The sequence below is a fragment of the Indicator indicator genome, chromosome 5 (assembly GCF_027791375.1).
Source record: "Indicator indicator isolate 239-I01 chromosome 5, UM_Iind_1.1, whole genome shotgun sequence".
Classification (NCBI taxonomy): domain Eukaryota; kingdom Metazoa; phylum Chordata; class Aves; order Piciformes; family Indicatoridae; genus Indicator; species Indicator indicator.
Window position 1 is genome coordinate 15,166,495 of NC_072014.1, and position 55,666 is coordinate 15,222,160.

Genomic DNA, 55,666 nt, shown 5'->3' on the forward strand with positions numbered 1-55,666 from the left:
CTTCCCTGCAAGGAAATTACTTCTCATGTATGTGCATGAACATTGAGCAGAGCTGACAAACTTTCTTTCCCTTTTTAAAAATTTTCTCTCCTGGTCTAAGCATCAGCCTTTTTTCTTTTTGCTCTATACTCATAGATTTAATTTCCATAAAGTGTCTCTTGTACCTTTCACTGCTTTGCTTTATACTTGTGTTTTGATTTGCTATGTTTTTGCACTTTCATTAGCCAGATATATGTCAAGGTTATATCTATGAAAAACCTGAAGAAAAACTGACAAAGATGAGCAACAGCTATTTTCCTAAAAAGAGTCTCAGATTTTTTCTACAGATAGGTGAAGACTGTGAAAGAGAGAATGTGACCAAAAAAACCAAACCCCAAAAGTTAGTAAAATTAGCTGGCATGAAACTGGTGTCCAGATTTTTAGTTTGAAGCATATGTATTTTGTACATTCCAATCTTAAAAGCCTTGATTATCCTTAAATTGTTTTGGTAAAATTCTTCAAAGGATCTGAGCTAAGCGTTGACAGACTGACAGTAATTGAGGGCTGGAGTTTGAGCCATGCAGAGAGTTGTTTTGCTAAATGTCCGTAAATATAAATTGCTAGATCTAGTCTGGATTTTAACAAGCACTGCAACTTTCAAGACAGTTTGAGTATGTGTGTAGATTTTAGAGCATTTCACACTCAGTAAGCTTGGAAAGGAGGATCTTTCAATTTTATAGCAGAACGGAGGTTCCATAATGTCTGGCACTACGTGGAAACCTTTAATTACTAAAAAGCATAAAATTCTCCAAAAAGAAAGAGTCCTGTCTTAAAGAAGGCAAACTTTTGGGCATTCTGCTCACTTTTCCATTATCTCAAACTGAGCTTTCTTTTTTTTGTGTTGCACTCAAAAGTTTTGTAAATTTTGTAATAACTTTGTCTGAGTTAAGGATAAAAATATCCTCAATATATGGGATATTAGCTTAACTTCAAAAACTTACAGGGTAGTCTAATGGTTGTTCTTTCTGTTTTTCATTCTCTTGCCAGAATTAGCTTCTTAAGATTGCAACTTAAATTATCTTAATTGCTTAATCATTTAATCAAAAAGCTTAGCAGTTGTGTTGTAATTGAAACATGGTTGGGTAGTGACCAAGGAAGTTTAAAATACCTTTAAAACTGTGAGGGTTATAAAAGAATTTTCTACTTTTTTTTTTTTTTTAACTTGCAGGTAATCAGGCCCTTAATTTTTAAAAGGTTACTTGAAGTATGTGACATTTTGAATCTTTTTGCATATCTCATTATAAGCAGATCCTCCCTAAGTATTTTTTGACTGTATGAAGGCCATGCCACTGCTTTCACAGGCTTGTGTTTTCAGAGTTAGTGGGTTTTACACATTTGGTTTTTGCAATGAAATTACTCTCAGTGATATATGTCTGTATACATGTACATTGGAGAATATAGAGATTTTTATTATAATAGTGCTTAGCAAAATTCTGAGATACACTGAATCCAGAGTGTTACGTTATTGCTGTTACAGCTGCTGTTGCTGTTTGCTGGTGGGTCTTCCAGAAAGAATATCTGATGAGACGATGCTAAATGTGTTGATTTGAACAGTATGGCTACAAAATTTATCCAAATTCAGTGTTTCAGAAAGTTTCTGCATGATGGGCTACTAATGTTCATTTCAAACCCATACCTTCTATGGCTGCAATTGTGTTGAATGTGTCCATTAGTTTAAATTAACATGCTTTTAGGACTTCCTGTTCTAAAAGAAAATGCAAATTAAATCAGCATTTGCAAGGTTTGTATGCCATGGCTTTCACACTGCATTTCTTTACTAAACCAAGACTAATCACACTGTGTAGTGCTCCCCCCCGCCCAAAAGGGTCCTTTAACTGGTGTGTGGTGTGCAAAGCCAGTTGACACACAGTCAAGATATTTGCTTTGTTTCAGTTCTGTAGATGTGTGTTAGGCAATAAGTAGTAAACACAGCACACTGTTAGCTCAATCAGCAGCAGTTTATATACAGTAAAAATAACAAGGAGATTATATATGGTGGTTACATGATTTTACATCACAGAAATCTTTGTATGTCTGCTCCATCAATTAGCTAATTAAGTATAGAATCATAGAATCAACCAGGTTGGAAGAGACCTCCAGGATCGTCCATCCAACCTATCGCACAGCCCTATCTGGTCAACTAAACTACAGCACTAAGTGCCTCATCCAGGATGTGGTGCTTGGAGAGGTGGTTTAGGGGTGAACCTTAGAGAGTAGGGTTATCAGTTGGACTTGGTGATCCTGTGGGTCTTTTCCAACCTGAATGTTTCTGTGACTCTGTGAAAAAAAATCTCCAGGGATGGTGACTCCACCACCTCCCTGGGCAGCACGTTCCAATGGGCAATCACTCTGTGAAGAACTTCCTCCAATATCCAGCCTATACCTCCCCTGGCACAACTTGAGACTGTGTCCCCTCATTCTGCTGCTGGTTGCCTGGGAGAAGAGACTGACCCCCACCTGGCTACAACCTCCCTTCAGGTAGTTGTAGACAGCAATGAGGTCACCCCTGAGCCTCCTCTTCTGCAGGCTAAACAACCCCAGCTCCTTCAGCCACAACTCATAGGGCTTGTGTTCCAGGCCCCTCATCAGCTTCGTCACCCTTCTCTGGATGTGTTTCTTCAATTGAGGGGCCCAGAACTGGACAGAGTACTCAAGGTGTGTCCTGACCAGTGCTGAGTACAGGGGAAAAATAACCTCTCCTGTCCTGCTGGCTACACTATTCCTGATACAGGCCAGGATGCCATTGACTCTCCTGGCTGCCTGGGCATACTGCTGGCTCATGTTCAGCCTACTATTAACCAGCACTCCCAGGTCCCTTTCTGTCTGGCTGCTCTCCAGCCACACTGTCCCCAGCCTGTACTGCTGCTTTGTTATACTAAGGTGGTTTTACATTTGCATTTGAATTTTCACACTAGAGTTATGATTTCTAGCATTAAAATCATAATAGGTTAGGGGACACCTCAGTGTTTTAATCCTTGTCCAAATCTGTCTTTGGTTTATGTGAAGAAGCTGTAATAAGGTGTCCTACAAAGCTGATGGGATTTTATTGTCTTGGGATACTGCTTTTAACCACTAAGTCTTGTTTCTGATTTTTTTTTTTTTAACCTTAGAGGTCATTCCATCCTTTAGTCTTAAGTACCTTCAATTCTTGTTATCTTGATTTCACACCAGTTCATTATATGTTTATTCATCTGAGAGGTTTTTAATTCTGTCCTTCCAATATCAGCTGTTGATGTCCCAGCAATCCTCTTGTGGAGCACAATAAAATCTGCTTGAGTTAAAAGCAAAGGGGAAACTTGTCTCCAGATCTTTCTCCCATTTGTAACCTGAAAGTGAATTCTTGCTTCCAAAGAATGCATCTTCATCATTAAATGGTCATTTCTAATTTCTGTTAATGATCATTCAGTTAGTTCATCTCTATAAAACAACTAAGACTGGTTTTGTAGGAAAGTGACACTAAGAGAAGTACACAAAGAAAGTGACAATTAGAACAGAATTTTTCTCATCTGCGTGGCAAAGCATTTTGATTAGCATGGTTTAAACCACCCTTTTTACTATTCTACATAAAGCACAAAGTGAATGTGGGTTTTTGAATCAGATGCTTGAAGTGTTTTAAATAAGTATAGTAGATGACTTATTACTCCCTTCTAGCCTACCTCACATTCTCTCATAGTAGGAATTCCAAGACATTTTTTCAGAAGTAAATATTAATTCTCATTACTTAAGCAGGAAATAATGTATTTCTGATACAAAGAGGTGATTTTCTCAAAGCTTCTTGGAGGGATATTGATTTTATTTTTAAAGAATTTTCAAGCTCACAGCTGCTTTGACCCCTAAGAATATTCTGAATTAAATGCTTATATCCATCAGTTTCAATGGAACTGTTCTGATTTTTAGACACAAATGAACAAAAGATGATCCTGAGTGCTAAATACCTCTGCAACTTCCTTGTCTGTAGTCAGGGAGTCCAAATACATATACTGCTATATTGAATCAATGGATTTTCTGCAGTCAATTTAAGGTGGATTCAAAATGCATTCCCAAGGTGGTTGTTATTTTCCTCTGCACTAGCTGTTCCAAATCCTGTTAATTTTATTTTAATGTTCCCACAATAAACTGCGTAAGATATTTTCTTCTATCTGAGAGCAAGCAGACTTCTCTACCTTGCTTTATCCTGGGAATGATTTAAGAAAAAAACTTCTTTATTGTGTTCAGGAAAAAAAAAAAAGGCAGAAGGTTACACAAGAGAAGTTCTGGGTTTTTTCCCAAGGACGGAATTTTAGGCTAGGAATGCTGATAAGCAAAAAACATCAGCCTTTGAAAGAAAACTCTTTCATAGTTTGAAAATATAGAGACTATTTTAATGGAAAATTTCAAAAGAGATAAAAAGAACTTTTGAACAAAAAGCTTTTGATTTCTGTCTCTTCAGCATTTCACATACTGTTACTGGAACTGCAGTAGTTCTTTGTGTCAATGATTAGTCTCTCTCTTTTCTGGTCCATCAGTAAAACCAGTAGTCCAACATGGTTGGATGTTCTGTGCTTCTAATACTGAAGTATCAAAGTTCAGTTTCTAACTTGCACCCATGCTGCATAAAATTTGCGTAATTCCTCTTTGACTAGTTTCTCATCTTAAAATGAAGAAGTGTTTGATCCCTGCTCCACAAGCTCCTTTTTAATCTCTGCTCTTGAAAAGAAGGGATCCTGTACAGAAAATGTTACAATTCTAGTATCTACACTCATGTAAATTCCATGGTCAAATTCATGCTGAATTTGGGATACATAGTCTTGCTAAAAATTTGTTTACATTACAAAGTAAGAAAGATTTACAGTTAACCTGTATGGCTTGATACAGCTTAAGGAGTAGAACTAGAGTGGACAAATAAATTGTGGGGTTTGGCTGCCTCTTCACTTAGACTGATTTCCTGTGCTTCCTTCAAAGTCACTGTTGATTTATTAGAGGTAGGGATAGGTTTTGCTTTTATTGAAAGCAAGGAAAGAGTTAGTATTGACTCTATTGACTGAACCCTTAACTAGCAAAGTGTTTTTCAGAGCTTGTAATAATTTGCTTTGCTTATATCACAAACAGCAGGTTTATTGGCATTTATCAACTCCTATCTCATTATAAAGGCAGAGGGCTTGAGAGGCTTTGGAAGCAGGAACTACCTTCTCTTCCCCTGAGAGTGATCAGATGAGAAGGCAAATTCAGAGTGGTAGGCAGAAACTTCCATTCGTTCATTTCTATGGATAAATAACTGAAATCCCTGTGGAGTTCAGGTTGCCTGACACCTTTCACAAAATGTGTTTACATATATTAAGCAGAAAAACAATCTGTCAAATGTAGCTACCTAGAAAAAGCAACTTTAAAAATACAGATGAATATGTGTTGAAACCACTGATGACAGCTTCTCAGAAGGTGCATAGCTGATTGAGTTTGATTTGGTTTGATTAGCACCAGCTTTGCCCTGACATTCGGGAATCATTCTTCATTTCAAGAAGCTACTGTCCACTTTAAAACCAGGCAGTGGCTGGTCAGTATTACAAAAAGTAAACAGCAGGCTCCATGATCTCATATATGCATGGTGTTTCTCTTAGTTAAGTAAGATTTTTGAGTGGTAATGCTGCAAAGGCAACGATTTTAATCTCCCATGAGTCACACATATAGGGTCCCTGCTTATTAGCATGTGTTTTCAGGGAGTTGTCTCCAGTTTTGTATCGATCCTCAATTTTGCTTGTCTTCTGCAGTGACTTAGACAAACTTTTGTGCTTCCCATGTATGCAATCTTTTAGTGTTTAGGGTCAGCTCTCTCACAGTGAGCACAGTAGCTGAATGCAATAGCTGAATTAGAATCATAGAATCATAGAATTGTTAGGGTTGGAAGTGACCTCAAGGATCATCCCTGCCATGGGATTTGAGAGATTTGGGACTTGTAGTCATCTCCTCCCTGCAGATCTGCTTGTTTTGTGTTATTCATCATGACAGGCTTCAACAACTTACTGTGAATTGTTAATAGATGAATGCAAAACAAGAAGCTTAAATACCTCGAGTCACTGAGTCATGTCTATTATATGTAACACCATAATATAATCCCATTCAAATTGTGGATTTGGGGTTTTAATCAAAAGACTCATTCCGTAAGAGACGGATGAGGGAGTCTCCAGAGTTTATACTTTAAATGGGAATTAACATCTCAGTTCTTTGAAAGAATAGGTGTAGGCAGCTGTTTTGGTTATTTGGATCCTGAGTGAATGGAGGCAACTAAAATCCTGAACAGATATTGCTCAAGTTCATCTCTGTGCTTTGGCTTTCTGGCAAATTAGGCTTTAGTCAGTTTTTGAGACATTTGACACTCAGTCCATATGTTGTAAGTTAGATGCATAACAGTAATTTCTGGCTTCTCTTTGAGGTCTTTGAAGATTCCTCAAAGCAGCTCTGTAGTTCCTGGTAATTTATGTGAGGTGAAGAAATGCAAGTCTGTTAATCCCTCTAGCATTAGTAAAAAAATAATTATGTAATGAAACGACTATAGTTTGTGCAGCCTTATTTTCCTTTCTATAATCTCTGGAGTTGTCTCTGAAATTACTTTTCCAAACATTGGCATTCCTTTGTGTGGGAGACGACAGCACTGGCTAAAGTGGAAAAATACTGTTGTCAGGTTGTCTGTTTAGCTATTCAATGACTACAATCTTTAGCACTCAATGACATATCAAAAGGCTCATTATTAAGACACCCTCTGAAAATTTCATGGATTTCAAGTGTTATCTAGGTGGCAGATACATTTTTTTTTTATTTACTGTGGTATGAATACAGAATTTCAATACCTATGGTCTGAAAGTTATGCAGTAAATAATTGCAACTTATTTGTGGAAAATGAGAGAAAAAATGCAATTATAAAAGCAGAATCTATGGGGGGAAAACAAACAAACAAGCAAACAAAAAAAAAAAACAAACCCAAGCCAACAGCTATTTCTGATACTTTTTCCACATATAAATTCTTCATAATAAAAATACTTTTCTTTTGTCTTCCTTGTAAATTATTCTCCAATGTTTGTTTCATAGAATGTAACACCCTGCTGACTGCAGGAGTTACATGAAATGCTGCTTGTAAAGTTACTGCTCAGACTTGTATGTGTGTGTGTATATATATATATATATATATGTATATATAGCAATTTATTTATATGCTTGTTTGTTTTGACCTGACTAAAGTAGCAGTTAGACGAAGGATTTTGCTTTCTGCAGAATTCCTGAATGTCTTCAGCATACAATGCATGAAAATCTTCAGGTTTCTTATATCAGCATAGAAAGAGGATGTAGACCTGCAAAATGAGTCAAACCTCCCCTCAGGTGGTTGGGTTTAAATATGTCGCTAGAGAATTTTGTCATGGTTGTTGACTGTGGTGTATAGTGGGCAATTAAGACACAAGGAAACATTGCAGCTTTACCAAAAGGCTAGGCATGAATAGTCATTCATTTCACAGGAAGGGAGGAAATTACTGTTTTCCTGATTGTCAGAGAGTTAAATTCTGCCTTTCCAGCGTGGATTTTAATCGATGAGATGTTAATTCAAGCACTGAAGACAAAGGAAGAGTGAAGTGGGGTTTTTTATTGTTTTTTAGAAAGAACAGAACTGGGAACAGCTGAATCCTCAAAAGGTAAGTAATTTCTTTCTTGTGTTAAATTAACCCCGAGAATTTTTTTTTTTTTTTTACCTAATTTGCAAATTCATGGTTAGCACAACTTAACTGAATTAGTGTGAGCTGAATTTAGTTTGAGGTGTTCATTAGGGCAGCTTGGTAAGATCTGGTGGTCCCAGCAGTGGGAAGTAATTATGGACTTACCTGACTATTGGTGGTTGTCTCAGTAAATTAAAAATACTTTGGTTTTGTATATTGGTTTTTAATTCGGGCTTTGCTTAATACTTGTAAAATATTTCTGAAAGTTTCCCCCCTCTATCTTTCCCCCCCCCCCTTACATCCTCTACCTTTATTTTGTTTTATAGGGCTAAAAAACCCACAAATAATTAGAAGTGCTTTTAAAACTCATTTGCTTTCCATCGGACCTTGTTTGTTCACTGCTGGGCAACTCATTATCTATTATTTGTGTGTACATGTTCTTACTTGTTTTTTTTTCCATCAGTTATATACTAGTATTTCTCTGCTGTGCAAATTCCACATGCACTGTATTTTCATGAATGCATGTGCCTGTTCAGTATAGCTCTGGTATACTGCCATACTTAACATGGAGTAAAAAACTCCAAGATGTCATTAACTTACCTGTTGAAAAAGCATGAACTACATGGCAAAATAAAATAAAACTTTCAAGTAGAAAAAGGAGAAGATATGAATGCCAACAGGGCACTTTTTATTATTGCTATTTATTAATTTTCTTCCAAGCATACAACTTTTATGAGTGTGATCATTTCAGATAATTTTATCGAATTGTGTCAGTGATTAATGGGTTGCATGAAAGTGCATATTAAAAAGCCATGTAATTTGGGACTCACTGTTCCAGTTCTATTGTATCTGAACATAGGAAAAACCATCATAAGGAAAGGTTTAGGGCCCCAGCTTACATTCTTCAAGGATTTAACATTTCCCGCTCTTGTTAATCAAAAGTAGATTAAAATGCTATATTTAGCTCTAAACAGAAAACAAGCAAAACAAAATCCTTTCAGATTAAATTTAATTTTGCCAGTAAAATTCTGTTCTGATTTTTGTCCCAGATACGTTACATATCCTGGTTGTACTGTGTAAATTGGGTAATTATTGGAGCAAAAGTTCCTTTCAATTGAAAAGGAGCAAATATAGGTAGGACAGATTGGTAGAAAAATTATTTTAAATGCAGTAATCTGCTGTTTTGTGATGTCATGTTTGGTACAGTAATAGGAAGGGTGAAGAAAATTGCTGTGTGGAGTTTAATCCTCCCTTGGTTCTGAAGCATGAAGGAGCTAACTACCATGCTCAGTGCATGTTAGAGTAGTCCCAAGTCTGCTTTAGTTTACAGTGAAGGAAATCACCCCCTAAGGACAATTCCTTGCTACTGCAAAACTGCTGGAATCTGTTGCACTCTCCAGAATGCTCCCTTCACTGAAAAGGTGAAGAGCACTTGGCAAACATGACTTGACTTTGCTTGCTGAGTTTTTTTCTTTTACTGTGTATCATGTGAGGGTTATATCTACCCAGTAATTTCCTCTTTGGACCTGCTGAAATAATATTGGGCAAGCCCTTGATTTAACTGCCTTACAGTAACTGGATTTGGCAAAGTACCTGGGGACACAAGACTCACACAGATCTACTGTTAAATGGTGCCTATATTTACCCTGTTCCAATATTTACAGAAGCAGAGTACTACTATTGAGACAACTTTTATCAGTGAAAGTTCACCCATCAGTTAGCTAGAGAAAGTGCCAAATCATGAGATCCATGTGTCTTTCCATACTCTTTGCTTGGGAAACTCCCTTGTTAGTCTTCTAAGTTATATTTTCGCATATATCATGTCAGTCATGACCCCCTGTCCTTTCCTTGTGGTCCAGAGATTCTGTGTCCCACCGTAGCATAATCTCCATTTTCCTTTCATTCATAGATTTTCCCCCTCATGCTATCAGCATTTTAAGTTATATTTGCAGGACAGGAAGAGTTGTCATGGAGGAAAGACAAATCAGGGAAGTTTTGCTGGAAGGATTTTTTGGTTTCTTTTAAGAGTATCTGTGATCTGTAGACCATAAGAGAGGTGCTTAAAACTAATAGCCTTGCTAACCAGATGCTGAAATTTCAGTTTTCTTGCAAAGCACTTCCCACTTCTGTTTTTTGTGTCTGTGTTTGTTTCTAATTTTCATTGGTATCAATAGACTAGATATCTGGGAAATTTGGAATTTACTGGGTTCAATCAGTGTTACAAGTTTTGCATTAATGGCAGGGGAGTACCACTGTAGGCTTATTGCTTCCACTAGAAGATTTGATTTTTGGTAGACTGACAGATACTGGGCTGATTTAAAATGTGGTGTGGTATTGTCAGAGTCAGGTGAAGCTATGGTATATAGATACTGGTGGAATAATATTCTCATTTTACTGACTGAGAAACTGAGCAATGTGGAGATCATGAGGCTTGGCCACAAAAACTCAGCAGGCTCTTTACAGAACAGAGAATCAAGCCAAGTCTTCCAACCAAAATTCTGCCCAGTATTGCACTGACAGACAGAGGCACTAATTAGTGATGTTTTGAAGAGTTTACTTCACTCTTACACACAAAAGGAGATGAATTTATTAATCATAAATACAACATGAAGGTATCTCAGCATACAGTTATGAAATAATGCTTTCAGTGTGACTTTTAAAGCATCTTTCTGCTCATTCAACATTATTTTCTATAAACCAGAGTGCTTACAAAGAAATACTGTTTAACCTCTTCTCTGCATAACAAAAAGCAGCCTAGAAGTGGAAGGTCTCTTTCCATTCATTAGCCACCACATCTGTTGCTTGCTTGGACACTGCCCAAAATGATTCATTCACATGTCTAACATTTATTTTTGGTGAAATACTGGGATTATACAGAAAGGCAATATTTCAAAATTGGGTCTAGGAAACCAAGGGAAGTTGGAAACAACTTCCTCAGCTGAAAACAAACACGGCGTTATATCATTCTGCAGCTTTATTAGAAGGAAGGCAGTAGCCAAGTGAAGCAGCTGGATTCACACTGAAGTCACTCTGAACTCTGCAGATCATTCTTCTGCTACAGAGCTCACATCCCTGATTTACTGTGTGTTTTGTTCCAAAGAACTGAACAAGGTAGGTCAATCTGTCATATTTTAAATCTAAATAATGTGTTTCTACAGCTTCAACCCTTTGCATGCAAATCTTGTGGGGTCGTATAGCACATACTAACTAAAAGGGCTTCTCCAAAGAAAGAATGTGATACTAATTTATTTAAAATCTTATTATTTTGAACCACCCCTGCAGCAAGAAAAGATATTAAAGTATGCATTAATTTAATTTGTAAAGACTTTTGAATGTGTTTATACACACTTCAAGGAGTCTTTTATCCTGTCAGAAAATGGTAAGTGACCTTGACTTAAATCTCACTTTCTTTCTCTTCTTCCCCCTCCCCACCTCCTCTTGTGTGTTGTTTTAATTTTTTTTATTTACTTAGGGATAGTATGTCTCCTATAGCTATAGCAATTCCCAGTGTTAGTAGACATAAGTACATCAGTTTTGATCTGGACAGATTTCAGAACTGAAGCTGGAAATCATTTGAACCTAAGCAGCAGATTAATGAAATCATTCTCAAGAGTTGTAGTCATGCAGGATTAAAAAGGCTTCTATGATTGGAGCTAGAAGGTCTGTTTCCCCTAGCTATTGTGGAGTAAGTAGGATGTGGATTTCGCTATCTCTAAGTGTATGGGAGCTTTTTTCCTAGGAGGTGTCAAGAAGCCTTTTATAGTACTGCACAATGAGACCAGGCTAGATTTCACCTCCTATTCAGACTTAGTGACAACTCCGTTGTTGTTACCTGTAGCCTTTCTAAATGTAACCTAGCAGAGGCAAACTGTATCCCAAACTTAGTTTTGTAGATTTACAGAAGATGTACAGATAGATGTATAGTGAGTGAGGGTACTTCAAGGTAATAGCATTTGTCAGACCAGCTTTGAAGAAACTGATTCAGGATTAATTTGCTTATGATATCTTTCACTAGCATCATATTATTGTTTTGCCTCAGCTGAACTGAGAAGTGCAACCATTTTATTTACTGTCACTGCAGCTTCTGCCCGAATTTAAAACATCCGCCACTTACACCAGGCAGGCAGGATAGAGGTCCCACCAAGTTTACTTTTATCCTAGAGACTTTATATGTGCTATGAGTGATACAAGAGTCCACTTTTATTGTATTTAGAATCTCTTTGAGTGTGGTGTAGTGGAAGTTATTTGACTCTGGAGAATGAGTTATGGTTTGGATTCTGTAACTGCCTTTGTAGAAAGGGATCGTAAGTCAGGGGAATTATATAAGGATTCCTGAGCAGGGGCAGAGGAAGACTGTTAATGACAGTAATGCAATTTGTATGTACTATACATGAGAAATTCTTTCTTTTAATTTTAAAAATTCATTCTCTTCTGACAACCTAATGAGCAGCTTCTGGAATGCTATTAGATTTGTATTTGTCTCTGACGGATTGATTCAAGGGGAAAATTTGTATCTGTTTCTAAATAAAGCTGGTTGCCTTAAACATTTTTCTTCTCCTTGTGTTTCTTAAAAGCTGCTTGAAATTTGTGATCTGTTTTTAGATACTAATTTTTTAATAACTCTGCTGTTCCAAGCCCTAAGCAGATAGTATTGCAGAGGATTATAGTTTGTTGAATGGTCTTGCTATTTGCTGGTTTATTCATTTTGTCTAATAGAATGTGCCAGTGGTTTGGCTGATTTTCACTCATTTCTTGTAATGGATTGATTTGTTCATTCGGTCTGAAGACAGCAGTTTCATGAGAGTGCAGGGCTCTGTTGTTGCTGGCTTTGAAAAGAGAGCTGAGTGGGAGGAACAGATTCTCATGGCCTGTTACCAGAAGAAGGGGTTGCTGTGACTGGGGTGGGCAGTGTCCAAGAGAAAACTGGTCTTAGAAAGGCAGATGCTGTCATTCACAGATCAACTCCCCCACACTTACACAGTGTACTTGAGAATCCTGAGACGAAAAGAAAAAAATATGTTCTTAAGAATATGGTTATTTCAGGGGAGCTCAGCTAATTCCGTGCTTTTTGTATCTTTAATATGTTCCAGAGGTTGTGGGCTTGGAAACAGGAGCAAAAAGACCTGTATCAGCCCACGGCTGCTGTTTGCCAGAGATAATTTTTGCTGAATTGTTGCAGCTCTCTTACACCCAGCCCACTATTTTCCTGCAGTACAATTCTTTGGATGAACTGAACAGACCCGCTACGGACATAATAGTTATTAGCGTGCTCAAAGGGAAACTGAATTGCTACAAGCCAGGTTTGTTCACAAGGATTACCTGAAAAACCTGTCTCTCTAGAAGTCTCCAGTCCTCATCAGGAACATTAGCTAGCAAAGAATTTGCATCTTCCTACTACTTCTCTTATGCAGCACAAGCTCTCTTGTTCGTTTTTGATACTTCTCAAAGGATGTATTTAAAAGAATCACAAAGCACAAGTATGAAGAGCCAGCACCTTTTCCCTCTATCCTCTCTATCCACCTCTTCATTCTTTTGGCAAGGTCTGAATTCTGCTTCCAACTTTGAATCTGCTGTTTGGCTTTGGGCAAGACACTTCTGTTCCTTTACCAACTTTTCATCTGTCTGTTTATTCTGTTTAATTATAAACAAGGCAGGAATTATCTCTCATGTGCTTCTAGTGCCTAGATCCAGTGAGGCTTTGATCTTAAAGGCTGAGGCCTTTGAGTACTTTGCCAACATAAATATGTGTTTCTTTCAGCAAGTGTGAGCCTGGTGCAGAGGTTTTATTTTCTTCTGAAGCCTGCTACATGAGAGAAAGTGGGGAGCATCAAGTCCTGTGCAATGTAATACCACTTTCTGCTCTCCCATTTCTTCTTTCCAGTGATCCTCTTTTAATCATCTCAGCCCCACATCATTTTAATGAGGTGTTTCAGAACTGTTAAGTACCATCAGGTATGTAAGAAGACTGAGTAACATATTGTTGAGGTCCTAAACTCTTAACTGAGGGTATTGTACCAGATCTGGTGGCATCAGGTGAGATGTGATTTGCAAAGGTAAAACCTGTAAAACCAGTATTTCCAAGCTCCTAATTTAACACCTTAATCATAGATGCCATCTATTCTTATCATTGCTAGGGAGTGTTTGCAGTGCCATGTTGGGGAGACAGAAAAATATCCAGCCCTCCTGAAACTCTGTTAACAATTTGATTTTTTCCCCCTTTTCAGGAATCCATGCAGTGCTTATTTTAGACTGGATCTTAAATTAAATGAAAGAGTTAGCTTTGTATGAGTAGAAATATTAGAGTAACAGTAAAAGACAAGTAGATACCCTTAATCTACTGTACACAGCAATCCTAGTATATTGACTGTGACCACAAAATGAAGTATGTTATCAGCTGGAATATTTTGGTTATATACTAACCATATTTTGGAATTGGATGTTCTGATGGACCCATGCAAAATTGTGGCAAGAGTAAAATACCATAGCAATACTACAATCATGCTAGAAGAAACTGCTGATGTAGATTTAATGAGTAATAAAAGAAACCTAGAAGAACAGAGACTAATTTAGAGGGTAGTACCAAGCATACTGTTAAAATCTGTGAAATAGAATAGAGTGTAAGAAGGCATATTTGAGGAAAAAGTTGTATTGCTGATTTTTTCTGAACTTAGCTCTTAACTGTTCTTGTTAAAAGGACTAAGTGTAACAGATTGTAAACTGTTTTTGAGCTATTACTCAACAGAGATTTTGTATCTTCTTGGAGAGGGTTATTTATTTTTTTCTGTAGAGACTTGTTATGCTGCAGCAACTTCAGTATGATTGTTGTCTTGTATAATTTGCCTTAATCAGTCTGCTGAGACAACAGTTCATAGTGTGAAAGAAATCTCTGCATTCACTCCTTATCCTCTGCTCTTGCTTGGCTACTTGCTGTTAGGAGGGAGTTGTGCTTAAAGCATGTGTACAGCTGTTCAAAAAACAGCCAGAGCTGCGTGATTGCATAATGATCATATGAATGCTAGGCAAAATATATAGAACAGTTACAAAGTAAAAAATCCAAATTTTTTTTGCAAGAAAAACATAAAAAGCCGTGCTTTACTAGAAATACAAGCATTCATTATCTTGTCAATCCAGCCATTGGGAAGCTGAGGCACTTAAAAATTTTATATCAGGTATCTCCATTACTCTAGGTAATGTAGTTACTATGGTGGCTTGTAGCCAAAGAAAATACTGATGGTATTTGTGGAGGAATAGAAAACATGTCAAACTTCCTTGGAAAGATACTTCGCTGGTGTGCATATCTTACATGCTGAAGACACAGACAATATGATACAGAGTGTACCTGCTGGCATTTGTCATCTAAGAGTTGTGCTTAATGGTGCTGTAGTATGTCCTGGGTGGCCTGTAGAGACAGAGTAATATATATGGCAAGCAAATGATGGAGATCCAAGTTCTTTGTCTCTTCAGTGTAGAGACAACAGACCAGAATCTGCAAGGGCTGCCTGGGTAGGTGATGGCTCCTACAAGGTGGTTCAGGGGAAAGCCTTTCTTCAGAAAGCAAAAGGTCTTCCAGAGGTGAAGCTGTGGTTTCTCTGTTCCATCATGAGTGAGGTGATGGTGCTACGTCTAAGAAAGGAGGAATAGGATTGTGGTTCAGCCACTAGGGAGGGACTCCAGATTTAGCACTTTGATGAGAGATTTCCTGTAGGTCATTCTCAGCCTTCTTGTCTGTAAGCTAGACTGATGATACTTCTCACTGAAGCCTGCTTTCACTAATAGTTATGAATACTGAGGTGTTATGGCTGGTTATGTAAATACTTCAGCAGTGCTGACACATACAGTGTAAGACCATATTTTAAATGTCAAGGGTCATTGTTTACCTAAACTTCTGGTTTTACCTACTTGTAAGAATGCTTAGATTATCTTTTAAAAAATTATTTTATTTATTTTTAATTCTTTTTTCCTTTTTTCACTGAATGGGGACAATTAACTGTTTCAGAGATACAATCTGTCATTTTCTTGACTCTGATGTCTGTTTGTAGTCACATGGTAGACCTACAGTGGTTACTGCAACTCATTATGTTACAAAAGAATATTAAAAGAGGTATTTTAACCTTTAGCTGTATTAAGGGAACAAGAGTGGAGTAAATGCTGACTACACAGTGACTGATGGCCCCTGCCCCAGTGCATATCCCAAGGACATCTGGGTTTCTTTGTCTTCTTTGGGGTTGAAAGTCTTGGTGCTTGGAATCAGCACAAAAATAAATCACATTTGATGATACACAGTTGCTGGTTGCAGACATTTTTGAGTTATCTGGTTGTGGAACTGCTACACTGCTCAGTTGCAGTAGTTGTCTGAATGATTCATTACAATCAGCCCAGACCTACTGTAGATACTTTTCATGTTACAGCAACATTAGTTTGATATAAAGTTGGAGTTTCCATTTGCCATTTAACATTTCAGTGGGGGAAAAAGTGCTGATCTGGTGTCATTGCTTTACCAATATTAACTGAGTCTGCTCTGTAAAGGTTTGTTAATCCTGCTGTAACACTTGGTTTGAGTAAAATGTTCTGAGGCTGTTATCTGGTCAAATGACTTCAATACCACAGATTAAGTGATGTGTTATGCCTAACAGGGTCATGTTTGGCCTTGCTCAAAGAAAGTTGGTTTTGGCATATATCTTAGGAGATGTCTGCCTAGTACATTGTGTATACATTTCTAACACTGCTTCACTGAGAGATGTAATGGAGAATGATGGAATTTTGCATTCTTGTCTTGTCTGCTAGAACAAATCTATCTATATTATGGCTTGCAAATATTTCCAGACAGATAAAATATCTATTATGACCCATTCTAGTTGTTGAATTTGGGAAAACTAACAAAGTCAGTTTGTTATCATATGTTTAATGACCATTAAAACAATAGTCAAGACATAGGCATTTGTGTATGTGTCTGAGAAAGAGAAAACTTACATACAAGCCTTGGTTCTGCTTTTCTGTATAATAGCTCAAAATGCTTGCTTCCTAGTAGTTTTGTCTAGCTAGGTCCAGCTTTAGGCTTAAATTATAGCATAGCTATGATTTAATTTTGTAGTATGGGTGTATCCTGCTATGGGAATGTTTCTACATGGAGGCAAGTGGTCAGCTTAGCTTTGTTCTTCTGAGAGAGAAATATGAGTCCATGACAGTTTGCAATCTCATCAGTATTCTTGGTGAATTTTAGGATTTATGTCTTTGTAAAATACTTGTCAGAAATATGTATATACCCCTAGCAAACTTGCTCAGCCTTCTGTGTTTTGAACTTCACCGATAAACTAACAGGTGAATTTCATGTTTATGTTTTTCAAGTTAGATAAACTCAAAATTTAGCACCTCACATTATTGGATTTTTTTTTTGGTCTCTCAAATGAATTCAGTATCCAGAAAATCTTGCTGAGACACAGTATGACAAGCAGACTTTAGGTGACCTTTTGAGGATCTCACATTTGGCTCTTTCATATTACAAAAGTTGAAGTGAGTCAATCGGTTAAGCTTTCCTTTAGCTGTGGATCATACATGTGGAATGTGATATACTCAGAATTATTCATAAAGGAAGGTTTGTGTAATATATTCCCATTATGAAGTTAACTGCTGAGACAGCCAACTCCCCAAACTATAGTTTTCCTGTTGTTGGGACCCACTATTGTGACCTCTGAAATCAATTTAGCTGGCCAGAGGCTTGAGACACTGTTTATTGCACTGAACAAATAGATTTTAGGACTACTACTCAAATATTTAACTTTGAACTAACATAGACAATGAATAAGCTCTTCCCGTGGACCTCTCTGTAAATTTCGTAAATAATGAGGACCAAATGTGAGAGAGAGGTTGTGTGGGCTGTAGCCCAAACATGTGGCATAAACTACCAGTGTAATTTAGTTGGATTGTAATTTGCATGTTGTCCAGAGAACTTTGAAGCCCCAGGAAGAGTGAAGTGAGTGGAAATTGCAGTTGTTTTATTTGTTTTCTCCTATTTTAGACTGAAAACCCAATGTAATTTAATTCCAAAACTATTCTACTGACCTCAGGGCTGAGGCATGGAGAGGTCAAACAGGATGCATGTGTCACAGCCATGAATAGAGTCCAAAGTACTGATCCAATGTCATAACTGTAAGGCTATTCTTAGTGTAACAAAAGCTGTTCTCTTTTAAGCATATCCAATCATTTGTCTAAGTTGTCATTATGGCTCAACTTTATGAAGTACGGTAATGGTGACAGAGAAAACTCTACATATTTGTAGTAAAAAGCTATGCATGTGTCAACTGACATCTGATTCTATAATTCCCTGCTGAAATTCAGAGAAAGGCAGTTCATGTAGCACATGGTGAAGGCTCTTCCCAAAATTCTGTGGCTTTGTATTTTAGAAATACTTCCTAATGATCTATCTTTCTTGGTAATTTTGGATTTTGTCCCAGAATCTAAAAGGTACTAGTGCCAAGTGCCAGGCTGTGATATTCCTAGGAGCTCATTTAGTAATTAACTTCTGTTTTACAGAAGGGGACAGGTAATGAAACATCCTGGTCAAACATTCTGAAACCTATTTCCTTAAAATTAAGGAGCTATAGTCATAATTAAGCAACTGAATCAAGGAGGCTCAGTTTTCAGAGCTGCTTGTGACCTCAATAAACTGGAACAGGCTTCAGTGAAACAATGCTGAGTGTATCCTTTGCACAGGCTCTTTACTATTTAATAAAAACCCAACAGGATGAAGCCTAAACTTGGTTGTATTCATCCACATGCAACACAACTCTGTTCTGTAACCTGTGGCTGCTTCCAAGTTCTACTGCCAGGCCTCTAACCACACTTTCCTGTTTAATGAAAAATATTTGCCTTCCTCTGGCTCTTTTTTGCAAGCCCGGAGCAGCAGGAACTGAGCCAGTGAATTGCACCAAACCTTCCTTGCCCTTTCTAGCAGCTGTCCTGAAAGCCCAGCAGAAACTGCTGGCAAAGTCTTGCTTTCTCTACTGGGTCTCTGCAGACAGGTTCACGAGAACCTGGAAATTAGGCCATCTGTCAGAGATCATACAGGAAATCAGTGACAGAGTAATGAATTGGAGTTCTTTGCTTTCAAGACCTGTATTTGAAATGCAAGACAGTTCTAACTCTGAAGGTATGTTAAAAAATAAAGCCCAAATGTGTGTGTTGAAGACCATATGTGTTTCAAAAACACAAAGAAACATCCCTGCTTGAACGCTGGTTAACAGTTGTCCCGGATACAAAAATCCAGATCCTTGCTGATGCAAACTGACATAGCTCCACTGATAAACCTGTATTGCTTGTCTGTTTTAGGGTAGGGCTTAACACCATGAGTCCTGTTGTAGAAGTGCTTCATATATGTGGATGTCAAAGGTTAAAGTTTATGAGCTTTGCAGATGTAATTGTCAGGTTTTGCTAAGCCCTAGCCATAGAGTCTAGTTTCAGTATCTGTGCCCTGCAAGCAATAGTAAGAAATGTTCCTTCTGCCTTTTTGCCCCCATTGCTAAAGGCTTACTCCTTGGAAGAATAGGAGTCAGAGATCTGGAGAAATGCAAGCTTGGAAAAATAATTACCTTCAAAAGGTGTGCTCTTTCAGAGAAGGAGTTTTAAACCATAGGAGGCTTGATAAATATTTGGTGTTTATTTAGGTATGTTTGCTTTCTCCACTATACATAATCTTTGAAATTCTAAATATAAAATTAACATTGTTGGACAGTAGGCAAATGTCTGCTAGTGTCATTATGTTGTTTTTTTAGCATGATTAGGGAGGAAAAAAAGGTTGAGAGGAAATGTTTGAATCCAAGTATTGTTGTGTTGTGCTAGCTCTTCAGAAACCCAAAAGCAAAATTGATGAATGACTGGAATGCAGGATGTTGATCAGCAAGATATAAGACAAAAAATAAAAAATAGGTAGTTTTGGTTTGTATTTTTTTAATTGATCAATTTGATTTGCACGTATAGGCAAATCCAATTTTTAATGTGACTGTCCTCTGAAACTGTCTAAATGTAATGTTATTCCAGATGTTAGTGGTACTGCTCCTTGTTTATACTGTTTCTCAGCAGCTGTTAAGCTATCTGAAAAAATTACTCAGATGGGTGGTACTGGTATTTGATGCAGAGCCTGCCCCCACGGGGCATGCAATTATATAAATTCAGCCCAGTAAGTATCGTTTTATCCAGACAGCAAACCAAATAACATTCCTTCAGCCTGATGTAAATTACGAAGGGCAAATGTTATCATAGCTTCTTGACAGAACAGGCTGTCTTCACTCATTGCATATTTTTTTTATTAAGAGGTGTAAAGTTATATAACTTTTTTCTTCTTCTTCTCCTCCCCCTCCCCTTACCTATCCATCTACGAATGAGAAATGTAATCCAGCTAAAGCATGTGCGCTCCCATAGCTTCACTTGTGTGAGTAATCCTAATCCTTTCAAAATAAGCAAGCGACTCCTTTGGAGGAAAGGTCTGTACACAAATACAAGCTTGCAGATGTGTTTCTGCAGCAGTGGGCTCTGGAGACCCCTCTCCTGTTGTCCTTAGCATTAATGGAATGGCAGGAATGCAGGGCTGAGTTACAAAAGTGAGCGCTCATTTTCAGTTTCTGAATTGAGCTAGTGCTCAGAAGTGTACCAGTGAGCTCCTCCGTAACACAGCTAATGGGCTTTCAGGGATGTGTATTCAGGGCAGTTCAGTCCAACCAGAACAATATATCTTTAAATGATAACAGAATTTATCAGAATAATTGTTTTGACCTTGGCAGATACTGTTGTCAGTCTGGGGCCATCTGTGCCCTCCTGCAGCTTTGTCTATACTGTGGAATGACCACACAACTTTGCTTTTTCCTGTTCAATCCCTGTTCGCTATCTGTTTTCCTACTCATTTCTTCAGTTATGGGCTTTTCTTTTTGATTTAGATTTTCCTTTCCTTCCCCCTTCTCTCACTCCCACACTTTCCCTCTAGAGTTTAGGAAGAAAATTCCTATGTGAAAAATCATCATGTAATTTTAAGTTCGAGAAGCTTTTGCAACAGCAGAAAACTGAGACTGTCATTCTGTCTTAAGAAAAGGGACACACATATATTCTTCTGTAGCTCTTGTAGTGTCTTGTTCTCCTGAAAAACTTTATTATCTTTCATCTATTACCTGTTTCTCAGCTGACTAACCACAATTGTATGTATTGTCCCTGAAACACATCCTGTATGTTTCCTTCTCTACATCCTTTCCAGTGTTAAGTAAATCTAATGCAATGATTGTGTCTGAAAATCAGCATTCCTAGATACAGAGATAGATACATAATAGAGAGGAATAAAACCATGAATTTTTAGTTGGTGAAGAAATCACTGTCTATGATTTTGTTAACTATAATTGAGAGGGATGTCTCTGTATCTGTATAGGAATTTTATAAAAAGTATCTTCCTGGCATTTTAACTACACTTTTTTTTTGCCTATGAAGGTGCCTGTTGCTTCTCTGAGTTCAGACAGATACAATCCATAAAACTTGCTTCAAATAGGAACGGAACAGTAAAATATGAAACCCCACTAGAATAGAAAAATCATGCTTCAGTAAAACTTTGCATCTGGTCTCCCAGAAATTCATCAGGGATACCATGCTCAGTGCTCTCTTAAGAAATAAATGCAAAGAAAGCAGGTCTGAAGATTTCAAGTGTTGTTTTGAGCATTTCTTGAAATGCTCCTGACCAAAATACTGCACAAGGTTTGTACTAGCAATTGACAGGTAGAAAGTGACTGGTATGTGAAACTAAGTCAATGTTTTGAAGAGGGTTTTTATGACCAAGAATTTAAAGGAATTGCAAGTTGCTTCATACAGTGCTGTAAAACATTTCTTCTTTGACTGTTCCATTTCTTTTCTTCCCCAGAAAGCAGCTGTGCAACATGACATTTGAAGATTTTGAGAACTACTCTTATTTCTATGACCTGCCTGAGGAAGATGAATCACCCCAGTCCTCCCTCAGCATTGCCCATATAATTTCCCTTTCCTTTTACAGTGTGGCATTTCTGCTGGGAGTGCCAGGCAATGCCATTGTGATCTGGTTTATGGGCTTTAAGTGGGATAAATCTGTTTCTACACTCTGGTTCCTCAATCTGGCTGTTGCAGATTTCATTTTTGTTCTCTTCCTGCCTCTATATATTACATACGTGGCCATGGGCTTCCACTGGCCTTTTGGGAAGTGGCTCTGCAAAATGAACTCATTCATTGCACTGCTTAATATGTTTGCCAGTGTTTTCTTCCTGACATTTATCAGTCTTGACCGCTATATCCGCCTGGTCCACCCAGTCTTTTCCTACAAGTACAGGACTGTAAGGAACACTCTCATTCTTAGTGGCATCATTTGGATGTCAGCTGCAATTATCGGTGGCCCTGCCTTGTACTTTAGAGACACAGCTACAGTCCTCAACAATGTCACGATTTGCTACAACAACTTCCATGTGCATGACAGAGAACTTATTTTGCTGACACATCACATTCTCATTTGGGTGAGGCTTGCATTTGGTTACCTCTTTCCTCTAGTGACCATGGTCATCTGCTACTCATTGCTGATTGTCAAGGTGAAGAGGAGAACTGTACTGACTTCCAGCAGGCTTTTCTGGACCATCATTGCTGTAGTTGTAGCTTTTTTTGTTTGCTGGACACCGTATCACATATTCAGCATTGTGGAGCTGTCTGCTCACCACAATGAAAATCTGCATGACTTACTGCAGGATGGCATTCCCCTCTCTACTGGCCTTGGGTTTATCAACAGTTGCCTCAATCCTATCCTCTATGTTCTGATTAGCAAAAAGTTCCAGGCCCAGGTCAAGACAACAGTCTCTGAGGTGCTAAAATTGGCACTGTGGGAGGTGAGCCGCTCAGGAACTGTCAGTGAGCAGCTCTGGAGCTCGGACAACGCCCACACCCCTGTGCACTATTGTGAAACTGCTCAGTGAAAGCTCTTTTCACTATCCCTCTCCGAAACAGCTGACAGGAGATCTGGAGATGTTCTTGACATTTTATCTGCCAGTCAGATATGCATCTTTGCATGTACGATTTTATGTAAACAGCTGGCTTACTTACATTTGCTGCTTTCCTTGAAAGGTTTTTAAAGGACACATCATTTGGGTGTGGTGTATTTGCAGTGTGCACACAGCCTGAACTGAAAGTCATCATTTTAAGTGGAATTACTCTAACTGGGGTTTTGTTCAGGAATGTTATTGTAATGCTGTTGTTCTGTTGTGGTTCTGTACCTCACTGATAGCAAAAAAGCACATAATAGCCATACATCAGTGGGTCATGAATCTGATTGTCTAGGATTGCCTCAAGAAGGAATCATCTGGCTACATTCCAGCAAAGTGAAGGTATTGGTGGCTCCATTCTGCAGCTGGAGAACCCCAGGAGAGAGAACACTGAATTACTGCTTTCTCTTGTCAAAAAAGAAAACTATGGAAATCAAATCTCTTTTCTCCAACTGTTCTTTATCTTACACTAAACGGCAGGAGAGGAGTTCTTGTTTTCTGGACTTACTCTTGTGGTTTTAGCACCACTTTGGTGCAAAATACTCAGCAGATGTTTCATATAGGTCTTAGGCTCATTAGAAATGTGCAAAGAATGAGTGGAAATGTTTCATACAGAAGCTGAGATTCAAGGCTCCCTGCCACACTTGTTCTTTTTCTGTGTTTAAATTTTCAAGCTGCAAGACATTTACAACTCATGGTCAAACAAAGGTAAAGAAAAAAGATACAATTTTGTTTGCCTTAATGCTAATCTTCAAAAAAAATGAACAGAGTGAAATCAACAATATTCTGCTACAAGTCTACAGCCAAATTTGAACTTCTTTGCCAAATGAGAGGCAAGATGGCACATCCAGGATTTAGTGTCCACTCCCATAAGAAACATTAAGTAGTTCCAGTTGTGCTTTATTCTGTTCCAGTTTGTTGCTTGCTGTAGAATCACACATACACAACTGCAAATATGTGTTAAGTGGAGCAGACCAATTCCTGATGCAATACCACTCGAGAAGTTGCATGTGGGACAAAGCTCCACTAAAACCATAAAGCTTTGAGTAAATTTGAAACATTTTTCCTTATTAGCGTAGGTGTATAGAACAAAACTGCCTTTCAGATGACCTAGTTTCCATGGCCTGCCGACACAGTAGCACTTACACTGTAATTGAGGCCTGATATGTAAATACATCTGCTTTCATGTAATATATGCATATACCCATGCATAAGTACATCCACTATTTGTAGCTGTACAAATAGAAAATCTGTGGTCTGTAACTGTTTCTTTGGGCTCTGGTTTCAGGGCCTGGGAATGTGAAACAGGATCAGTGGAATTTCTGTGTATTTCACTTTGGCAATGTTGGTAAGCAGCACTCTTCCAGTGATTTTCTGCCTGCTGCATTGTATTTTGGCACTGTGCTGCTCAATGTGCTTAAGCCAAACACATTGCAAGTTTTCTTCACGTGTTTCCTGGCATCCTTCTAAGTAAGAATAATGTATTAGAACTGCTCTAATGACTGTACTCCCAGTGAAGTATTAAAATTTTGTTGTTTCCAAGAGTGTGTTTATTTGCTTTTCTCAGTAATATGCAGTGACCGTCCCTTTTTAGAACAACTCTTTCCCAAAGATTTTGGAACCTGAAAGCAAGCCCTGACCCCTCCTAATGCAGGAATGAAGGTTGATGTAGGCTACCTTCTTGTACATGAGGACAGATAATATATACAGTAAAGAGACTGGTGTTTCAAATGGGGGAACATATAATCAGAAAGCTTCCCCTGAAGTAGACAACAGAATGGAACCCAGTAAGGCCAAAGTCAGCCCTGGTCTATGGAACAGAACGACTTAAATATTTTGCAGTGAAACTCCTGTATCGTTCACACCAAGATCAGTTAGAATTACCTCCAAGAGTAATGAAAGTTACCCAAACAAAATGTAACTCTAAGTTTCTTTTTCCAAAATGTTCAAAACACTTCTAGGCTCCTTTGACTGAGGAACATTTGTTCTGCTCACCACAATGGAGAAAAAAAAAAAACAGATGATGGGATTCCATTTATCATGCTACAAGACACTTACTAAAAAAAAAACCCAAACACTTCATGGGAAACAGTTCTATGATCAGCCACCCACTCAAGAATAATAGCTATTGACACTTTCTCTTATCTGCTTCCTGAACAGTTTGTACAGTACTGTACTGGAGGTTGCAATGTAGATCAGTTTGTAACCAACACTTCCATTGAATCCCTTTCCCCAGTATCCCTATGTATTACATACTGAAGGAATAGCTCTGCTGATCTTTCAGTAATGGGGTAGATTTGTGATGGAAGAGTCTCATTTACACTAACACATAGATTTTTCAGACATGATACAGCAATATGCCAGCAGATACCTGGACTTTCCCAGCATAGGTATCTCTGGATTCTGTGGACTTCTGCCCACATACCCATCCGTTTTGTAACAGGGGAGACTACTGTTCTGTTTCTGTGCGGTGAGTTTCCTTCTAACATAAGTGGGGAGAAAAACAAACACAGAAGAAATCCCAGCCACTGAAGTTTGCACATACATGCTTAGCATAAATGAAACACAAATCCAGTTTGTCAGGTAAGATGGATGGCTCACAGCACTCTTAGCCAAGTTACAAGTCTATAAATTAGTCTGTTAAACCCTTTAATCTACCTGGAGCCTTAATTTCTACATCAGGGAGAGTTCAAAGGCAAGAAGCACATTAGATGGGAGATCAGAAATAGTGATGGCCAAGGATAATAAAAAAATACATTTTTGTGGCAAAATAGGTTTTTTTTTTGACATTTGCATTTTAATGCATAATAAGATCACTAAAACCAAGTTATGTGATTCAGCAGAATTGACAGCCAGAAAACTGACACACAAAGGGTACTGTGCATTCATTACACATCGGATGTATCTAGTCCTTTAGGAGTTAAGTTTATGGAAGGTAGGAATGAAGCGTCTATACTTTCTTTAAACATGTTTTAAACTTGTCAGGCAGGTGTTTCTTTCTTGAGAAAAATTATAAAACAAAGGCTCTCACATAATCTGAAATTGGCAGACCTTTAAACAAAGAAAAGCAAAACCTGCTGTGCCAGATATCTGTACACATGCTCCGTGATGAACACTCCACATGTTAAAGTGACCAGCGTGGTCCATAAAAGGCTTCCACTTCATGGTCACAATTCTCTCAGTTGAACAGAAGTCCTAGAAATGTTTGCCTAGAAGCCTCATGACTTTTGACAGTTTTTGTATTTCTACCAGTCCTATAGATTGGTTTCCAGCTTGAGATGTTTTTTTAAAGATTGAAGAACCTATCAGAAACAAATTGTTCTCCAAAAAGCTATCTGGAGCCACATAAACTGCTCAAACTGATGTTAATTATGCTATTTAATATTTTCATTTTAATTTTCTGGTTTTAGCCTCGAACCTACTTCAAGTAGATGACCCATATGCATTAGCTGAAGTCTGCAGTCTCTGCATTTCTAAATGCTGAGTCAGTGCCTTAAGAGCCTGTATGGAAGGTGCCTGCTGCCCCCTGGTTGCCTCTGCCTTCATAGCACCTTTCATAAGCCCTGCCAGCCCAGGCTAGTGAAGGCACAGGACACAAGGACCTTAGAATAGAAAGGCAGAAGTTTTTATCAAAACCATTATTTACTGTACCAAGTAAGAAGCCCCAGAAAAGACAGAATCGATTCATTGCAAACGTTTTCCTATCTCACAGGAAAAGCACTCCAAGTACACACACGACATGAGAAAGTACCATGCTAGACTCAGGTCCAATAAGAACTGTTTCACTATCCTGTCACCTCCAGTGCACTGCACGTACCTTCATCTCCACTCCATGAAGCAAAGCTTTAGCTTTCAACAAAAAGCATGATGTATTTGGTTAGTCACCACCCTTGCACTTTGCCTGAGCTCTATATGCTTTTCCCTTAAAACCATCCCTCCCTTCCAGAGGAATTACAGAAATTTTCTAAAGTAGCAACTTACCCAATAAATGGAGCAAACATTTCAGATCAGCTTTGTATTTCCTTTGCTTGTGCTTTTGGATTACAGTGGGATGTTAGAGCAAGCCTGAAATTCAGTTTTAGCTCCTACTTTACCCATCAACCAAATTTCACATTTATGAGTTGGAATTCACTGTTTTTAAATTGCCCACAGACACAGCCCAATTTTTGCAATTACATTTATTCTAGATGTATCAAGACTTAAATCTTATTGAAAGCAGCTACATCCATTGATTGTACATAATCTTCAAAAGCTGTTATTCTCTCTTCCAGCATGTCTGTTCCAACTTTATCATCTTCGACCACACACTGGATCTGAAGCTTTTTGATCCCATAGCCAACTGGTACTAGCTTGGCTGGAGAAAAACAAAAAAAGGCAAAAAGCAAAGCATTTAGTACTGCTTGATTGGTGGAATCTCTTCAAAACACAGATCTAAGATTGAACTGACCAAACTCAGTCTGCAGTTTTGTTTTATAAACAAATATAGTATGTTCCACACCACAGACTGCTTAATCAACACCAGAGCATTAGTTTCTGGGTTGGTTTGTTTTTTGTGGTCCCTTCCCCAGCCCAGTGCAGTGTGTATATGGGTGTTTGCTTACTGCATCAGGAAACGGTTAGGGACCATGCAGGACAGCAGAGCCCAAGTCCTAAAACCTATACTTGAATCTTAACCTGGCTGCTGCACCAGTACACCTTTCTGAGTATGTCAAGATACTGAAGTCCCATAGTGTTGCAGTTTCTGCACCTGTTTTAGCTACTCACATTTTTACAGATCAGCAAACACTGACTGCAAGTCTGTCTGTTCATATGCTAACTTAAGAGACTATATTACCTCCCTCTTCCCTGCTTTGAAATGTTCTACTTACAAGAGCCCCAGACCAAGCCATCTGCTTGAATGCTTCGAACACATTCCTCCAGCTTGGCCATGTCTGTCTCATCATCCCAAGGCTTCACATCAAGCAAGATTGATGACTTGGCAACAACAGCTGGTTCTGGGGGAACAAAACCACCATTAAAAGCTAGAAATATTCAAAACCTGCTGACTTCCTCACATAGCTGTGACAGGTCTCTTGTACCTACATGCATTTTTGCAAGTATAAGCTATGCATATGCCAACATTCAAGATGCAGATAGATCTTATTGAGAAACAGTCTCATAAAGGCAACATTAAGATACAATTGTTTGTTACATAGGAAATCCTTGTCAGAGGATCTGAGAAGGAGCTTAATGCTGTGTAACAGTTTATTTTCCACAGAGGGAATACTGCAACTGCTACAGTTCTGAACAGTTCCAGACCAGTACCTGTGGAGAGACTTGCATACTGCAGCCTTTTCTCTAAAGCTTCAACGAAAATCCTGGGGTTATCATCGTTTATATACAAAACTCAGTTGCAGGTTAAGACAAAAATTTTGTTAAGGTTTCCATCTGCTATGGGAAAGGCTAAGCTCAAAGGGAATTCAAGCAAAGCCAATTACTCCTGTCTCATCCCAGTCAATTTTATCCATGGCAGTTAATTAGTATTTCTAGATATCCTATTCAAATGCTTGAAAACTAACCCAAGCATAAAAGACAAGCTCTTGGTAGACATACTTTTGGACTTCTTTGATTCATATTGGGCCAGGCGTTCTTCCCTCAGCTTCTTTGCTTCTTCGCTTTCCTAAGAGAGAAATCTAAAGTTACAGAAAAGCACCAAAACTTCACACCTTTAAAGCATTAGCAAACTGACTGGTGTCTGCTCAGGCAAAAACAAATCATCACAACCATCAGCCGAAAGATGGTGATTTTTTTGTTTTATTCATCATGTAACCAGTCAAAATTAAACAACATAGTTCACTCAACTGCACCACATGCCCTTCTATCTCCAAGTTTTACCTGCCAAGCTTTTCTGTTCTGCAAAGACAGCTGAATTTGAGAGTTCGGAGCAGGATCTGGTATCAAGGTTATAAACTTAAGTAATTGATACTTGTTAGGGCAAAAATCTGCACAGCTGAGTATTTATAAAAAACCCAACCAACTATAATACAAAAAGGTCACAAGTACCTCCTCATCATCAGATCCAAAAAGATCAATGTCATCATCATTTTTGCTATCTGTGGCTGCGCCTGTTGTGTCCTCAACATCAGCAGGGCCATACTTTGCCAAAGCCTTCTTTACTCCTGGTAAGCTGAAAGAAAACAGCAGATTTTAGGGACCTACCCAGATGTCAATATAAATACTGGCAATTTGTCAAGGACCCTACAAGTGCATTCAAACTAGAACTGCTGTGCTAAGCAAACAAAAAAAATACCTAATTCCCACTACTTGAAAACAGAACCTCCCAAAGGACAACCCCCAACATTCCTTAACATACCAGATGAGACTGGAGCAGATCCCATATTCCAAGATTTTTCACCTAGGCAGACATGATCCTGTCCAACACTGCTGCATGAAGAGTCACCAACTTCTTGTTCACATATCCTTAAAAACGTTTTCATTTAAAAATAGCAACAGGAAATGGGCTGTTGCAACTTAACTGATGCTGTGACTCTGCAGTGTCAGTGAATGCTTTACCCTGAAAAGCTAGCTCTCAACAGCACACAGAGACCAGAATTCTCTGAATTCTTTCTCCTACAGCTCATGTAGTTCTACAATATTAGAACAACCTTGTAGCTCTACCGTGAACTGCTGTTAGAAGCATCACAAAACTATCTTTAGTTTTCAGGAACTGTTTTCTGTAGCTTCCACAGAATGGACTTTTTGAGGCAACTTTATCATCTCGGTCCCATTTAGCATTTTAAGAGTTTTGGAAACAGACTGGTGACTGAGTCTCCCAACTTTGCAAGAGTTCTTTCCAAATAGGACTGAGGCACATAGAGGCGGCAGCGTAGACACCACCTATGCTCCTATGCTGTACCTTTTTAGAGAGGCCTGCAGTCTCCATGGATGTCAATACAGCACCTTTCATGAACACTAATATCACTAAAAAAGAAAAAAGATAAAGTTCTTTCATATTTCCCCACCTTTATATGTGCTTCTGCACTGCAAACCACAGATTTTATCTTCCGTGACTAAAACCCTAAAGCAGTAATTTTCCTTATTTAACATCTACATACTGTATATTTACCTTTAAAGACTCCTGTAATAATTTCGAATCCACTTTTATGCTGTCTTTATTGGCCCAGTTACTAAGGCTTCCAGTATTATGTATGCAAATGCTGCAACAAAAATCAATCTTTTCCTATAAACTTTAGCAGAGATGTTAGCAACTGACCAGATGCAGAATCAAGTTGCTTAAACCCTAAGTGAAAAGTTTAACGTACTGATAGTAGAGGCTCTGCTTCTCCAGCTCTTCATGTTCCAAAAACACGAAAAGCAACACGGCACCAGTGAAACACAGTGGTTGTTCGTTACTCGAAAGAACAAATGCAATACTTCATAGGCCAGTCTGCACACATATTCCAGCTCCGCAGTTTAACCATACCTTGCCTTTTGCTTTTCATACGACTTAATATGATTGTACCACCGAAGAGCATGATATAAGTCTGCAGGAGGTGGGGCAGCGATTGCTTCAAAGACTGCTATATCAGCCTGAGAAGGGACGTACCTGCGGAGAACAAGCCAAAGTTAACCCCCTCCCTCGGTGCAGAAGTAGCAGCCGCCGAGCTCGGAGGGCCGCGCCACAGCAGCAACCCACTGTGCTCGCCAGGCTGCTGCTAGGCCTAACGGCGAGCGCCGCGGTTAAGTGCGCGAAGACCGCCAGGCTGGGCACCGCGGGCACGCTGTGGCGGCCCAGGAACTCGGCCAGCTCCGCGCTGCACCGCCCACAGAGGCTCTGCGGTAGCAGCTGCTGGGGACCGAAGCACATGCAGCCCTCAAGCACCCCCGCGCCAGCACGGCTCCCGCCCCCGGTTGGGTCTCGCCAGGCCAGCGGGCCACACCACGGCCTGGCCAGGCTCGCCTCTCCCGGACACCAGTACTCCCCCAGACGCCTCTCACCCCTCGATATAGCTCTTGTCTGCCAGGAAATCATTGAGGACCCGGAGGCCAGCGGCGGACTTAAGGTCCCCGAAGCCCATGACGGCAGCAGCGCGGCACACACGTTACCGCCCTCACCCTGGCCCAAATGCCGCGCAAAGAGGTCCCGTAGTATCTGCGTTCCCCTTATATAGTATTGCGGTCTCTTCTCTACGTGAACGCCCTCGTATCCATCCGCAAAAATCTGCAAAGTAGTTCCTCAGGGCCGGTGGATTTAGCGCAAGCCGCACAGACGACTGGACGTTACAGGAGGGGGGAAAGATCAGAGTTATAAATATGAAGTTATCGATAAAGCCCAGGAAGCTTCACAGTGTAAAAGGGTACCGTAACATTCTTTGTACTTCACCCCCTCCCCCCTAACATTCCTTGCACTGTCATCCCCTCCCCTCCAACACATCCGCTTTGAGCAAAGAAATTGCTGACGATGACGCGTCTGACGGTGGCCGAAAAGGCGGCAGAACAACGGCGGAAATTGCCGAGTGCTATCGGTGGCCGATAACCTGACGGAAATACCCGAAGTGCTTAATTCCGAAGGTTACCGAACTCACACGTCAGAAAGCGACAGACGTCGCTGAGGGTGCTGTCTCCGGAGATTGCCGAAGGAGCCTTTGGGAAGCGACGGAAAAGCCCGAGGCGGCCGCCATAGAGGCCAAGGCGGACGGTATCCTGTGCAGCGGTGGGGAAGGTCGTGGTACCTCCACCGTCCGTCTCGCGCCAGGTAATGGTAGCCGCCGCGGCAGGGCCGGCAGCGGTGTCTGGTGAGCCCGGGATTGCAGGGATGCGGGGCAGGCGCCTCCAAGGTGACCCCCGCGTCGGGTGGCGCTGCCGCGGGCTGTGCCTTCGGCTCCGGCGCTGTGGCGGAGCGCCCCGGGGCCCGCCGGGTAGCTCCGCCGGCAGGGACGGGGATGCGGGGCTCGGGGCTGAGTTGAGCTGTCTGGCAAGGTCCTGGCTCCGACCCTAGGGGAGCAGGACTCGGGAGAACGGGGCGGGCGGGGCCCTGCGCCGTGGCCCGCTGCAGGTGGACGGCCTGCTTGGTTCCTGCCCGCAGCCGCCCCTTGCCGCCGCGGTGGAGCGCCTGTCGTGTGGTTTTGCCCAGTTTGTAAACACGATCCTGTTGCAGTGAAGCTGCCGCCTGTTCTCGATGGGTGCGCGGCCTTCCTGCTCCTGGCAGCTCCTGCAGAGTTTAGTGGCTTGAGCTGGGCTGCCTGCTGTTCATCATCGTGACGTTCAGCGTCTTTTCCCAAGAAGGATGGACCGGGTGATCCTCGAGGTCCCTTCCAACCTGTTATTCTGAGATTTTGTGATAATGTAAGATGACATATATATATATAAAGAATAGGAAGTTACAGGAAATTATCTCTGTCTTGCAATTTAGGAAAGCAGCATAGCTCGACACACTTTTTTGCAACTGCTGTAGAAATTTTTACTCTGCCTATTAAAAACCTGTCAGTAAACATTTGAACTCACGAAAATTCAGTGCTGTTTTCTTTCTTGTCAAAGGACCATGCTTCGCCTACCTGCTGTTCGCAGGACCTTAGCTGGGGTTGCGCAGTCCTCCAAAGTGTGTGGTAAGGGTCTCTAGTTTATGCATGTGTGTATTGATAGTGCTAAAATTCAGGTGTGTTTGACTTGTTGAAGGGTGTGTATGTGTACTTTGCAGTTCTTGAGTTCTATGTTGCACTGTTTCTAGAACTGGAATTGTATCAGTACTGTATAACTGTAAGATAAGAAGCATGGGATTGGATGGTTTGTATTTAGCTGTAACTGATTTTTTTTTTTTTTGGTTTCTTTCTCCATGTCTCTTAGGACGTACAACAGCAACAGCAGCCAGCAACCAAATAGAGGTGTTTGTAGATGGCCATCCTGTGCTGGTGAACCCAGGAACCACAGTACTTCAGGTGTGAGGGCTGGCATGCTGAATTTTATTTGGACTCTCTGACTCATCGCTTGTCAACATCTTCTATTCTATATAGCAAACAACCCAAAACCCTTCATGTTGTTTCTTGCAATTCTCTAAAGGGTGTTTTCACTGACTGTGATGTGATTTCGTGTGCCAGAAATCCTTTGGGGAGTCACTGTTTGGAAAAGAAGCATCTGCCATGGTTGGCTGAAAGAAGATGCATGCAACATGAACCCCAACTGCAAAAATCTATGTGATGCAATAACAGACTTTGATAAATTCTGGTTGAAGTTCTAGCTCTGAACTGTGTGTGACCTGGTAGTCTTTCAGAACGTTTTTATTTTGTATCTTACTAAAGTGGTGTCTCAGGTAAATGAGGGATGGCCTCCTTTTGGTTATTAGTTCTTATGATTCAGATTGCTGATCCTTCGCTGCCTTTACTCTTGGTGTGGGAAGAAATGTAATCTGGATCTCCCAGCCCATATTTAACATTTCAAGTAGATCTCTTTTCTAATCTTCTTTTTAAGAAGTCATTAAATGGGGATGTGGTATAATGAGTTAGAATGTGAAAGTACATACTGTTTACTTAAAAAATGTATTTCTCATTCTTTGGATATTTAGAAATTAGAGTACTTCCAGCAGGGATCTAGTGTAAAATTTTCCTTTTGTTTCTTATTTCTTCTAGGCCTGTGAAAAGGCTGGAGTTCAGATTCCTCGTTTTTGTTACCATGATCGTCTCTCTGTTGCTGGAAACTGTAGGATGTGTCTTGTGGAAATAGAGAAAGCTCCAAAGGTATTCTATGTATTTCACAGGAATTGCAATTTTCTGCTGCACTTAAAGCCTACTTTAAATCTTGCAAATAATCATACTATCATTAGTGCACAAATTGTTTTCATCTAGTGACTCAGAGCAGTTTTTTCCCTTTCCCCCACTGGGCCACAGTGATTGCCTCTGGATCAAAGTCAGTTCTCAGATTCTTACAGATTACTTGCTGCTGGACATGAGCATTTGATAACTGTGCATTTTCCATCAGATATATTTTTATGTTCTGTAATTTAGGCTTCAACAGCACATTTTCTGCTGATATTACACAAAGAGATACCTTATGAATGCAGCTGTAGGATTAGTGTCTGCAGGTTTGTTCTAATGAAGTAGACATTGTATTTACTTAGTAGTTTAGTGCATTACTGAATTCTGTTGTAAAATAGTAGTTGACTTCAGGATTGAACTTTGTCTTCAGCAGTATTAAGAAATCTGGGCGCATAGTTGAGGCATTCTTTTGGTATTCAGTCTTGAATGACCCATTTATATTCACATATAAAACTCTCTAGCTCACCTCAACTTGAATTCCATAGCTTGAGGTTTGTGTCCCTGGAAATGTTGGGTTATCACTCAAGATGGAAGTTGTAATGATCTGTCTCAGTGTGACTGTAAAGTAGGAGGGGATTGAGTTCCCAAGCAGGAGTTTTTGTTAACCTTATGAGTTATGAGTAACCTTATGAAGAATTTTATACTAAAACTCTTTACACAGGCTTTGTCCAAATACATGTCTTGTAAACAATGCACTGCCTGAGCTTCAGTGCCAGAAGTTCTACAGACCTCTGCTGAATCTCTTTGATTTGCCTTGTATCCATTAAAACTTTCTTTTTGCTACTACTTGAAATGGAACCTGAAACTAAATTTTTCAGCTTTAAAAATCGTAACCAATTTAACCTTTGTATGTAGCAGATTAATAAACATGGTTTCTAGTTACTTTATTGGTTAGATTTTCTAATTTTTTTCCTTGCAGAGGAACAACATGTTAAATTAATAACAGAATTTGGAGGGAGGGGAAGGTTTGGGTTTGTGCCCATAGTGAGAAGAAATATGTTATGTTTGTGCTTGCTTTTTATGATGATTGCAGCCAGTTGCTGCTTGTGCCATGCCAGTTATGAAGGGCTGGAACATACTGACAAATTCTGAGAAATCCAGGAAAGCAAGGTACCTTTGTTTTAGCTTTTTATAGCTGCTAAGTTATACAATCTGCTAAATGATAAAACGTTGACATTCACTTTAATTCCTGAATCCAACAGAGAGGGTGTAATGGAGTTCCTGCTGGCAAATCACCCATTGGACTGTCCTATCTGTGATCAAGGTGGAGAATGTGATCTACAGGTACAATATCCAATTCAGTTGTGTAGACTTACGCATTAATACTCTTTTCTTAGGTAAGGCTGTGCTTTCCAGCAGCCTGGGTATGTTTGTTTTCTGTTGTCTCTTCTAGGATCAATCAATGATGTTTGGCAGTGATAGGAGTAGATTTAGAGAGGGAAAACGTGCTGTGGAGGACAAGAACATTGGCCCGTTAGTCAAGACAATCATGACGCGGTGTATACAGTGCACTCGATGTATCAGGTAACGCCCTTGCTTTTTCACCGGAGAGCGTACCAGACAGGCATCTTTCTATCCGCTGTTACTTGTGAAAGAAACACCACGAGGGGCAGTCATACATTTGAAAGCTTCTTTTCTAACTGTAATTAAGAAATTTTTTTCTGGTGGGGACCGATAGCAGGTTTCCCAGAGCTACCAGACAGCTGTCATGAAAGAAATAAGAGTCAAAACAGGAAAACGGAATCAGAATTCTATAGGGCAGAACTGGTCCCATGGTGTTAGTGGCAGAACAGATTTTTAAAACAGTAAGTGACTTCCTCAGCTGTGGTTGCAAGATCTATTTATTCTTGACAGTCTCTGGTAGGTATATTTATGCTGTTTTATAGTCTTGAGATTCAATACCAGCTAATCTGAGCCAGATGAAAAAAAATACAAGGTACCTGCCTAGTTCTAGAAAGAATTTGTTAGTCAGGACTAACCTGAGACTCAGACTGTGAAATTCAATGAGCACTAAACAGCTCTGTTTCTTGATTTAACTCCACCTAATTTTTGTAGCCCTGTCTGAACGAAAATTCTGCAGATGTAGAGTCCTACATGTGATGGCACTGACTAATGTATCTAAATTATTGGTTTTTTTCTTAATGTTGTATTTCAGGTGTAAGGTTAACATTTTATATTAGGAAAATGAGATGGGTTAAAACCATGCTGTGGTGGTGTTGTGCACTCCAGATTTGTTTTTCATTCTTTTTCACATCAACCAGGTTTGCTAGTGAGGTTGCAGGGGTAGATGATTTGGGAACGACCGGAAGAGGAAACGATATGCAAGTTGGTACTTACGTTGAAAAGATGTTCATGTCTGAGTTATCAGGAAATATTATTGACATATGCCCAGTTGGTGCTCTTACTTCAAAGCCATATGCCTTTACTGCACGTCCATGGGAGACAAGGTATGTATCTTAACTCAAACTGCAGATGTATCTCTGTTTCTGCCATACACTTTATCTTAGAATATGTCCATCTGTGATACTAAGGGTTTTCTCTGATTTTTATTCTCTGTCGTTTTGTTGTATACTTTTCCATAGACTGAATGTAATACCAATTCTGTTACTGACTCACAACTCATTCAAGAAAAGGAAGATTGGTACGGTTTGTAGACTGTGCCCTGATTTTTGCCCTAAAATGATTTGGACTGGTAGATTGCGCTGATTGCTTAGTAAAAAAACGTGTATGAAGGAAAATTCAAATTCATTAACTCAGGAATTGTTGGGATATTGTTTAAAATACCTTGTGAAACTGAACTCTTACATGCATATTATCTAAAGCTAAACGTTTGTTTGTTACGCAGTTTGTTGCTGCTCGTATATAGGGAACTGCAAATGGTTTATTTTTTCTAAACAGGAAGGTTGAGTCAGTTGATGTTCTTGATGCACTTGGAAGTAACATTGTAGTGAGCACAAGAACTGGAGAAGTGATGAGAATTTTGCCAAGGTTGCATGAAGATATCAATGAGGAATGGATTTCTGACAAAACAAGGTGTGTGAGAGGTGTTTGTAGCCATATCTGTGTTTATGCATGCATTAGAAGCACACTTTGCAGAAACAAAAATGTGCACCATAGCACTGACTTCTGCATCCCACTGCTAGTATTGTGAAGTTACAGTGAAGAATAACTGGTAAAACATGTTTTTAATACTATAAATGAAGTTTCTGAGTTTTCTAATTTCTGTTTGTAGCTTTATTTTTTTCCCAGTAACTTTTTTTATTTGTATCACATTTTTTTGCTTGTTTTTGAGAAGAAAAAATTTCAGGGGAAATATTTCTTGTGTTGCTCTTCTATGTTCATTCAAGCTGTTAGAAAACTCAATCTTAGAAAATATTTAGTATACCAAACTATCTTTGTCTCTGCTCTTTAATAATATTAGTGGTGTTCGCTTAGGTTTGCTTATGATGGTCTGAAGCGCCAGAGGCTTACTCAGCCAATGATCAAAAATGAGAAAGGACTATTTATTTATGCCTCATGGGAGGATGTATTAACTCGTGTTGCTGGTGTGGTAAGAACAATTTTCAATATATGTAGCATAAAATTAATTTCTAAATCTGGACATACTATAATGGTTAATATGAAAACGGTTACATAGAAAAGGGCTTTTTATTTTAAGGTTAGAAGGGAGCATTTGACTTCTAATCCACTGTATTTCTACTTAAATTTATTTTTTTATTATTTCTGGTTTCATGGATTAGACTGTCTGAAGAACTTTGCCTTATTGTGATTTCATCTGGGCATTGGTAGAGAAATTACCTTCATTTAAACAGGAAACTAAACTGTTCCTTCAGAAATTTAGGAGGAAGAACTTTGATCTGTCTGAAGAAGTTTTAAATTTATTTAAACTGTGCTATCACCACTTCTGCCATCAAAGCTGTTTATTCTGTATTACTTAAACTGTGCTTGCATCAGGGCTTTCTCTGTGTGGTGATTGCTGCTTAAATGAAGTGCTGCATCACTGCACTGGATGTTGATAAAAATTTTGTGGGATGAAGTAGAATTGAAATAACTGCAATTCAACTTTTCTCATAGAAGTTTCTGTCCATGCTACAGTAGCAGGGTTTGTTATGAAAGCTACTGCTTCTTAGGTGATACCTTTGAGTTGAATTTACTACATGAGCTTGTTTTATGGAAGTTTGCATTCTGTCTGCACTGTAGCTTCATTAAAGTGAAAGCATTCACCAATCTTCCTCTCCTCACCACACCAAATGAGAATTAGACACATCTGACACACTCAGGTGAGAGAGAAATGCATAGAATACAGAGAACTATTCATTGCTTACCATGAATTCTGAAGGGCTTGGAGTTGCTGCCTTGCAGAAGGCAGACACTGTTATTAGACCAGCAGTTGCACGTCTGGCTTTGGCACATCCTAATGTAACAAACATTTACCTGAGCCAAATGGGAATTTATTGCAATGGTTTCTTTAGCTTATGTTTATACTTTCTCTCTCCAGCTACAGGCAGTTGACGGTAAGGAAGTAGCAGCAATTGTAGGAGGACTGGTGGACGCAGAAGCACTAATAGCTCTGAAAGACTTACTGAACAGAGTAAATTGTGATACACTCTGCACTGAAGAGGTCTTCCCTACTGCTGGGGCTGGGTAAGAGTTCAAACAAAGCTAGTATGTAATTAGTATGTTAATCAACTTTCCTGTCTGCAAATCATTTCCTTGTCAGAGTCTGAAATGACCAAGGATAGCAATTGCTAATGCATTAGCAGGCTTTGTTTGAATTTACAGTATTGATTTATAGAGAGTATTTATTGATAGTCTCTCTTACAGCAAAGATTGCACTCTTTACTGTATGTTGAGGCTGCTGCAGTTTAACAGTAGGCTACTAAAAGCCAGTTAAACTCTGTTGGGTAATTCAGTCTGAAATTTATTTTGTGACAACTACAGTGGAATTACAATCTTACAAACTGTGCAACAACAGATTAAGCTTGTGAAGGCTGACAATAACTGTAAATGTAGGAAATACCTACGTTGTAATTCTATTAATATTTTACTGGGTTAATAATTCAGATTGAGAAATCACTTCTTCCTCTTCCTGAGATGAAGAAATATTTACCATATATTCATTCCTTCCCTTTACTGAATTCCTATTCTCTTTCTTTCTTGTGTCTTTTCGTTATAGCACAGATTTACGCTCTAACTATCTGCTTAATACCAAGATTGCTGGAGTGGAGGAGGCAGATGTCCTGCTTCTGGTTGGCACCAATCCACGCTTTGAGGCACCGCTTTTTAATGCTAGAATTCGAAAGAGGTTTGTATTTTTTGGTGATGAATAAACATGTAGATCCATCTGGATTTGATACAGAGGCTCTCAAGTGGAGCTTCAGGTAGTAAGTTGAGAGCTTTCATCCAGATGGACTCACTGGATTTAGTTCACCTTTTAGTTCACCTTTTAGACTGGTGATATATGTGTAGAAAAAGGGTGCCTCTTCTCTCTGTAGTGTTTTGTTCATTCTTACTTTGACATTTCACGTTAAGTTCATATATTCAGACATTTATTCCTTTCTACACATTACACAGACACCTCAGATTTTCTGTCTTACGGAAGTTTGTTAAAACATTCCTTAAATAATTATTTTCAGCACTGGTTTGCTGCTTTTTGTATTGTAACAAACCAGACTTTCTGATTTTAGAAGTAGTCATTCAAGTTTAACATTTTTCTTTGGCAAGAAATGAACATAACTAATTCAACTTTAAGATATGTCAGCAGGAGACAAATGAGATTTATAGAAGGCCTGACCTTGATAATGTTGAGATCTTCCAAAATACCTAATTTTAAACCATTTTAAGTTTTGAGAGGAAAAAATGCAATTAAACTTATGAATGATTCTTGTGCTTTTATAAGTCTGTGCTAAGAGAAATTGTAAATCTTTTTCCAACCAGTTACATATTTCTGTTTATCAAAATCAGTGGATTTCTAAAACTGTGAATGCTGTCAAATTCAGAATTTTTTCCTCATACAAATGACTTAACATGAATTTTGAAGTAACTAAGGGTTAAGACAGGCTATATAAACTTAATAGTAGCTGTAGGTGTGTGGTGGTTTATTCTGTTTGGTTTGGTTTTGCCTAATTCTGGAAAATACAGCTTACATTTGTAGCATCTCATTTTGTGAAACCTTTTTTTACTGAGTTGGCAAAAGTTTGAGGAAAGGAAGGAACTGAGCTGTGAAATTACCACGTAAGGTATATTGCTGCAGTGGTCCCAGAATATGCATAGATAAATAGTCCTTCTAAAAAAACATTAAGCTTGTTTAGCAGTCACAATAATGCTACGCTCCATGTTACCAAAATAACGAATTCCATTTAAATTCCCTTGAAAGACTTTTTGCCCTATTTTAAGGTATTGATAAAGTTTTAATTAGTGGCTTTGATTGAGTAAAACACTGTGTTTTTAAATTTTTTTTTATAAAATGTTTGCCATGTTTTCAGCTGGCTTCACAATGACTTGCAAGTGGCCCTTGTCGGGTCTCCTGTGAATTTAACATACACATACGATCATCTAGGAGAGTCCCCAAAGATACTTGAGGACATTGCTTCTGGGAAACATGCATTCTGTAAGGTAAACACAACTTAAGAGGCTGACTGTTAAATTTCAGATTTAAATAATAATAATAAGCTCCCCACAGTGATAGATTTGAAGAGAAGTACCATGTTGCTGTGGAGTTACTTGCTTTGAGTCACATGCAGAAATGAGGTAGTGATCAATGTGCACACCAAGTATGTGTGAACTCTTTAATATATTCAGATGTGTAAAACTTTGCAGCAATAGGAAACTCCTGAAATATTTCCTTACGTAAAGCAGGCTGTTCAGCTGCTGTTGAACTAATGACTGTTTAGCAAGGGTACAGTTCTGTACTGACAGGGTAGTTTACTCTTTATAGCAGTTGCTCTGGGTTGGAGATTTGTGTAGATGTGATGGGATTTATTATGTTATGTGCACTGAGAACTTGTCTTCAGAGCCATGGAATGAATTTCTTGATTCTTTACTTGCACAGGTCCTCGATCAGGCCAAAAAGCCAATGGTGGTGGTGGGTAGTGCAGCTCTGCAGCGCAGCGATGGAGCAGCTATTCATGCAGCTGTTTCTACCATTGCACAAAATGCCAGGACTAAGAGTGATGTTGGTTCTGATTGGAAAGTCATGAACATCCTCCACAGGTTTGCTTTAAAGTTTTTTTTGGGAGCCACTTTCATTCAAGCTGGGCCTACACAAATTACCACAATGTATGTGTGCACGTTTCTTTGAGTACACAGAAGCAGTTAACAAGGTTAGAAGCTGCAGGGAATATAAAAAATAGAGGTACAAACTAGCAGAAACTTTTTAATAAAAACGGCTTCCCTAACCTAGCAAACTTTTCAGGCTAAATCTATTATTTTTAAATGTGGAATGTAAAATTTATGAGGGACAGAAATCAAGAGAGCTTAGTAACATTACCCTACTGCTCAGTAAAATGCACAGCAGACCCATGTTACTTGCTAAAATGATTGTTTTTTATCCAGAAGAAGAAAACCAAACAAAATGGCAAGTCCATTTCAATAATATAGTTTCTTATAATATTCCTTTTACTTTGACTGAATATAAAATAGAAAAGCTTCAAAGCTTTTAATTTCAGGGATTTTGATCTCAAGTTATTTATTGGGATATTACTCCTTTTAATAGGCAAGCTTCTCTTCAGACAGTCTTTCCTCACTCTCTAAAGCTCCGTCTGTCAAATTGATAACCTCTCTAAAGGAAAAAGTATTTCAGCAAATGTCACGGTGTGTGGATCACAGACTCAAAGTCCTGCCAAAAGCAGCTTCAAAGACATTAAACTACTATGTAGCAAGAGCAGGGCTTAGTCCTCTGAAGGAAACTTGAATAGAAAATCCTGCTGTTGAAACTGAAACATTTAATACCAAAAGACTGATGAGTTAAAGAACACTGACAACACCTTTTTTACATGTGACTTGGCAGTCTTTCATATTACTGACTTTCATGGTTTTGGTGCACCATCCTCTCTACCTTAAGTGTAAGAAGCAACTTACTGGAATGTACATGTCTGACTATGTCAGTCAAATGTGAGTAACAGTGAAGAATCTGTAGAGAGGCTTTTATTTTTTAAATATAATTTTAAGTCTGGCACCTGATTATGCAGGATTATGCAAAACTTCCTTTGGAAAAGGAAAAGACTGCCAAAAAAAGATAATTATTTCATTCTTTAAAAGTATTTTATGTGTGAATAAATGAAGGGATGAAATGGGGGTCTTAAGCCTTAGATTCTTCAGAGTAGCTGATACTTCATCTTCTTGAGTGCCCTAAATTAAAGTCCTTTTGAGTTCAATTCCTGCTGAAATGTAAACCTTGATGTTCCAGATGACAAGTGAGCTGCCTGCCACTAGGCCTTGAGTTGGAATGTTTGCCTTTATTTTTCTATTCCATCTTCAATAGGCAAGATTTCTTCAAATGTCATCAGTTTGTTCAAAAGCAAAACCAACCTGATACTCTGTCAAATACTCATGTCAAAATTTTCAGCTGACTATGCTTCCTTCTTGTCCTGTTACTGTTGGAGACCTCTTAATCCCCCTTTGTAATATTTAATAAAAAAAAAGAACTTAAGTCCATTCTGATGGATGAGAGAGAATTCTGAACTAACTTAAAGTCATAATGTGTTTATTCTTACAGGGTGGCAAGCCAGGTAGCTGCTTTGGATCTGGGCTTCAAACCAGGAGTGGAGACAATCAGGAAGAATCCTCCCAAAGTGTTGTATCTCCTGGGAGCAGATTCAGGTTGTATAACACGCCAGGATTTGCCAAAGGATTGTTTTATCATCTATCAAGGTAATCAGTAGATGTAACTTAAGAAATGTTGCTGTCTCATAGCTGGATAGAAAGCTCAAGCACTGGCATATCTTACAAATATATTTTACCCTTTGATGAATTCTAGCCTTTATTTCTGCTCTACTCTATCAAAGTGATGCATCACCCAACTTACGAGTCTTGTCCATAAAGACTTTTTTTTTTTTTAAATTCAACACATAACTGAGATACTGGTTACTTACTTGGTAACCTGGTTCTATTGTTGATAAGCACTAAAGTGCTGTAAGCTAGTTAGGTCTTCTGGATTCAAAGCTGGCAGACAAAATGGCATTGATCCCTAACTGTTCTGTCACACCAAAACATGGTCTTAATTCACTAAGCATCCTTGTTTGAGGAGTCCCCCAGAGCTGAGTGGCTGTAGAGAATCAACAACTGTTTCCTACTGCTTCTAGTCCATTCATTCTCCCCAGAGTATTAGGCAAGCAAGATCTCAGAGTAGTCAGACTTTATATTACTGGTTAAGCAGACTTTAGAATCTTTTTTTTTTTCTGGGTAAACAGGAATTCTAAATTGTGTTAGCAAAGTGTTTCTTTGTATTTTGATTTATTTGCATCTTGTATAATTGTGTACTGTTTCCTCTTTCCATCTATTAGGACATCATGGGGATGTGGGAGCTCCCATGGCTGATGTTATTCTCCCAGGAGCAGCATATACAGAGAAGACAGCCACATATGTGAATACTGAAGGTAGGGCCCAGCAGACAAGAGTAGCAGTAACACCACCTGGAATGGCAAGGGAAGACTGGAGAATTATTAGAGCTGTCTCTGAGGTACTGTTGCTGTTATAAATTGCTTCTAATAAAAGTATACCCAGAGGTTAAATTCCTTTTATATTGAAAAGTGTTTCCACAGAAGAGTTCCATTTTCAGGGAAACAGCTGATTGTAGTCCTAAGAAGTAATGTTTTATATAGAATCCTTTGTTAATTCTGTAAGTTAAATCAAATAGTTTCCTTTTTGAGGATAGCACTAATATTGTAGCTGTTGTATGCTACTGGAATATGTAAGGGGTGAAGCTTTGTGTGCAAATTCAGAAAATCTTCCTGAAGTGCTACAGAGGAAATTGGTGGGAGGATGCAGTTTCTTTTTAGAAAAAAAGCAACATGAACTCTGAAGACAATCTAGTATTGTTAGGAACAGGGTTCATTGATAACTGCATCAATTTTGATCTCATCTGATGGTAAACTAGGGAAACAGTACAAGCGACATTTGTATGGAAGGAGAAGAGTACTTCTTTTTTTCCTTTGTATAACAAAATGGACAGCCTAGTTTTTTCATGTTGGGATGTGGGCATGAGAAGTCCAGCAGAATTCCATGGCTGCTTGAGTTTGTACATTATTATAGTTGCCTGTGTTTTCAGGAGCAGATTTTTCCTGATTTTACTTCAGGTATGTTAATGCATTGATAATCTAAAACACTAGGTATTAAATGCCTAGACTTGATAGCATTTCTTTCTGTCAATCAATTAGATGGCTGGTTTGACTTTGCCTTATGAGAACCTTGATCAAATACGAAAGCGTTTAGAAGAAGTATCTCCTAATCTGGTTCGATATGATGATGTGGAAGAAGCTAACTACTTCAACCAGGCAAATGAATTGTCAAAGGTAATCAAAGCTGAAGCATCTAGGCACGATTTAGTGCTCTTACATAGCTTGATGCTCTTTTTAAAAATGGGTCTTCTTCATATGCAGTACTACAAGTATCTTTTGACCTGCATTAAATGCAGAATTCAATAAACAAATGCTTTGTAATGAGTTCCTGTTGTAAAGCTGCCTTTTTTTTTTTTCTGCCACAGTTAGTGAAGCAACAGCTTCTTGCTGAACCACTTGTTCCACCTCAGCTCACAATAAAAGACTTCTATATGACAGGTATGTACAGTATGGGCTTTCCACTCAGAAATCAACAATATGTTCTACTTAGCTTTACAGCAAGATTCTTATGAGGCATTTAAAACTTTCCACTAGGAGGATATGCAGGATTTGAGTCTTTTTGAAGAAACAAAATTCTTCAGTAAACTTGATTTGGAATACTCATAAAGCTCAGACTATTTGTCTGTATTTTCAACTAAGCAGTTTTCTTTATCCTTTTTAAACACAGTCCTGTACTAAATCTCTTTGGGCCTGTTTAACATACTGACATGTTTGATTTTTTTTTTTTTTCAGATTCAATCAGTAGAGCATCCCAGACAATGGCCAAGTGTGTGAAAGCTGTTGTTGAAGGTGCTCATGCAGTAGATGAGCCAGCCAGCTGCTAGAGACTAACCAGACTGCTACCATGTCCATCCAAGTATTTGTTGTAGTTAACTGCTGTGACTGTTTGGTCTTGTTTTTGTTTTTGTTTTTTTTTTTTCCAAAATACATTTGCCAGGTCGTTGTATTTTTTCTTTTCTTCTTTCACATTGTCATCAGTTCAAACAGTCCCATGATATTATAGGATGGTTGCTTTGTCTGAGGGATCATGAAGCACTCAACTCACTGTACCCACAGGCAGAGTACACAACGATTGTATAAAAATAAATTATAATACCAAACAATCTATTACCTACGTAATTTGTATAGCTCACACTTCCATGAAAATAACGAAGTAAAAGTCTTGATTTGCTAGGAACATGTCTACATGGCAAAAATACTAGATTGTAACCTTCTTTCACACTATCCATGTATCTTAACTTTAAGCACTAGTGAATGTGAACATGGTATTTTGGTAATGTTCTTTCAGAGCAGCTTGTCCCTCTTTTGAGTCAAACATACCTGATTTACATCAGTGTTCAGACGTACAGCTGCTCTAGAGATCTATATGTTTCTGGGCTCCCCTCTCCCCCCCCTTTTTTTTTTTAGTTGAGAAACTACTCATGGAGGAAGTAAAAATAATTTTGATGTTTCCAAAACAACTTCCTCATACCAAACTGCTTAGAAGTCTAACACAAAGAGGAAAGGCTTTTGGCCACACCAGTTGAAATACAGAGAAGACCTCAGAATAGGTTCTCTGTGGACTAATCTTTTTATAGCAAAGTGGGGAAAGGAGTTGTGTGTGATGGGTTTGGTTGTTTGGGTTTTTTTGGGTTTTTTTTAAGCTTTAGGATTTCTTCAGGGCAGTGACTCTCCTCATTTAGGCTGGTTAACTTAAGTTGCTGAAGAAGAAAATATGCTTCTTCCAATGTTACAATGGTAATAGGGTTTTAGAGTAATCCAGGAATAATGTGAATGAAGACAGTATCATAAAGTCATCACTTCCAACTTTATTAAAAAAAAAAAGTGTTAACTTTGCTTGAGGAATAGCAACGTTTTTCAGTGCAGAATAATAGTGCATGGGATTGCTGCTGTGGAAGCCTTAGTTTGATACAATTATTTTTTTTCTTCCATTCTTAAAATGTAACAAGAAAAGTTTTTAATGTTTTCCTTCCGCCCAGGAAGAAAACTCTTCCTGCTTATCCTATCCTTACAATAGCTGACCAAGTCTTAAATATTGGACATTGACTCAATCTACCAATCTTCCAGTCACCCACAGAGTCAGTTTTCTTGGTGATATACAATATAGACAACTACTCATTTTATTCAGAGATACCGCTATGCATGGTAATGAGACATCTAGAAATACTATAGTCTTATTTTTCATGTGGCACTTCACAAGACCCCATGGTGTGTGATATCCACGTGTGTGACCAAGTACAGCATAAAACCTTCATGCTGTCCTTTCTTCAGGAGGAAGAGGGATTTATGGCAGGGATGTAGCAAAAGAGAACGTGTGTGAGAACATATGCCAAAAGCAAGGCAGTTGCCTTTTTGCACAGTTGGTTAAGTTTAAAAAGAAATGGTATAGCTGTAGCTTATATTCAGTAAAAGATCAGGTTCCTAGAATGAAAACCTTTTTTTTTTCCTGAAAATCTGAGTTGTCCAAACACAGGAATAATTCAGCTGTGCAGTAAGTTAGTTAATCACTCCTTCACTTCAAAATTTATAAAGATTCAAAAGCTTGAGAGATTTTTTTCCCCCATCCTTAAATGTCACAGCATTATTTAATTCTGGGAGCTCTGGCATGCTTTTTTAAGCTCAGCATCCTTCACTTAGTATGGATAGGAAATCCTTATTTCTATTAAAAAAACCACCAGCCATTATCGTGAAAGGCAAAAAGGAAAAGACGTACATGTGGTACTGTCTTTCCTGCTTATACCCTCTTCTTACCTGAGTACTCACAGAGTATAAAACTCTTCAACCAAACTTGATAACAGCGATAAGGTTTTCTAGAAATCTGACTGTTGAAAACTAGACAGTAAAAAGAGAAATCTAAGTTAGAATTCTTATAAGTTTACATTGCACTCCTTCCCTTATCTTCTGTTTGCTGTGGTGACTGGACGGTAGTGCACATGCAGACTTCTGCCCAGCAAGTGATAAAGGGATAGTAGGCACCTGCAAAGGAAGGAAGGTGATGTAGGCTGGGCAAAGTATTTGAACAAAAATTACATAAATGAGGCTGTTCATGCAACTTAGTTGTGTTTAAGAAAACAAAACAAAACAAAACAAACCCAACAAACACTGCTACTACTTGCTGGTCCTGAAGTTGCAACCTCAGATTAAAACAAAGCATTATGAGGAAGTGCCAGTGAAGAGCTGGGGTGATGGGAGATGAACACACTCCAGTGTTGTTCTTGACTGTTAAAATAAGGGCTTATTAACTAGATGATACACTGTCTGATGCAGCTAATCTCCTGTGTTGGTGGGTGCATTTATCCAGACAATGTTGTGGGGGTGGACTAGGGGTTTATTGTAATTTATCTTAAAATCTAAGACCAGAACCCAGGGAGAGTTACGAATTCCTTAAGTATAGCCCTAGTGCCACCTGGTGGCCGACTGGCAGAATTTCTCGCTGGTTGGATTACCAGTTACGGTCCAGCGACCTTCATGTCACTTCTCCCTGTACGCTCCCTCCTGCAGAAAGCAGGGAGAGAGATGGATGGATTTAGTCATTAAGTAACCTCTTCTCTCAGCACAGCAAAGTCTAAACCTATATATTGTGTGCAAACAATTAACCCTAAACATGACTTAGATTAACCTTGCCTTTATGTAGCCTTGTCTTCAGGAGAAGGTTTGTGAGGAGCAGAGAAGGAAAGGGTTTTCTTAATTTAAGATGAAACTCTGCTAGATACTTGTTTTCAATTAAGCTTAGGTCGGGTTAACACTATTGGTCAGATTAAAGAGAAACAAGCTTTGTCAGAATACTGCTTGCAGATTTAAGCATCTAAATCTAAAGCTGTGATTTTAAAACATTAAAAAAACCCAAACCAGAACAACAACCCAACATTGTTCCATCTTACTGGAAGCATCACCCTTAGGTACATCCCTACAGTTCCATGAGACTGCTTTAAATCCAGGGCAATTTGGTGAACTTTTTCAAGAAAAAGAAAACAATGTGTTCCCAAATGGAATTTAAGTCAACCTGAGGTATGTATTTTGAAGCAGAGTTCAAAGCAGAAAAAGAAGCATTTGTAGCATTTCCTCAGGAAATAAAAGATTTGGAATCAATGCTGCTTCTGAGGCTGACAGATTCTTGCCAGACTGTCTGCTATCTGCTTAGCTGGGGGGATGTGCTGTTTATTACTGTTGAAGCAAATTGAAAGCAGCTCAGATTCACAGAGCTGAAGAAAAGGCAAAGTAGCAGCCAGGCATCAGTCTTAATTCCTGCACCCATGCACCTGAATCTCACAAAATACTCAAAGCAATGGCTAAGCCAAAATATCCTCTCCAAACATAACAGTCTCTTAATAATGATTTGTTGTGTTGTTACTCGAATATGCAATTAGATGAAATCATGTTCAGGGATGAAGGGTTGAAGGACTGACTCTGTCAAGGCGCTGACAGGACATGAACAGAGAAAATTCTCACAAGCAAATTCACAGAAGAGGACTTAATATCATCATGAAAAAAATAGCAGAAAGTTAAATGAGCAATTATGGAGAGCAACCTCAAGTTCACTGGCAACTGAAGTAAGCTGTTTATCAGGAGTACAAGAAAATGTCTTATGGGGTAAATTCTTCCAGAGTTACCTGAGAAGCTGCTTTGCTCATTAAGTTTTCAAATTGTCATTTAAAAAAAAAACCTCAACTACCTATTATAAATTTATTAATACATATTACCAGATAATTATTATTCATAAGATGTCATATAGGCACAAATACCTTTTGGAAACAAAACACTGAAGTTTACTGAGTCACAAGGAAAACTTTTTTCAGAACCAAACACTGAGTCCTTTGCTCTGTGTGTGGGCTTATACAAGTCATGGTGCTCTGTTGTATAAGGTTTTATCCAAAAGACACTTTACAGTAACATGTATTAACTGATGGAATGATGTCAGCAATGTGTCCCAAGTACCTGGCTATCCCCAGCTTTCCACAACTGAGGACAACAGAGGAGCAGCACAGTGTCCTGAGTGATCTATAAAAAGCCTTGCGATGCAAACTGAGTGACTCCATAATCAGCAAAGCCTGCTGTGCTAAACAATAAATCATAGAATGGCTTGAGTTGGAAGGGACCTTAAAGATCATCTGATTTCCTTGACATAGGCAGGGATACCTCCTGCTAGACCAGCTTGCTCAAAGCCTCATCCAGCCTGGTCTTAACCACTTTCAGGGATGAGGCATCCACAACATTTTTGGGCAACACATTCTAGTGTCTCACCATTCTCATAGTAAAGACCTTCTTTCTAGTGTCCAACCTAAATCTGCCCTGCTCTAGTTCAAAACCATTGCCCCTTGGTCAGATCACCATATGCCCTTATAAGTCCCTCTCCAGCTTTCCTGTAGGCCCCCTTCAGGTACTCAAGAAATGTTTCTCTCTCCAGCTATGTGCAAACATCCATTCACAGTGGCTAATGCTGAGAAGCCTAGTGAGATTTAAACGCCTCTTTGCATAGTAAGATATAACAGCTGATAGAGTTAGGAGATGTCTCTAATATTTAACTTTGAATATTCTTAACTAGTATTTGTAAAAAATATTTTCTTCTTGTGACCTTCTGTACACCAGTGTCTATGTTTGAAATGGATCAGAGATGAGAACCATGCATCACAAAGAAGAGCAAAAGGCGTCATGCATAACAAATAACTTTCAAAATCCACTGGGATCTTATGATCCTAGACACTAATTAAGCCTTATGCTTTGATGGTAGTTCAGCTCCAACTATTTTTTAAGAATCCTATCCTGCGTGCCCTTAATTTCTGATTTTTCCATCACAGCACATTCCACACTTTTGTTTGAAGTATCTCATACTGGCTAGTACCAGAAGACTAGGAGATCACTGATTTGGTCCAAGACACTCTAGCATGAATGTAAACAAACAACTGAACTAACAGCAGAAAGAAGGACTGGTGATAGAAGTGTGTAGCTTCTTAACCACTGCAATAATAATGAAATCTCAATAGACAAAAGCCAATAGTAAAACCACAACAGTATACTTTGAATTAACAGTGGGCTTCCCAGTGAAATGGGACCACATTAGAGCATTCTGCTGGGACAGTTTGTTTCATTCATGTTCTGTTTAAAGAAGTCTTCACAGATGCCCATCATGTATTCTGGATAACCCTCCCACAATTAACAGTCTTACTATTTTGCCTTTGCTGAGCTTTAGGAAGATGTAATCATTTATTTAATACAGATGAAAACACATTAATAATGAAGGGCAGATTAGTTCTTAGTTAATTACTATTTTCAGTCCAGTTCACTATCAATTAATTATATTAATCACGCATCTAACCTATGTCTGCTCCCAACTGGCTAAATATTTCTGCAACCATATTCCTACTGAAACCCACAGCAAAATTCCTGTTGCTCCAGTAAGCTTTAAAGAAGCCCATAGGCTCAGAAGACAGGGCCAGTCATCTGTACTTTGCTTTGCTAGGGTTTATGACTTTAAATGAAGCAAAGCAAAGTTACTTTATTCTACATGTGGTTTGTCCTATACTTTCAGCTGTGCTACTGCCATGTAGGAGTGCACTAAAATATGGGTTTGAAGGAGTTTAGCAGCTGAATTAAGAAGCTGAATTTATGCCATTCTTGGGTGCATTTCCTAGAGAAAAATCCTCACATCACAGACGATTTTTTTAGTATAAGGACTCTGATGTCTGGAAAAGTGATAAAAAGCATGCTGGTTATCAAATACATACTACTACAGCAGCTAGGGCAACAAATTCAGATATGCCATTCACTACAATAAAATTTCCATTTTAAAGAACAGTTGAAAACCCAGCATTTTACAATAATGCTTTCAGGGCTAGCCAGACCCCAGAGCTTACCACAGTTAAATAAACCAATACCATGTAAAACTCAAGACTGCTTAGAAGAATGTATCTGATCATACTTTTGGTTTTCATGTGACACTGTTTAAACGCCTAAAGACAAGATCATAGGATGTTAAGCATTGGAAGGGACCTCTGGAGATCTTCAGGTCCAACCCCCCTGCCAGAGCAGGACCATATAATCCAGTGCAGGTCACACAGGAACACATCCAGACAGGGCTGGAAAGGCTCCAGAGAAGGAGACTCCAAAACCTCTCTGGGTAGCCTGTTCCAGTGCTCCATGACCCTTACAGTAAAGAAGTTCTTCCTCATGTTGAGGTGGAACTTCCTGTGCTGTAGTTTACATCCATTGCCCCTTGTCCCATCACAGGGTGGAAGTGAGAAGAGGCTGTCCCTTCTTGACACCCAGCCCTCAGATATTTATATTAGATCCCCTCTCAGTCTTCTCTCCAGAGTAAAAGGCCTCAGGTTTCTCAGGCTCTCCTCATAAGGCAGTGCTCCAGTCCCTTAATCATCCTTGTAGCCCTCAGTTTGACTCTCTCAAGTAGATCCCTGTCCCTCTTGAAGTGGGGAGCCCAGAACTAGATGCAATATTCTAGGATGGCCCTCACTAGGGCAGAGTAAATGGGGACGAGAACTTTCCTTCATCTGCTGGACACACTCTTCCTAATGCCCCCTAGGATACCAAGATGGGCTTCGATACAAGTGCAGCTCTATATATATGAGTCTCTAAGGAACATCTACATGCTTAAGAGTTCTTCCCTGCATTTAAAATAAATTGCTAATCTCTTCCACAAGCATTTTGAGACATTGGAACTGTTTCCTCAAAATGTATGCATCTTTCAAAGACTAATACAAAGACACTGACACTATTGGCTGAAAACCCCAGACTCTTCACCACATGCACAGTCTAAGTCATACTCCAGAATTTTTTGAGGTCTGCCCTTGGGGTACATATGACCTTGGATGAGAGTCAAGGTTCATATCTTGATGCAGCCTTCCCCAGTAACTGGTATATGACTTAAAACATATATTCCATTACTTCTATTATACTCACAAAGCTTATTCACGATGCCACTGCCCTTTGTCTCACTATTAATACCAGTGAGAGATAGCACCAGAGTTATGTCTCATTATCCAGAAAGTACTGATTTAGGGAACACTAATGTTCTCTGACCACTCTGTCCAGTTCTCAAACATACATTTAAGTGGCTGAAGTGCTTGGTTCAGAGATGTGGCCATGTTAAAGCCAAGGCAGACAGACCTTTCCGTAATGAAGAAATGAGATTTCCAGAAGTCAGTTCTTCATGTTGTACTGGAAATGTCTCGCTTTGGGTTTACACCCTGCCCTTCTACAGGAGCCTGAGAGTCCAGTTTGTTCTCCAACAATTTCACAGCACTGCTCTACTCTGTCATAGAATGGCTTAGGCTGGAAGGGACCTAAGAGATCATCTACTCCAGCTTGCCCACCATGGGCAGGGATGTCTTCACACTAGATTTAGCTGCTCAAGGCCTCATCCAACATGGCCTTGAACACCTCCAGGGAAGAGGTATCCACAACCTCCCCAGGCGACCTATTCCACAGTCTCACCACCTTGGTACTGAAGAACTTCTTCCTAAGATCCAATCTAAACCTAGTCTTCCTCTACATAAAATCATTCCCCCTTGTCCTAATTCTAGAAGACATGTACGGAAAGTGCCTCTCCAGCCTTCTTGTAGGATCCCTTCAGGTATTGGGAGGTTTCAATGACTCTTGTCCATAATGATATATTTTTTTTAATCTTCTTTTACTTCTGCATTATTAAACCTAGCAGACTTTACTTTTTTAGGGTGTTACTGTATAACATTTTGTTGTCAGCAAAACACTTAGTATTTGCAGATTTTCCTAAGTCCCTGAAAAGCAAATGCTTTTAATCCTCTCAAGTAAATAAACAAAGTTTTGTTAAATAATTATTCCATCCGTATTGTACAGATAATGTAATTATACAATAGTTCATGTAACTAAGATCTAGTGAATTTTTTCCTCTTTATCCTCCTTAAAACAATTTTTTTTAAAAGACACTTAGAAATATCCCATTTCAGTTTTCCTATTCCAAACTAGATTCAAAATGTTTCTCCTTTCCTTTCTCCAAAGTACTGGCTTTGTAATTAATACAGATCAAACAGATCTCAGGATGTCACCAAAATGTGACATGCTACTACAATGCATGTTTAAATTTAGGCACACAAGTAATCTGATAAAAGTTGGTATCTGTGAGTCAAGCACATAAGCCAAATGAAGGGTTTAACACTGTTTCTGTGTTCAGGTTCTCAAGTGCTTTCATGGCCATTTCTCTAACATGTTTTATCATCTGCATCCAATTAATCCCCCCCCCTCCCCCCCCAGCCCAGATACCCTTCAGCATGCTGTATTGACATTCTCAAGAGTAACACAGTTAAGACTCAGCACAGACCAGTCGTTCATGGTATGCCCCTCTTCCTAAAACACTAAACATTTCTTAGTAGGGCAATAAGGAGAACTAACTTGAATTATAGTAAATTAACTGAATTACTGTTAAAAACAGCAATTAACTTGTTTATCGTAGTGCTAGATACAAGACATCACAGTGCAGAAACTTCAATACACTATTCTAGCAAAACTCTACTGATATGGTAAAAGTTTTATGCAAGTAAGTAAGGACTGATTCTTCAAACACTTCTGAATTATTAATCAGTCACTTCCAAAACTCGGGTCTGAGAATGTACGCCTTTATTTATTTAAAATAAATGCAGTATGGGCTAGTATTTCCTTTTGTTGAATTTCCAATACATGATCAACATTGTAATCCTTGTAATTACTGCAATGAGTTTCAGATATAGAATATAAAAGTTTTGAGGTTTTGCTTTTCCAATGTCAGAGCAGAATAATGCATTTAATAGATTAATAAACTGATACGCAAAACCACCTCCTATTCAATGACTCCATAGAACACAACACTGGATTATTAAAATGTGATAGGTAGACTAACTGTTATTTAAAAAAAATCTTGCTGAACAAAAAATACACACTTTGACACAATTACTAGATGACTTACAATTATACTTTAATTAAAACTAATTTATCTAAATTAAAACCTCAATATAAATACACAAATTAGGCTCACTATATTAGCTAAAGAAACTGGTATGTTTTGCAAAAAAAAATTTTTTTTTAGATTACAGTAACTGAGATAAAACCTGAAAAACATTTCAGGTTTGACATTTCAGGGAGGGGTTGATAACATACTAAGTGACTCAATACTTTCATTCTGACTGCAGTTCAAGTAGTCTGTACTACTTGAATAATTTTTACAATTGAAGAAACTTAAATACTTTTTTTTTTATATGTATAGCTCATTAGTTTCTTGATTATTCCTCTTCCTTCAGGACATATGAAAAGGCATCTTCGTAGTTTATCTCTGAACAGGGCTGTGTGTGATCTGTATTGCCAGAAACATTATCATGGGTCTACTGAATACAGTAACCAGTGTCTTCACCTATAGATACACCATAACATCCCACATTGTTTTGACAGCATTTCATGTATTTTTTACAATCTTATAGAAAGAGCTCCATAAAGAAAAACACAACTACTATTTTGTATTACAGGATATTATAGTGTAAATTCTCAACTTTGTAAAGAAGTCAAGAACGATAGCATTCATAAATATCTGGAATAAAGCCCCCAAATCAAAACAGCAACTTAAAAAGAACCAACACAGATTTTAGAAGGCTGCAAAGTGCTTTGAAAACATTAAAAACAAAACTCAACTCCTATCTCAAATTTTCTGCTATGAGTTTTATTTTATCACATCCCATCTTGAAGAGCAGACAATGCTACATTTATGACAGATTAGCAGAATTACTCAGATTATTTATCACAGATTCCCCTCACTTGCATTAAATCCCCCATGGCCTACTCTAGACAAAAAAAAAAAAAAAAAATCAAAATACAGGTGTTTTTTTTCCCCTACCTGTACACTGCTTTATTTAAAACGCCTTGATAACGAGAAAGAAGTAACGGTACTGTTACGCCAAGCTAACCCACATCATCTCAGCTGTTCTACTGAGAGTACAAGTACCAAAAAAGTTATATTAACTTTCAGAATTATAGGTTATTTTTCAGAACTATCACACAACGACAAGAAAGCTATCGACTTTATAAACTACAGGGAAAAAACACCAATTTTATTTTAAAGAAAACCAAAAGTTACTAAAAAAATATTTTTACCATACCTCCTTTTTTTTCCCAGAAAGCTGATCTTAGCAGGTTATAAATAAAATTATTTCTTCATCCACATGCCTCTGTAGTTTATTTTTATTTAAAATCAAAAGTCAAATAAATTATAAAAAAATTGCTTTTGGCCATTAGGCTCCCTCCCCCAAATTGACACTTTATAAAAACCTTCTGTACTTTTTTCCCCCCTCCCTCTATCCCTCTTTACTACCTCCAAGATGGTAGGAAAGTTGTTGTTTTGGAGGGCAGAAGATCCGCTCTCTGATGTTATGTCCTCTCAGTGCCTGTAGTGGTGCTATAGGAAGCTGCTGGCTCTCTTCTTGAGCAGCCCCAGCAGCCCTGCCTTCTTTGCTGGAGAATATATTCAGGGATTCCCCTTAATAATCACCTACCCTCTGAGCACTTTGTAGTTTTAAAATAATAAAGAGCCCCCAAAGCTTCCTCCCCACAAAAAGCAGGATCTTCTCAGAGCCACGGGGGCAGCAGCTCCTCAGCACAGCGCCCGAGTCCATTCCCAGTCCCTCTGCTGGGGAGGAAACTCTGATCTGTCAGCCCAACAGAGGGAAAGGGGGGAGAGGAGAGAGAGGAGAAAAAAAAAGCAGCTGGAAAGGTAAGCCAGGCCCGGCCTGCATCCCCGGGCTCGCATAGCGCGGCAGGCGGTGCGAAGCGTGCAGGGCGGGCGGGGAGGCGGGCTA

At 38.9% G+C, this 55,666-nt stretch overlaps 3 protein-coding genes and 2 non-coding genes across 5 annotated transcripts; 2 read left to right on the forward strand and 3 right to left on the reverse strand.

The window, feature by feature from the left end:
- Nucleotides 1-15,087: 15,087 nt before the first annotated feature.
- CMKLR2 (chemerin chemokine-like receptor 2) lies at nt 15,088-22,672 on the forward strand. Its single transcript, XM_054381206.1, is given in 2 exon segments — nt 15,088-15,218; nt 21,604-22,672. Coding segments are annotated over 2 exon segments (1,200 nt in total).
- Nucleotides 22,673-26,156: 3,484 nt separating this feature from the next.
- EEF1B2 (eukaryotic translation elongation factor 1 beta 2) lies at nt 26,157-31,106 on the reverse strand. Its single transcript, XM_054380720.1, has 6 exons — nt 30,716-31,106; nt 30,201-30,323; nt 28,781-28,904; nt 28,331-28,397; nt 27,607-27,732; nt 26,157-27,092 (listed from the first exon to the last, which is right to left on the reverse strand). Exons 1-6 carry the CDS (start codon nt 30,793-30,795, stop codon nt 26,938-26,940), a joined length of 675 nt encoding a protein of 224 aa, XP_054236695.1. The 5' UTR covers nt 30,796-31,106; the 3' UTR covers nt 26,157-26,937.
- LOC128967383 (small nucleolar RNA SNORA41) lies at nt 27,917-28,050 on the reverse strand. Its single transcript, XR_008489111.1, has one exon. It is a non-coding gene; the product is annotated as a small nucleolar RNA SNORA41 (small nucleolar RNA).
- On the reverse strand, nt 28,473-28,550 carry LOC128967392 (small nucleolar RNA SNORD51). Its single transcript, XR_008489120.1, has one exon. It is a non-coding gene; the product is annotated as a small nucleolar RNA SNORD51 (small nucleolar RNA).
- Nucleotides 31,107-31,361: 255 nt separating the features above from the next.
- NDUFS1 (NADH:ubiquinone oxidoreductase core subunit S1) lies at nt 31,362-44,956 on the forward strand. Its single transcript, XM_054381415.1, has 19 exons — nt 31,362-31,472; nt 32,255-32,322; nt 32,561-32,652; nt 33,340-33,447; nt 34,559-34,635; nt 34,728-34,809; nt 34,919-35,049; nt 35,787-35,972; nt 36,424-36,558; nt 36,961-37,075; nt 38,024-38,169; nt 38,702-38,830; nt 40,011-40,140; nt 40,577-40,737; nt 42,242-42,396; nt 43,029-43,204; nt 43,902-44,036; nt 44,228-44,300; nt 44,595-44,956. Exons 2-19 carry the CDS (start codon nt 32,259-32,261, stop codon nt 44,684-44,686), a joined length of 2,187 nt encoding a protein of 728 aa, XP_054237390.1. The 5' UTR covers nt 31,362-31,472; nt 32,255-32,258; the 3' UTR covers nt 44,687-44,956.
- Nucleotides 44,957-55,666: the final 10,710 nt, after the last annotated feature.

Coding starts and splice junctions, on each gene's coding strand:
- EEF1B2 (XM_054380720.1), bottom strand. CDS start 30,795: ATGGGCTTCGGGGACCTTAAGTCCGCCGCTGGCCTCCGGGTCCTCAAT. Junction 28,398..28,780: donor TTGGATCTGATGATGAGGAG/GTACTTGTGACC, acceptor TTTCTCTCTTAG/GAAAGCGAAGAAGCAAAGAA. Junction 27,093..27,606: donor TGGCTTGGTCTGGGGCTCTT/GTAAGTAGAACA, acceptor GTTTTTCTCCAG/CCAAGCTAGTACCAGTTGGC.
- NDUFS1 (XM_054381415.1), top strand. CDS start 32,259: ATGCTTCGCCTACCTGCTGTTCGCAGGACCTTAGCTGGGGTTGCGCAG. Junction 40,738..42,241: donor GTCATGAACATCCTCCACAG/GTTTGCTTTAAA, acceptor TTATTCTTACAG/GGTGGCAAGCCAGGTAGCTG. Junction 44,037..44,227: donor AGGCAAATGAATTGTCAAAG/GTAATCAAAGCT, acceptor TTTCTGCCACAG/TTAGTGAAGCAACAGCTTCT.